Source organism: Cajanus cajan, chromosome 9, assembly GCF_000230855.2.
Source record: "Cajanus cajan strain Asha chromosome 9, NIPB_CcT2T_4, whole genome shotgun sequence".
Taxonomy (NCBI): domain Eukaryota; kingdom Viridiplantae; phylum Streptophyta; class Magnoliopsida; order Fabales; family Fabaceae; genus Cajanus; species Cajanus cajan.
Genome location: NC_138525.1, coordinates 14,593,097 through 14,665,185, shown reverse-complemented (window position 1 = coordinate 14,665,185; position 72,089 = coordinate 14,593,097). Strand labels below are relative to the sequence as shown.

The 72,089-nt window shown below is 30.6% G+C and overlaps 3 protein-coding genes across 4 annotated transcripts; all 3 read right to left on the bottom strand.

Annotated features, from left to right (window-relative positions):
• Positions 1-40,917: 40,917 nt before the first annotated feature.
• On the bottom strand, positions 40,918-45,911 carry SBP1 (S-ribonuclease binding protein 1). Its single transcript, XM_020378710.3, has 4 exons — positions 45,752-45,911; positions 45,487-45,587; positions 44,531-44,853; positions 40,918-41,602 (listed from the first exon to the last, which is right to left on the bottom strand). The coding sequence occupies exons 1-4, from the start codon at positions 45,823-45,825 to the stop codon at positions 41,075-41,077; spliced, it is 1,026 nt and encodes a 341-aa protein (XP_020234299.1). The 5' UTR covers positions 45,826-45,911; the 3' UTR covers positions 40,918-41,074.
• Positions 45,912-59,674: 13,763 nt separating this feature from the next.
• On the bottom strand, positions 59,675-61,405 carry LOC109814310 (protein FAR1-RELATED SEQUENCE 5-like). Its single transcript, XM_083064170.1, has one exon. It carries the CDS (start codon positions 61,403-61,405, stop codon positions 59,675-59,677), a length of 1,731 nt encoding a protein of 576 aa, XP_082920296.1.
• A 1,531-nt stretch (positions 61,406-62,936) lies between these two features.
• LOC109814304 (transcription factor SPATULA) lies at positions 62,937-66,721 on the bottom strand. 2 transcript variants are annotated; one of them, XM_020378700.3, is made up of 6 exons: positions 66,336-66,721; positions 65,737-65,823; positions 65,594-65,659; positions 65,408-65,473; positions 63,746-64,024; positions 62,937-63,244 (listed from the first exon to the last, which is right to left on the bottom strand). In XM_020378700.3, exons 1-6 carry the CDS (start codon positions 66,600-66,602, stop codon positions 63,164-63,166), a joined length of 846 nt encoding a protein of 281 aa, XP_020234289.1. In that variant the 5' UTR covers positions 66,603-66,721; the 3' UTR covers positions 62,937-63,163. The 2 variants fall into 2 exon arrangements, with proteins under 2 accessions (XP_020234289.1, XP_020234288.1); XM_020378699.3 differs by having other exon boundaries at positions 65,737-65,826; positions 66,336-66,719.
• Between the last annotated feature and the right edge of the window lie 5,368 nt (positions 66,722-72,089).

Genomic DNA, 72,089 nt, shown 5'->3' with positions numbered 1-72,089 from the left:
TTTAAATTCATTCGGATTCACCAAAGTAATTGAGATGTGTACTTTAATATTATGTGATGGAGGATGTTGCAAGAATCTTTAATACTATTATTTGGTTTACATAAATAAATTCAAATAATGATAAAGTAATCTTTTTGTTTGTTTGTATAATGCTAATTTTTTTAATAAACAAAAAATATCACATAAATTTTTGGTGTAAGTTATAATAACAATAAAAAAATTTAAATTTAATATTGTATGGATATTATATTATTTTTTTATTATTAGACTGACTTTAACAATTTATACATATTTTTAATTGTAATTTCATGTCTAACATGAAAAAATAAAGTCTAGAATTTAATTAAAGCATAAAATATGAAATCATTTGTACTAACATGCACAAATTAATTTGAAATATATGATTGTTTTCAAAATAAATAAATAACATTTGACAAATATTAAAAAAGTTCAATGGAATCTGATGTTTAAAACTAGCGGGTAAATTGAAGAACTACACGGACAGAGAAAGTTTGGCTGGTGTCATCATGTTTTGACAGTGAATAATAATATGTGTATCCACATTCCAACTTTTACACAATTATGGCCAATTGATTGCCTTTACCAATCCAGAATTAGACCTAATTATGTTACTATGAATGGAATGATACAAACCTAACATTAGGTAAGTCCATCTATAAGGGGGGTACATCTATAAGGCGTGAAGTGACACCTAGTTTTTCTTTCATGAGTAAATAGGAAGAGAAGGTGGACTCTTTATCCATATGAGAATATTTATACTATTAATAAAAAAGTTAATATATTTTTTTAGGGTGCATATACTTTTTAAAATCTTACAAAAAAAAAATCAAAAACTTACTAAAAAAATATTCTTTTTAAAATTGTTTTAAAGTACTTTTTTTATGCAAATTTTTTATTAAGTTTAATTACATTTTTTCTCTACTTTATCATAAATTTATTTTTCAAACATTAAACACCCTTTACATAATTATTTAAAATTATTATACTTTCTAACTGTTAATTATTCACGTATAATTAAAATAAATTAATTTATTATTTATATTAATTTTTTTATATATAAATATGTTTATTGATGTACATATTCTATTGACTATTTTTTCCTTAAATTCTCAAATATCAATGGTACTAAATTAATATAATACAAATTGTAAAAAATAAAGAAATTAAAAATTAAAAATTAACATAAATAATTAAATTATATTTATAAAAACATTATTAAAAATATGTTATTCAACTTTATAATTTTTTTAAATATATAATTTTATTAAAAATATTTTAAATTAAATTTTAAAAATAAAAAAATTAATTAAATGGGTTGAACCAATTTTTTTATTTATCAATTTTACGGTTTCAACCAACTTTTAATTCAATTTTACCAATTTTTAATGAATTCGTTTAAAAAGGTTTTGAAAACTAACCAAACCAATTGACGAGTAGTTCTCGGTTGAAACATTACAACTGATCCGTTTAGTCCGATTTTCAAAACCATGCTAAATACTCTCTCCCATATTTTTTTCATTTAGTTTATATTCTTTTTTCTTTACTTTTTTGTAATTTTTTTTTAATTGTGTTTTTGATCCTTCAAGTATTGTAATTGTGAAATTTTGATCCCAAGGTTTTAATTGAGTAATTTTAGTCTTTAAAAGATTGTAATTGTGTAATTTTAGTCCCTTGATTTTTAATTGAACAATTTTAATCCATCAAATATCATAATTACGCGATTTTAGTCTTTACCATTAAAATTTTAATATATATATATATATATATATATATATATATAATGTTTTAAAATTATACAATTGCTTACTTATTTAAGTTAATGTATATTGTAATTTTTGTTAATGTATTAAATGATATATATTTATCATTATTAAATAAATAAAATTTATATATTATTAATATTTTAATATTACTAATAAATTAATATCAATAATATGTTTAGTATATGTATAGATAAACTAATAATTTGATAAATATAACTTAATTAGTATATATTAATATACTTTTACAAAAATATAAATATATTAGATAAGATATGTATATTTCTAATTAATATACTTATATTTTTGTAAAAGTATATCAATGTATAATAAGTTATATTTATCAAATTATTAGTCTATCTATAAATATATTAATAATATTATTATTAATTTATCAGTAATATTATAAAAATAATAATATATAAATTTTATTTATTTAATAATAATAAATATATATCATTTGATACATTAACAAGAATTATAATATACGCTAACTTGAATAGACAAATAATTGTATAGTTTTAAAATATTGTATATATATATATATATATATATTAAAATTATTAAATTTTTAATGAGAGACACTAAAATCACACAATTATAATATTTTAAGGGCTAAAATTGTTCAATTAAAAATTGAATGACCAAAATCGCACAATTGCAATTCTTTAAGAACTAAAATTACCCAGTTAAAACTTGAAATCAACATTGCACAATTACAGTACTTGAGGGATAAAAACGCAATTAAGCATAATTTTTTTTTCAAATATCTCACATTCGTTGAATAACTACTCAAAATCATTGTCACCATCTAATTGTTAATGATTCACATATTTAAGAGGGTTGCTAGTGTAACGACCTGCCATGGCCGTCACACTACGAACAACCTTACACACTACTGAAATATATATATTAAAAGAGTATAATAAAATATTTTTACAACACAAGTTGCTAATCAAGCAACCAATAACAACCAATTATATACAACAAAATATGCTACCATAAGTTAGCCTACAAAAAAATCTATCTCCAGGCACCTCCTGTGGCCTCTAGCAGCTATCTCCAGTCTATCCCTACCCTGCTCCCATACGACGTATGATCATCGCAGTCCAAACCACATGGAAACATGCAGGGGTAAGCTAGAGATAATATACAACTCATAATAATTTAATCTGCAACATAACAACTATAAAATCATCTTCGCATTCGACACATGAGACAAACAACATATATACTATACATCTTAACATCATTTCAACTTACAACATAACAACACTATCATCATCCTCAACAAGGTCAACATACAACACAATCACAGCTTAACAACACAACAACGAATATACAACTCATATCAACAATAAATCAACTCATCAACAACTTATGCGTCGTCACGCATTTCGACTCGGAGATCTCCTACAACATGGTAAGTAGTCTAAGTGGCTAGGTCCTACCGAACCGACAACACAGCAAATTGGATATCAATTCACAACACGATAATGGTTTCTCAGACCTTGCCACTTAAACAAGGAAGTATAGTACTCGGTTAGGAACTAAGTTCCCGACTTCGTACTTTACTCAAATTGGTCACTTGTAATCGGTATAGGTCGACCTGACCCCTATACCGTGGTCGCTTTATAATCGGTATAGCTCGACCTTGCCCTTATACCGTGGTCGCTTTATAATCGGTATAGCTCGACCTTACCCCTATACCGTGGTCGCTTTATAATCGGTATAGCTCGACCCTGCCCCTATACCGTGGTCGCTTTGTACACGTGTACCTCGACCTTGCCCACACACGGGATCAACTAAATCCTAGAGGAGAACAACACAACGACCACTCCAAGGGACAACTTCCCAAGAAGGGTTTTTCAACAAATTGGGCTCTCAGAACACCACAACTATCTCAATCCACACAATGGGATGAGCAACTTCGAAAACATCTCCCCTAGTCCTAGTGATCAACAACTTATCATAATAGCTTAATCAACTTACAACTCAACAACACAGTTTTACAGCAATAAGCAACTTAATAACTTTACAACAATAAGCAAATATAGTCATCAATCTCAACTTTAACAACTTTAAACAACATAGCAACTTTTCAACTCATCATCTTAATCAACTTTCAACTTAAACAACATGGTATATCAGCACAACAACTCATCAACGCTACTTAACAACACATTTTAACAACACAACAACTCATTTTAACTTTAAACAACACAATATTAGCTCAACTCATAATTTACAACTCAATCATCATAAGGTAATCTCTTTTCAACACATAACACAACATACAACTTTATAGTAACATACAACTCTCCTCTAACAACTTAACAATATTATTATCATGCACTTCACAACATATACATGTCCACACATAACATATAAAAACTTTATCAACTTAATTTCAACTAGCTTCAACAATATCATAGATCAACACACAACTTGTAAACAACTTCACAACTTAACTACAACATGAATCTCCAACAACCTCATTAATAAATATTTAATCATATATTAGCAACACACAATATTTTCATCACATAATACAACCCATACTAATCAACCTAAGTACCCAAATGAGTTCCTAACTCACATACAACCCACAACTTTACAATCTAGCTTCCCTTACCTGAAGATTGGCTCTAAATAGCCAAGAAGCGGAATTCCCTTTTCGAAGCTCAACCCGAAACTTCAATCCACCCAAAGCAAACTTCCTAGTTCAGAGTCCTTCTCTCTAAAACTTCTCTCTAAAAACCTTCATTTCTCTTCAACCACCCAACTCTATTTATAGACATTCAGGAGTGGCCAGAACGGCCTGTTCTGAATTCGGAATGGCCCGTTCTGCATCCCTTCATCATGTGTAAAAAATCACATGCAGAGCGGCCCATTTTGAAACCAGAACGACCCGTTCTGGGATTCATCTAGAACGGTCGTTCTCCATCCAGAACAGCTCGTACTCCCCTCCAAAACGCCCCGTACTCCATCCAGAATGGCCCGTTCTCAACTACATTTTATAGGTCAATTCAGTAGTTTGGGAACGGCCCGTTCCAGTTTGGGAACGACCCGTTCTAGGCTACTGAATCACCCATACTGGGCTTTTGGGCCTTCTAAACAACTGGCTACGTTACAGCTAGCTTCATATTAAAAAATAAACACATGTTTGAACGCTTGCATTGTCGCAACATTTAAAATCTAAAGCACACCCATAAAAAATCATCAAAAGGAAAGGTTATGTCAAGATCTCAAAACAAGTAGTTGTATACATAGAAGAAGTGATACTTACTAGTTTCTCGAGCCAAAAACAGTTGAAATTTGACCCACTATTATTCTAACACTACTAAAGAATAATAAGAAATGGCACCTCAATACCCTTGAACTTTATGAACTTCTTAGTAGTCCATCAAAGCTTTATCAAATGCCCTGTTGGTATATCAAGAGTAAATGCTAGCAATTTCTTCATGTACCCATTCATAACCAAGAATGGCCATAGGTAGATACCTTCAATTCCTTACACTATAAGAAAAATGTAAATTATGGATGAATAATTTTTTATTTTTTATTTTTGACGGAAAAAAAATTTGTAGGAAAAGTTATATTACCGACAAAATATTTTTGATTGATTTATATTTGTCAAAAAATGTAAGAATTTTCAACAAAAATTTTTGATAAATGCTTAACTCAAAATTTTTCGACGGAATGTTACTAACGGATAATGATTTTTCAAAAATTTGATCTGTAAAAAATATTTAATATTCTATCAGAAATTGCATCCATCGAAAATGTTTAATATTCTGTTAGGTAACAATAAAAATGATTAAAATTGACAATCATATATTAAAAAAGATCAATAAAAATTTAAATATCTATATCTATATATATATATATTAATAAATTGTTGCATAAAAAAGACTAGTAAATTATATATATATATATATATATATATATATATATATATATATATAAAGAGAGAAGGAATCAAATGACTCACAAAGTAATTCTTGGTAAAGTTACTCCGTTCAACAACTTATGATGTATGTTAAATTTCATTGATCCAACTATTAAATTAAAAAGTTATTAAATTTGATATGAAAATATTATGATATAATTAGATAAGATTTTAAATTAGTATTTTATTAATGGTTGATAATTAGAAAATAAAACAAGGAGAAATACATTTTTTGAATTTTACGTCGTATATTTAGTATAAATAAATATATTAAGTTGATTAATAATTTATTTAAAATGTTAAAATTTAATTTATAAATATATAATAAATAAATATTTATAATTTTATAAATTATATTATCATTATAAATTATAAAAATAATATTTTCAAATATATAAATTATTATTTAAACTTTTAAATTTATAAGAAATAATTTAAATTGTATAATAATATTCATTTTAAATAGAAATAAGTAGATTGTTAAATTATAAAAGTAAGTATATATACAAATAAATATTAATTTAATATAATATAATTATTATTATTAGTTAATATAATTAAATATAATATGATTATTATATATTATTATATTTTTATAACAGTCTGAACACACCAGAATGAGAAAGATCTCGAGATAATACAAGTATAAGATTGTATAGTTGAGGATAAACTAAAAATAATTAATTTGTACTACCTATATTAACAAGATGCATCTACTTTTCGATAGCTTATCTTATTAGAACTCTACAGTTAAACGTGCTTGAATTGGAATAATTTAGGGATGGGTGACCTTCTAGGAAGTTTCTCAAAAAGTGTAGGACAGAACATGCTGATGAAATGTCATAGAATGGAGTCCTTGAGAGGTCAAATATGAGGGGTGTTACATTAATAAATTTATTAAAATTAAATAGAAATTTTTTGACAGATTTTTTTTTCGATGCCCCTTTTTTTGACGGATTTGCATCCGTCGAAAATTTGTGAAAAATTCTCTTTTTTTGACGGATATTCTTTTTTACTAACGAATTATGTCCGTCGAAAATTTAAATTTTTCTTATAGTGTTGTCACCTGTTTTGTTTTGCGAGGATGACCATTCGAAACGATAACCGATGTTTTGCCAGTTTCATGCATGTCCCCCCTTGTCAACCCTTTGCACTACCTTATCACCCAAGAACGTTTGAAGTTGAAGTAGAGTCATTGATAAGATTGTGAACGACAACAAATCTGTTTCAGTTTGAGATGAAGAACTACTCAACCCCTCGGACGAGGAATTGACCTCAACTACATCTTCTCGAAAATCTTCCTTGATAATTGACATTCAGAACCATAACTAACTTACCTTATAGAATTTATCTCGGAACAACTATTTAGAGCAAGTTTAGAAGACATAAAAGTGACTTTTCATAGCCCCCTATTGATAACTATCATGGAATGAAACCCTAATCAACATAACCCTCCCCAACCATTAGATCAATTAGATTAGATGACGCTAATGAGGCGCACCCCTTCCACTTCCAATTACGATGTTTCAAAATGAAGAGTCATTTCCATTACACTTATCAATGACAATATCACCAAACATTTCTTGTTACCCTTTTTTTTTGCTTTGCTTCTCAAGGCTAGGGGAGTTGTATACTAAAAAGGAACCAAATGACATGTTTTAGCTTCCTTTTCAACCATTTTAGCTACACCCTCTACATCATCCATTTCAATTGTTGAGTCGGCCGACGGTGGCACTAAAGATGACATTACACTATCATCTTAACCTTGGTCACTTTAGTGATCGAGACTGTCAAAATAATCCATGATGAATTGACCCTCATGTGCGTACCTTATTTAGAATGGCCTCAGTGGTCTCAACTATACCAAACAAGCCAAGACAACTTATACTATCAGACCTTAAAGCACTCCATTGATTATAACTAATAAAAAGAGTAAATGAAATTTACAAGTTAATCTATCATCAATAGTTGTATTACCTAATTGGTAATCTAGGAACAAAGGTCAGTAAACCCAAGTCTATTATAATAATATAAATAGTTATACAAATTGAGATAAATAACTATTTATTTATTATTTACTTAGATATTTGAGTCGAATTTGACTTGAGTGTCGAAGTACCTTTTGTAAACTCTTCACCCCTCAAAATCATTGATCAACAAGAAGTTTAGAGATTTTGATGTAAAAAATTTATTGATGTTATCCCAAACATGTACATATTGAAAAAAGAAATTTTATTAAAAAAAGTTAGTTAACTTTTTTATATAAAAAAAAAGTTTTTAATAAGGTGGATAAATATAATTAAAAAAAATACATAGGAGGAGGAAATAGAAAGAAGGAACCCCGCATATAATGGAAATCTATATATAGAAAACAAAGTCTGATTTCCCTCACAAGTTGTCAGCAAACTTGGTCAGATCCAACCAAGGCCAGCACAATAGATGTCAGTGGTCGCTCACTACCAAAATATACCCAACAAACAAGACACGGACACACACTCTCTCTCTATCTATCTCTTAACCCAAACCATGAAGAAGAGCCAAGAAGATTCTATTCTAATCTCTAAAACGCAGAGAAAGTGAACCAGCCCCACCTCCTATCACATGACCACCGCCGAGAATTTCAAGGAGAGACAACAAAACACACCTTATATATACTATTAAAATCAGACTCAAAATAACAAAACATTATTCATCACTTTTTTAGAAATTTTAGTTCACAGCTTCATATTTTAGTCAGCTCCCATTCTACTAAAAAGTTATTGCATAGTCTACGGATCACTACATAGTTATGATACAGATCAGCTTTTATATAATCGGTGCATGAATGTTCTAATTTATGAGAAAAACTTAATATAAAGATTAAGGTTGGAATATTTTTGAATCACAATTCCATATTTAAGTTGGGCATAAACTTTAATATCTAAATAAAGAAAATAAATGTTAAATTATTTGTAATAGTATAGTTTAAATATATTTTTAATACCTTCATATATTTTTTATCTCTTAAATTTTAAATTTATATTTTTAATATCTATAATTTCAAAAAAAATATTATTTTGATCTTTCAAATTTAAAATAGAATTTTTTAAATATAAAATTTTAATCTCTTTTAATTTTTCATTATCAATTAGATAATAATAATTTAAATAACATTTTTTAAAATTACAAAAATTAAAAGATAAATTTTAAATTTGAGAGAATAAAATAATAATTTTTGATATTTAGAAGACTTGGAAGACCTAAAAAATATATACTTCAAATTTGAATGACTAAAAACACAATTAATTTTATCAATTTTTATAATATAAGCTTACTTTCAAGAGTATTAATTACTCATTTCTTTTAATACACTTAATTTATTGTGAAAGTTGACAACACATTCATTCAATTTTTTTTATAGATATATTTTGAATGTTTAATAGTATAAATGATACTCATCAATTAAAAAGTTATTTTTTAATTTAAGAATAATGTCTTTAAATGTATTCATCATATATTTATAAACTAAAATGTAAATTACACTATTAATTAAATTTTATGTTAATTTAATTATTTTTATTAGTATTGAAGTGTTAATTAAGTATTAATTTCTTATAATAAAGAAATATGATAAAAGAATGTGTTGCTACCTATTCTGCATGAAAAAAAATTTGTTGTTTGACGAAAATTGTTATCCATCTTTAGAAAAATGTGATTATTTAATCTATATGAACGAAATTAAGTGGTAAAAAAAGTCGTTAGAAGCAAGCAAACACACAGAACTTTTCTTTCTTTCTTTATCCTTCTATAGCGATGGCATTCAAAATTCCTGTTCCATACGACGACAAAGCTACCAAGGTTCTTTCTTCAATCTCTTTTAGCACTCTTTTTTGTCTCTTTTGCTGACCCTTGTTTGCTTTTTATAAAAACAAGCCCTTTATATCTATAAAATAATTTAATTTGCATAAAAATGCATGCATGTTTAGGTTAGAAAATTAAAACATAAAGCAGAGAAAGACAGAACCAAACTTTGTCGTTGACGCGAGCTAGGTTAATAGGTATACATACATACACACGAGGTTGGATCAAAAAAATTCTATTCAAAGTTCCTTTGAAAGGTTCTGTTTCCATACACTATTACTTAATTGAAGGGTCACGAGGGGCTGTCAAATACGAATCTCACAAGAAAATTGCACTCTGATAATAACATAATATGGACAATATGAACATTTTTGTCTTTCTAGTCACTTTTTATGTGCATACACACATTGCCTCAGCCTGGACTCTTGTCGTCCCCTAATCACATTTTAATGTACTCGTTAATCGAGATTCGCATATAAATAATAATATAAATTGTTTTCCAGTAATGTATAGAGGTTTAATAATTTTTTTATAAGTATTATTAATCAATATTGAGGTTGAAATACTTCCTATTTCTCTATTTTTTTTAAAGATATTTAAAAAATTATTAATATCTATTAAATTAATTAGTATTATACTTAATTTTTAAATCTTAAGATCTTAAATTCAAGTGTTAAATTTATAAAAATAATTAATTTTTAATATTATTTAAAAATTTAAGAATAAAATAGACTAAAAATTATGTAGACGAAAACAGAAAATCACTTTATTTATATATATATATATATATATATATATACACTTTATTTTATAAATAAATACAATTTTTCTTTTAAAAATGTATTTTTTTTCAAATAAATTTAACGCTAACACTTTATTCTGCTTTTGACCGATCAATGATTTGTCTTATTCATATAAATTTAATTTGGATTTGTCTTCTTAGTCTTAACGGTTTTATATATTTCTCCAAAAAAATACTTAAAAAGATAAAAAAAATAATGAAATAAGTTCTTTTATAAGGAAGAGTTCAAACGATATCGGTGAAATTTTTACTAAATATTACAGCTTAGTAATTTTATATTAAATATGAATTTTATAAATCCATCCATTAGATTAAAAGTTCTTTACTCTTAGATCATATATATAAAATTTTATATTAATTAAAGATGATTTGATACTTTATTCTTATAAAATAAAATTGACGTTGTATATACATTTTAAAATATAATAAAATATGAATGTTTTAATTACCTTCAAATTGTTATTCAATTTTAACAAAATTTGATATAAACATATAAAATGGTATGAACTTTCAATCTAACAGTTGGATTTATAAAATTCACATTTAATATAAAATTATTGAACGTGTAATACTTAGTAAAAGTTACACTGGTATCGTTTGAACCTTTCTTACTTTTATAAATTAAAATTAATTTATGAAGTTAATTTTAAAAAAAATTTCTATATTAACTTATTCAAAAACTTTTTTTAATTATATATAATATAATGTTAATTTATAGAAAAAATATTTTTATTACTTATTTATTTATCTATAAATATTTATTAAAAAAATATTTAAACAAATCCTTAAATTAAGCATCAAAAAATTAAATTGAAATAAATGAATAGTTAAAAGGTCTGATTGAGTCATAAATAAGCTTCAATTCATTGAAGATAATATATTTAGAAGAGTTTAAATCAATTAAAATTTATATGAGTGATCATGAGTATAATATTATCAAATAAAATATGTTGAGTTTGCATTCTATAAAAATTATTGAAGATGTCCCACTAATTTGAGCCAAATGCAAATTTTAAAAGTTACATCAAATTTTATACTTTTAATAACCTTTTTTATAATATAAATTTAACTAGGCCACCCGTTGAATTATATAATATTATACTCAAGATTATGTATATCAAATTTCACAATTCTAAAATTATGTGATATTATATCAGTCAGGATCTGTTGACATTAGGTATAAATCTAAAAACTTACACAAAATTTTATACCTATAATAATTTTTTGTATACTGTAAAATTAATCGATCCAACTGTTGAATTATGTGATATTATATTCAAGATTATGTATATCAAATTTTATATGATTTGTTCTTTTCTAGATATGTTATCCAAAAATGAATATTTGCACATTTTAAATATCATATTATACGTTAAAATAAAGCAAAATGATTAACTAATAAATAATTTTGGAATCATGTAAAATTTAATATACATGATCTTGAGTATAATATCACATAATTTAACAATTTGATCAGTAAAATTTATATTGTATAAAAAGTTATTGAAGATATTTATACTTGGTGTAAGTTTTTAGACTTACATTTGGTTCCCTACCTCAGCCACATCAGGCATAGGTTGAGTGATGTCGGGTGTGGGCAAGGCAAAAAACTCCCTACCTCAATGAAGTTGAGCACGAGGTAAGTTGTATTAGGCGCATGTTGTGTTATGATTTTTTACATGTTTCCTTATGAATGACTTGGAAACATGAATAGAATATGAGAGTCTATTGAATGTTGTATGATGTATGATGTTGATGAGCATTGGTAATGCTACAATTGTATAATTTAAATTGGTGATGAACATCGGTATGTTATGTATGATAGATATGCTAGAATTGCATGGTTGAAATGTTGAATAGGCATTAGTATATTATACTTGATTGAGATATTGAGCATTAATATGCTATTCTTGAATCAGTTGATAGGCATTGGTATGCTATACTTGGGGTGATTTGATCTTTATATGCATTGACCTGGGATAATGTATATAGACGATGTATGTTGAGGTGTTAATACTAAAAATATTATGGACATTAAAACATGTTGATTGACTTAGGACTAGAGGAGAGATGTTATTTTTTAAAGTTGAAGATCCCATGTAGGGAATCTTGTTATGGCGCTCTGGGAGGCCAGTTATTGAAAACCTTCCTTAAGTAGGTGTGAAACTCTTAGAATGGATTTTTTTGAGTCTTCTCTAGGTCCTTAGTCAATGTGGAGTAAAATATGAAGTTAAGGACTATAACCCTTAACTGATTATTAGAAAGGTTGCATGGTTCCTTGAGGATAGTTAATGGACTAATTCCATATGTGACTTAATAATGCATGTCAAGGTCATGGTACACATATACCTAACTATACTAGTCTTGATGGTGGAATCAGACTTTCCTAGTGTAAGTAGCGACATTTGAGAAATCAGAGGAAGGATTGATATCCCATTTTAGTTATCAATCTAGTGGGAATATTGGGCGTGAAAACGATTAAGTTGATTCGATAGGGTCAAATCACTAAGAATGCTCAAGTGTGTTAAAAGGCCTCCATGAATGAATGCATGACGATGCATTAGTGGTGGTATATGCATATGATGCGGTGTGAGTTAATTGTTGTTCATATGCATAATGTGAATACCTTATTGTATTATATGAAATTGGTGATTGTTTGAATTGCTTGGATGTTTAGCTTTCAAACATGTTGGTGTGTTTGTTGATTGTTATATGAAGTGAGCCATGAACTGTTGATTTGATGGTTTGCATATTGGTGAGTAGTATGAATGTTTCATTCCTATAATTGTATTCTTTTGAAATCTAACTTATCCTTATATGTTTCCTAGTGGTTAGACTATGATGATCATGAATTTTCATGGAGTAAGGCAAGATTAGCTAGAGTCCAACAGGAGTTGTGAGGCCATGATGATGGTGTATAGCTTCTAGCTACTTTTGGAGGTCTTGTATAAATGTTACTTGACTAACAACTTAGAATTTATACTATTTTATTGGATAACGATACATATACTATATATACTTTAGAGTTTTTTTTTAATTACATTTATATTTATATATACATGTTATAGTGTGCATATTCGTGTATCACGAGTATACAATCTTAAGTGATTAGTTATCTGTCTACTACTAATGGTAAATGATCCGTTTGTGTGATGATCATGACGAATCGTTACAAAAATCATTAGAATTAACTTTAGGATAAGTCAAGTTAATAGCTAAGAGATGTGTCATGCATACCCTCTAATTGCAAGTAATATTTCGGGAATTGATTAAAAGAAATTCCTAATTGAGGGCTAAAGTTTGTAACCATCCCAGTTAAGTTAGTATCAAAGTAAATAGAAATCTGAAATAATAAACGCCAATATTATTACCATCCAAAAAGAAGATACAAAAGAAGCATGAGAGACGAAGCCAATACCCATGAAAAAATTTAATGGAGTGCTATCTAAAATAGATAAAAAGGTAAAACTTGGCTATTTGAACAAAGAAAGAAAAAACTTATAAATGAAACGGTAAAATCCACCAACAAAAGCAAGAGCAAACAAGTTGGGATTTTTCTTATAAGAAAAACGTGGACATAATGTTGACTCCAACAAAATAGACTCTTTGATATGACTTGATAATAAAAATTATTGTAAAATCTTTTACTAGACATTAGCCATTGTATGTAATATCGCTAAAATATTTATTGACAATTATTTTGTATGTTGGTAAAGATGAGTACAAACAATTACCTTATTTCTAGTCGATGCGGGATTTGTATGATGAGTACAAATAATTAATTATCTTATCTATAGTCTATGTAAAATTTGAGTTTTTCCCAATACACTCCCTCATATCAATACCAACTTAGAATAGTAAGTTATAGGTCTAACTTAATCCTACAAAATAAATTTGTAAGATAAGAGTTATTATTCACATATATACTTTATAATTATCTTATTTCCACTTGATGTAGGACTTAAGTTTTTCTCAATAAATAATTGTTATTAATAGTAAATTTTGGTGTGACGTAGTCATTATATATTAATCAGTAATATTTTTATTAGATATAGACAATTAATTTATTATCATTAAATAATTGTTAATAATAATAAATTTTGTTGGAATGATTTATGAGATTTTTCTTATAAAGAAAAGTAAACTAAAAACGCAAATATTTAATTTGGTTAAGACGTCTGGATTAATATTTTTTTAACAACAAATAGCAAATAAATTTTTGATAAAAAGAATATCAAGGGTACTCCTAATAATACAGAAAGAAAAAGGAGTTCAAAAACCTGCCCACAAACCAAACATCCTATATCAGAAAAAAACAAAACAACCGAAACAAAATAACAAGCCACAATAAAAGTAAAAATGGGGAAAGTTCCTATAACAATTCCCTGTCAAATATTGGCAAAGCAAAAATTCCATAAAGTAGCCAACTTTGTACATGTCATATTAAACTACAACTAGACTGTGCCAACTGCCAACTCAATTGGGGCCAAAGCTTTAGTCCCCATCACTGCTCCCAAAGAACTAGAAACTACTGAATACACTCTTGTATTTGTATTAATATACCAATCTGATAAATCAAAAACATGCTTTGTGTTTTTGTTGGTTAAGTTTATCTCTCTCCCCTTCTTAATTTATCACTTAACATAAATAGTGCGATTAAAATGAGTAATTAATTACCTATTTGCATTCACCAGTATAGACAAACCATTAGACCTTTATTTGATCCTGTATCATTTTCTAGAACAAATTTGAACAAGGTGGAACTTAGGAAGATTAAATTACGTACGATCGTATATATATATATATATATATTGTGGGTTGAGGTATCTCTTGAATAATAATAATAATAATAATAATAATAATAATAATAATAATAATAATAAGTTGAATTGTCTTGTAAACGTTGAAAAGAAGCTTCATGCATGGGAAAATGTTTATATCGTCCCTAATCAAAATATTTGATTTTCGTGACATATATATTTGCATCTTATCAATAATAAAGATCATTTTACCACGCGTCAGAGAAAATGTTAAAAGGAGGGAACAAGAGAGACCTTTCCTCCTCTATCTTTAATCACCTTTTATTTTTTTTTTCTTCTTTTCTCCTTCTTTTTCTTCCTTTCCTTTTATATGTTGTTTCTTTCTTTATCTTTCTTAAAGCCATCCACACGACTTCTACGTTAAAAAAAAATTTAAAAAAAAGGAAAAAGAAGACAGATCCTTCTATTGATGTGAGAATTGAAGATCGATGAGATGATTTGCATACTGTTTCACATAACATAATGAGAATAGAACGATGGAGAAGTGTATTAATATATTCTATACCGTGCATGTGACTAATAATCACACACCAAACACTAACCTTTTTCCTGATTTAACTTAAAGAAAAGCAAAGCGAGAAGCGTTAGCTAGTCCATTTGATTTGATATTGGCCTAATTAGAACTCCACTATTTGATTTAAAGCAAAGCTTAATTTGATGAATGATCATGCACATTAATTCGCGCGCATGCATGGCCGACCTCGCATGTCTAATAGTGGGACCCCAATTGTGTTTTCAGTACAATTAAGTCTTAACCTCTTTGCTTGACTTTAACATGATTAGCCAAAAAGCATATTCACCCAAGGTCCATAAAGCGAGAAGCAATGCCTACCTCTAACAGCATCCCCCAACGGAAATTTAGTTTAATTAGAGATTTTCAGTTTCAATATTTTGATAATAAATGTTCTAGTATAGAGGAATTTCTCTAGAAAAATCTAACATAATTCCTGATCCTTGAACACATAAATGTAACGAAATTCATAAATCTACCTATTTTTCATCGGTTTTGAACTTGGAGAGTACAATATAATTTCTTAGACTTACCACCCATGTTATTCTTCAAAGTAAATTTGATGTCATTATATTATGGGTATTACTTTTATATATGTTTTGATTAACAAAATCTCTCTTATAAATTGGATCAATAGGATATTATTAAGTAAAGATATAAAAAAATATATTTTAGATTATTTACTTATACGTTATATTATATATATTTTTTATATACAAATTATTGGGTTATTTTTTTATAGATCATCTTTAACCCTTTTCCTCTAATTAAGAAATAATTTTTAAGAAATTAGAACAAGATCAAGTGGTCTTAGATTGAAACTCTTTCACTATCTTCATTGATTTGAAAAAATTAACGGTTCATTACAATACATATATTTATTCATCTCTTCACTAATTATGAAAACCCTAAAAGTAAAATAAGTAAGTATATTCTTCTTGCTTTGTACCCTTAATTTGAATCTCATCTTGACTTGCTCGAATTATTTTTCCTTTTAATTTCATTATTTCATACTAAATTCAAAAAAGTAAACTACACTTAAACTTATGGGATTTGAGAGTAATATTTTAAAAAAAATGATCTTTTATAATTAATGTGGCAAAGATAGACATATAATCATATCTTATTATGATTTAACCCAAAAAATAACACCAAATTATGTTAACCAAAATATACATAAAAAGTAATAACAATAAGTGATATACTCATCCAATGATTTAATGATATATTCTAATATATATATATATATATATATATATATATATATATATATATATATATATATAAATATATAAGGGAAAGTTATAATTATACCAGTGTAACTTTTATTGAGTATTACACCGCTTAATAACTTTATATTAAATGTAAATTTTGTAAATTTAACCGTTAAATTGAAAGTTTATATCTCTTAAATCATATATACAAAAATTTATATTAATCTAATATGATTTGATACTTCATTTTTATAAAACAAAATTGACGTAATATATTCTTATTTTATATATTTTTGTTAAAATTAAATAATAACTTCAAGATAATCAAAATATTCATATTTTAGTATATTTTAAAATAAATATATTACATCAATTTTATTTTATAAAAATGAAATATCAAATCATATTATATTAATATAAATTTTTATATATATAATTTAAGAAATATAAATTTTCAGTCTAATAATTAGATAAATAAAATTTACATTTAATATAAAATTAATGATATAATACTTAATAAAAAATTACATTAATATAATTATAAATTTTATATATATATATATATATATATATATATATATATATATATAACCTGCTACATAGGTGCATGGGAAGAGGTAATAACGGGGAACATAAAGTCAGTCGGATCACATGCATTTCACAATCTTTTTCTTCTTCTTCTACTTCTCTTCTTTTTATAATGTGGGTGATGAGTGTTTAAAGAGAGGAAAAAACATAGTAAAGTTGATTACTAAGCAACAAAAATAGAAAAGGAAGAATAAGAAGCAAGGGGGTGGTTAACTATTCCACATACATCACATATATTTCTACAGCTGTTTCAACTGAAGTGATCTGCTGCAAGGTCGTCCTCAATTAAGGTTATGGGTCCCTCGTCATCATTTCGTGCGTAGTTGAAAGACCCACGTCTCTCACGTTCATAACTTTGTAAAGCATATGCTTAAAGTGCATTTTTTTCTGATGCATGGCTGCATCTGCATGTTTATCTAAATGACCACCGATCACTCTCGTTGCCCTATCATAAATTCTCGGTACAGAAACTGAGAAGTCTAAATTGCAATTTGATGAAGTTTTATTATTATATTGTGAAAAAATCATTTGTCTTGTTAATTTGTCAAAATTATAATGTGAGTAATTAATGATCACTTCAAAATTTTAAATGTTCCTGTTCAAGAACGTTTCTCTATCTGTATCCCTCTTAACTCTTGATTCTTGTATGAGATCCTTAGCTAATATTTGACCCATTTCTTGTTTCGAATGGTGGGAAGAGTACTTGCAAAGATACTTCGATGTTTAAGTGAATATTCGATTTATAGTAATATATATAATTGTATTAAATGATCATACTTGTCTAACTGTCTCATCAATATTGCATTTGTAGTAACTTTTTTGGGCTTGATGGGCTTTATAGATTAAGAAGTCGATAATTCGATCTTTATGCCTTAATCTACGTTAACGTATTTTCTTATTGTTTAATCTTGATTAGTGGTAAGATGGCTTTAGTGGTCCAGGTTGTAGGGGGTTCGGTTTCCCTCAGGCTAACTATCATCTCGGATTGTACTTTGGTTGAATGGGTATCCGGTTTAGTCGGTGACCAAGGTATTGGACTACGAGTGCAATTGAGTTACTCGTGTTATGGTCAGGGATATCGCAAGCTATTTACATTTTTCGGGGTGCTCGGTCGGAAGGAAGTGTTCGACCCCTGAGGTGGTCGAAGGCTCATCCCGACCTCCCCAGTACATTAAATATTTGAGTAATTCTACTGTACTCATATTATTTGAGAGGGTACCGGTACAATTGTAATTATAATTTTATTTATTATTTTATATTTTTAATAATTTATTTAAATAATATTTATAATATTTTATTCTTTAAATTTTTAAATTATTTAGTCATTTTATTTTTATTTTATATATTCTAGCTTTATTTGTAATAATATTATTATATATTTAAATAGTTTAATTTTAATAACTTTTTAAGTATATTTTTTGTCTTTTCACTTAAAAATTTTAAATTTCTATATTTTAATTTTAATAATTTTTTATTTCTACTATTTATTAATTCTTTTCTTTTTTAATATTTTATAACATTATTGAAATCTTATAACACTAGTACAAAATATACATTTTACGTCGGTCATTTTAGGGAGTTTTACATCGGAAAAAGATGCGACATAGAAGCGGGAGACGTAAATTTACGTCGGGGCGCGAAAACCGACGTAAATTTACGTCGGACATTACAAGGTCCGACGTAAAAAGTTGTAAAAAAATTTTTAAAAAAAAAACGACTGCAAGCAGAACGGCGGAGAACGGGCCGTTCTGCTTGAAGAACGTCCCGTTCTGCACGGAGAATGGGTCGTACTCCAAGCAGAATGGCTCGTTCTGCACGGAGAATGGGTCGTTCTCCAAGCAGAACGGCCCGTTCTGAAACCCAGACTTGGCTTTTCTTTCGGCTTTTCCTCCTCCTTATTTTCCTCTGCTGGTTTTTCCTCTGGCTTCTCTTCTCTGGTCCCTAGAACTCAACTTGACATCATCATTTCCAGCATCTAAAATCACAAACAGAAAAATGAGAAGACGTAATAAAAACCACACCTCTTGAAGACGTAGCATCTAGATCAACTATCAAGGCACAAAATGTAATAAAAACAAAAAAAAAAGTGAGTCTAAAAAATTAAAAGGCAGAGGCAAGCATAGAAGGGAAACAAGAAGAAGGAAATATGAAAGAACCCTTCCAATTAGATGCTGGAATCGTGGTAGCAAGAAGAAGCGTAGAAGGAAAGCGTAGAAGTGTAGTTGAAATCCATTCACATACTCAAAGTAAAGAGAGGGACGAAGGGAGAAGTAGTAGGAAGGAGGAAACCCTCACCACTAACCCAACGAGAACAGGAGGAAGGCTCTAGAATCGTGGTGAGTGGGGAGTTATATGGGGAAATTTACGTCGGACAAGGGGGGTCCGACGTAAATTAGCCAATCTACGTCGGCTACAAAATAGTCCGACGTAAATTGTCTAATTTACGTCGGACCCCCATATGTCCGACGTAAATTTCTCCCTCTATATTTACGGAACTGCCACCGCATTTTTACAACGTCGGCTATTCCAGTTTTCGACGTAAATGAGGAGACGTAGTAGCCCCTTTTTGCACTAGTGTAATTTTAATCTCTATAATTTTATCTTACTTTTCATTTTATAAATATAATTTGGATTAATTTTATAATTAAATTAGTTTTTTTTATAATTTTTATAAGTTGACATAAAAGAATATATTGAAACCCCTCAATCTTTGAGGGTACCGTAGCAACCCCCTCAATCTTTAATGGTCCAGGTTGTAAGGGGTTCGGTTTTGATGGAATCATGCTTTGGAGTGCAAGAGGTGACATACTCAAAGATCCAAGAGGAGTTGGCTAGACATGAAGGTTTGGGCCAGTTAGGGCCCAATGGGCCGATGGGCCTAGAAAGGCCCAAGTTGAAGTTTTCATGGGCCATATTTTGTTATAGCTATTTTCATATGTTTTGTATACATCATGTTAGTATAGGTATCATATATTTTGGTCTTGTATTTTGGACCACATAGAGTAACATTTTAGGTTTTAGGCTTGTTGGGCCTAGTTTTGGGCTTCATGGGCCTTTGGGCTTTTGGTACCCAATATTGGGCTCATTTTCATTCTTGTAATTTTTCCTTTCCATTGTATTTGTTTGACCATTGTATTTAGGTCATTAGATTAGGAAAATACAAGAAATACTAAAGTAGGCTAACTAGGTTAAATTAGGTTTAATTTGGAAGCCATTTAAGTTACATTTGAGTCACATGTTTTGCACCAATTGGCGGCTGAACATGTGACCCTCAAATTAACCCTAAATGACTCTGAAATCAGACCTAGATGCACATTAGGTACCTCAAATTTCGGAGTTGCACATGGGAGCCAAAATTTGAATTCAAATTTCAAATTTGAATTCAAATTTTGGGCGCCACTTGTGAGCTTTGACTTAGGCGCCCAAATGTTTGCAAAATCGGATGCTACTTAAGTGTTTCTTCTACTCTTTGTATTCAATTTTGAGAATAATGAAATTTGAGAGCTTATTCAGCCAAATTTCGTTCAAGAGTCACCATGAGAGAAAGCTTCACCTTAGGAATCCTACTAGGTTTTCCTCCTCTTTGAAGTGAGCTTTCCCTTGCACCTTAAGCTTGAATGCTTCCATCCAAGGCTTAAGCCTCTTCCATCCGTGATACTTCCTCCTTCTTTGGTTCATCATTTCGTGGTCCTTTCTCCTTGAAGAAGATCCATGCAAAAGGAGAGCTAAGGAGAAGTCATCAATCACTCCTCCTAACCTTTTCTATCAGGTTTCCCTCAGGCCAACTATCATCTCGGATTGTACTTTGGTTGAATGGGTATCCGGTTTGGTCAGTGACCGAGGTATTGGACTACGAGTGCAATTGAGTTACTCGTGTTATGGTCAGGGATATCGCAAGCTGTTTACAATTTTCGGGGTGCTTGGACGGAAGGAAGTGTTCGACCCCTAAGGTGGTCGAAGGGTCATCCCGACCTCCCCAGTTCATTAAATATTTTATCAACATTATTATTATTATTATTATTATTATTTAATCCTTTTAATCTTATTTTATCATAGCATTTATCAAAATTTTGTTCTTTTATCCTTTCATTACAAAAAATTGTCATATAGTGATATAATATTTTCATTAAAAATTACTTTTACTCACATAATATATACAATATATGTTGGTATATTATTAAAAGTGTAGTAGGATATAGTGACACATAAAATATATTGTTCAATTTTATTCAAAATCAACACTAAAATTGTATATAAAGTATATGTCAAAAAGATATATACCTATATATATTATACTTATAATGACATTTTTCTTCAAATTATCACACACTCACACACACACATAGGATAGTCATATCTAGAGCATAAAAGTGGGATTAGTCTCAACATTATACAGTAGTAGGTTTATATCTTTTGATATTATTAAATCGGACTTACCTTTATAATTTAGCTTAATTATCTTATATTTTTAGGAAATTGCTTATTGTGATGTACATTATCTTTTTATAGTCATCTATATTGATACTCTTAATGATAAATATATTACTTTACAGTGGCATGGGCCAAGTCCATAAGCTTAGGATGATATAGATTATTTGTGGATTAAGTCGATTTTAACATGATTAGCCTAAAGTAGATCAACAACGAGCCTATGAAGGTTCACAACCCTTTAGCCTTAAGTGTAATAGCAAATAAAAGCTAAGTGAAAAGTTCAAAATGATCGCCCTAAAGTAAATCAACCACGAGCCTAGGATGGTACACTACCTTTTAGCCTTAAGTGCAATGGTGTGTAAAGGCTGAGTGAAAAGTTGAAAATGATTGACCTAAAGTAGATTGTCCATGAGCCTAGGATGATACACAATCCTTCAACCTTAAGTACAATAGTGTGTAAAGGCTAAGTGAAAAGTTGAACATGATTGGCTTAAAGTACATTGGCCACAGGCCCAGGAAGGTACACAACCCTTCAACCTTAAGCATAATGGCATGTGAAGGCTAAGTGAAAAGTTGAAAATAATCATCCTTAAGCAGATCAACTATTAAAAAATTGAACTTTATTTGATTAGTATTGGACTAGGATGGTCCACATCCCTTCAGTCACGAGCGCATAAATCATCATCGATCGATCAAAAACCTAGGAGGGTTTGCAGTCCTTCAGCCTAAAGCATTATGATGTGAAGATTTTAATAAGTAGAAGTTTTGAAAATTGACTTGAATCCTTCTGTAGAAGGCCTAAGAGGGTCGCATGAGGGTCTACTACCCTTCAGCCTTAAGCATTATGATGCATAAAAGCTATAAATGAATAGGTTAGACTTTGGTTGCTTATCCTTTTTTTATATGTCGATTAACACATGGTCGATATAAGTAAAAGTTACTAAGATTTTTTATTTAGCTTTTTGATAGGTGATTTAGTAGTTAATTATTGATTTGTCGTGTTGCTTCTATCTGTTGTCTATTGCCTCACAGTCGAAGGTGTGACACCCACTATCCTAAAGCAATATTAAGATATACAAATAGTATCCAAATGTAATAAATCATAAAAGTCTTCAACTTTCAAAGTAAAGTTCACAAGGTTCACCATTTACTAATAAATCAAATAGACAAGCCAAATGTATGACATCAACCATAACTCAAGACCATAAGAAAAATCCTATGCTACACCCACTAGTGTAACATCTTATCAGAGCACAATGCAACACCCCACAAGGCTTATGCCTTGTTGACCGTAAAACTTTCAACATGGAACAACAAAAAATAGAGGAAGTGAGAAACATCTCACTCTAACATATTTAACATATTCATAATCAAAACAAGATAACATTTCATAATTCATATTAATCAATAATACTTTCGCAACTGTATTGCATAAAAGTTCATATTAACACACTCGTACTTCGCATTCTCAACCCATTATTCTAGCAACATTATATCGATATCACATATTAATTTCTTAGGCAACGTTTTTACCAAAACATCTCAAGTTGTTAACAATTAACTCACTATATAACTTATTCCCGATTGTCCTCTCCCATGACTTGTCTTTCCTAAACACTAATATAGGTACCTCAAACCATTCATAAGATCAAACACTTAAATGGTGAAACCATTCAATATTTGACACTATGAATCATAATCCCAAGACACACTACTAAAACACTATAATTATGATTATTAGAATATTAATCATCATTATATCTTTTGAACATTAACTTAATTACTTCCTTATCATTACTAGATCGTATCCTCAAGCTAATCATCCTCAAGTTATCTCAAACTCATAAACCCTAAACTAGGATTTAGGGTTTAGGTTTTAGGAGCAACATCATGAGTCACAATCGTGACACATGGATCACAATCACAACTCCAATCATACCCACTCACTTAGCAAAAACCAAAAGGGGTCGAGATCAAAACGCATCACAGCCGTGACTCACTAGCCAAGTTGGTGACACTGGTCTCACTCATGACACATGAGTCACGCTTGTGACTGACCAGTCACAACTGTGATTCATTGATTACACCCATGTTGAAGTTTGACAAATCCGAACTTTGATTTTTTGGACCTCGTAACTCATCTCATCATCAAAATTGACCATCAATATATAGAATCATAGATTAAAAGCCTAAAATCACTTTATTAAGCCATCATTAACATAAATTCACATGCTCATACCATCTCCTTATATGCAAACATCAAAATGTATTCCCTTAGGATTATACAAAAATCCATGGTCAATCCAAAATTCACAATTATCAAATCAAATACTAAATTGAATAAATATACATATCAATAACATTAAATAAAACACCAAAGAATCATAAAGAAGACAAAAACACATTCACATACAAAATAAACAATAGAGATAAGATTGGAGGTCAATTCCACTACCTAACATACATCTCATGCCTATAGTAAAATTACCACTCCTCCTTTACTTTGATGAATAGGGTGCAAATCCCCAAGCTGCTCTCCAATAGTCTTTGGTTCTTCCCCTAATTCTTCATAATGTAAGCGTGAAAACAAAAGAAAAGCATAAAAACAAAAGGATTGTCGTAATCTCTTTCTTAAAACCTTAACTTCTTACTAACCCAATAGTTAAAATATTTTAACCCCAATTACAAAATGCTTAAATCATTTAATAAAATAAATAAATTATTTAATTATAAAATCTTATAATATTCTCATTTATATATAAAATAACTAAAATAATTATTAAAACTAGCTTGAATAATTATAACAAAAATACAATAATAGTAATTAACAATATATATATATATATATATATATATATATATATATATATATCCATAAAACACATTTTTTTTCAAAATACATTTAATTACACAAATAATCAAAGCATATTTTTTTACCAATACTTCTTATAACAAAATAACTTCACAAATCTTCTATATTGATAAAAACACTCATAATTATTAAAATTCTCTAAAATATTTTATAAAACCCCTTTAATTAATTAAAACAATTATAAAAAATAACCCCAATAAATATAATAAATAAATAAATAATAATTAAATAATTATATTAATATAAAAATTCGAGGTGTTATAATACTATTTTCTATATATAAATACAAGAAATTGGGAGTTGACCAATTGGTCATCACTTATTACATTGCAATGCAAATGTTGAAATGGGAATAAACTTTATAAAAGGAACCAAAATAAAAATAACGTGAAGCATTTTAGTTATAAAAGAAACAAAGATTGTTTGCGCATAATGTTCTCAAAATTTCATCGTCATCAAATACTTGTATGTTTATTCAACACACTTCCTACTTCTTTTGAATCTTTCGTTGGATATGGTCTTTAGTCTCCAAATATATCTCTCAAGTCAGGTTTTTTGACCAAAGTGGGATCGTTGACCAACTTATTTATGTAAATGGGGCTACTTTGAAAGTATTTACGCCTTTGGGGCTGTCTATAACGGTGTCGCTATGACCCATAGCGACACCCATGTCACGTGGCATTTTTGTAACTCCAGATGAGCCATGAAAGCCATATTAACCAAGTTGTTGCAGTCCATAGCGACACACACAGCTTGAATAAAGTCGCTACAGCCCATAGCGCCCCATATTTTCATTTTAAAAAATAAAGAAATAAAAAAATATATTAAATAAATAAAATAATGGAAAAATAAATTTATAAAATAGTAATTAAAATTTATATGATAATGTAAAATAAAAGAATTTAAAAAAATAATATAGTTGTTAATTTTAAAAAATAAAAACGTGAAAATAAGTGGCGCTATGGCCTATAGCGACTGCGTGTCGCTGTAGGCCATAGCGACACTATTATAAATAAATATATATATATATATATATATATATATATATATATATATTTATAAAATAAAGAAATTAATCGAAAAATAAGTTTATAAATTAGTAACTAAAATTATATGATAATAAAAAAATAAAGAATTAAAAAAATAATATAGTTGATAATTTAAAAAAATAAAAACGTGAAAATAAGTGGCGCTATGGCCTATAGCGACTGTGTGTCGCTATAGGCCATAGCGCCACTATTATAAAAATATATATATATATATATATATATATATATATTTATTTATAAAATAAAGAAATTAATCGAAAAATAAGTTTATAAATTAGTAACTAAAATTATATGATAATATAAAAATAAAGAATTAAAAAAATAATATAGTTAAAAATTTTATAAAAAAAAACGTGAAAATAGATGGCGCTATGGCCTATAGCGACACTGTGTCGCTATAGACCATAGCGACACAGATGGTGGTTGAAAATTTATTACAGTTGCCACGTGTCAAATGACCGCAGATTCATCCACTGCTAATTTGACACGTGGACTTCGAACAGTAAAAAAAAAAATTGGCTATATAATGGTTTTTACCCTCTTCAGATGGTCCCCTCCTCACGTTTTCACTCTTGCCTCCGAGAATCAAGGTAAGTTTTCTTTTTTTTAATTTATGTGTTGAATTTAGTTTAAAATGATTTAGTTATTTTTAAATTTTGTGTAACGTTTAGATATTTAAATTATTTTTTCAGGTTATTTTGTATTTTTTCAGAGTTCCAGATTTATTCAAGCTTTCAGGTATTTTATATTTTTATTAATTTGTGTAATTTAATTAATTTTATTCATTTTTATAGTTACTGTAATTTATATATATATATATATATATATATATATATATATATATATATTGTAATTATTTGAAAGTCGCTGTGGGCTACGTCATTTCACGTAAATTATATAAAAACTGATTTTAATTAAATTTAATATTTTATAATTTAATTCTGTGTAAATATTAAATTATGAGTGTATATTTTTTTGTGTGTAATTTATTTAGTTATATTTTTGTGAAATTTTTATTTATTCTAAAAATAAAGATATTTAAATTTTGAATTTATTTATTTTAATTCTGTTTAATTTATATTTATTTAGAAAATAATTTAATTTAAATTATAAATTCATTTAATTTAATAACGTGTTATTTAAATTCTTAAAAAAAAATATTTAAATTTTAAATTGAATTAAATTATTTCTGTGAAATTTATCTTTATTTTAAAAATAATGATATTAAAATTTTGAATTGATTTATTTTAATTCTGTGTAATGTAAATTTATTTAGAAAAGAAATTAATTTAAATTATAAATTCATTTATTTTAATAACGTGTTTTTTAAATTTATTTTAAAAAGATTTTATGTAAATTTTAATTTGAATTAAATTATTTGTGTAATTTATCTTTATTTTAAAAATAATGATATTTAAAATTTAATATGATTTAATTTAATTCTGTGTAATGTAAATTTATTTCAAAATTAGTTTTATTTAAATTATAAATTAATTTAATTTAATAACGTGTTATTTAAATTTATTTTAAAAAAATTTTATGTAAATTTTAAATTGAATTAAATTATTTGTCTAATTTATCTTTATTTTAAAAATAATGATATTTAAAATTTAATTTGATTTAATTTAATTCTGTGTAATGTAAATTTATTTCAAAATTAATTTTATTTAAATTATAATATAATTTAATTTAATAACGTGTTATGTAAATTTATTGTAAAAAATATTATTTAAATTTTAAATTGAATTAAATTTTTTCTCTGTAATTTATATTTATTTTAAAAATAATGATATTTCAATTTTAAAATGATTTATTTTAATTCTGTGTAATGATTGTAAACTTGCTATATAGGGTATATAATTTTAATTTATTAATATAATATATTATTTTTTTAATTTGTTATTTATTTATTTTGATTGTGTAAATTTTAGTTATATTTATATAATGTTTTAAATTTTGTGTAATGATTTTTAAGTTGTTATTTTAGTTTATTTATATTTTATATAATGTATTAAATAATTTGTTGTTAAATTTTGTTATAGATGACATCATCTTGTACATCTATGCGTGTGAGTTGTGGACCCGTTGAGGAGGATTTATTGTCATTGCAATCCATACATGTTTCACAACATGTTTGGAATAGAGAAGAAGATAGGAGATTATTAGCACGACGTGCTGCTCCAACACGCAATGGAATTGACGGAATTCCACATGTTATAGTTCCGTTATTAGACCAGGCTGGATTTGGATGGATTGCTCGGTTGAGTTATATCAAAGTGAGTCCTGGTTTATTAACTGCTTTGGTAGAACGATAGAGACCAGAGACACACATTTCACATGCCATTTGGAGAATGCACAGTTACTCTCCAAGATGTTGGTATGATTGTTGGTCTTCCAGTTGACGGTCAAGCATTGTTAAGTCGAGGCAGTGCTAATATATTTGAATTAGGTACTAAAATAACTATACTTTAAGTTTTATTTTTTTGTTATAGTGATTGTGTTTTATAATTTTTTAAATCGGTAAATAATTTGTTTTCTTTTATGCAGCTCATGATTTTTTAGGTGTGATTCCACCTGAGTCAGAAATAAAAGGACATAGGGTCAAGCTATCTTGGTTGGCAACATATTTTAATGAGATTGCAGATGATCTACAGGAGGTACATCAGTTGCTTCCTTATGCTCGAGCTTGGATACTACGGTTTATAGGAGGGCTTCTGTTTCCGGATAGATCTTCCAGCTATGTCTCATTGAGGTGGTTGGCGTTCTTAGGTGACTTCAGACCATTAAGACGTATGCATGGGGTGCAGCTGTGCTTGGATGTTTGTATCGCAATTTATGCACCTCAACTGATTACAAAACGCCAAGCTGTGGTGGGTTTACACTGTTATTGTAGTTATGGGCATGGGAACGATTCCCAACCATTCTATCTTCTCCATTCCCACCTATTCCTGCAGCCAGTCCTATTGGTTTAAGGTATGATCAAATTCAAATATTAACATTTTTAAAATTATTCAAAAAATTATAGAGAAATTAATTGTTTACATTTTGATTTCAGGTGGTCCAACACAGCCACTAAAATAAGCATGAGCGATGATATTAAATTTTATCGCAAATTCTTTGATCGGTTGACCAGAAAATCTGTAAGTAAATAAAATTTTAGGGTTTACGATTTTCATTATGCAAGTTATTAGTATTTTAATATAAACTAATTAAATTTTTTTATTTACAGATTATTTGGCAACCATATCCGCCTTTGGAACAGATGCCCGAGGACTGCACACAGGGGATTTGTGAATGGCATCAGCCTGATAGGGTCATGAGGCAATTTGGTTACCAACAACCAATTCCAAATCCTCCCATGACTCCTGCTCATGTGCATGCATTGACCCTGTGGGGAAAGACTGATGACGATTGGACTACAATATTAAGTCCAGCACTTGAGCACTGGGCCAATCGATATGCATACCACTTTGCACCTACTCCTCCACAGGTTGGACTATTAGGTCCAAATTCTGAATACATGAGGTGGTATCGCAGAAAGGGGAAGTTGTACATTGATCCTGATGAAGTTAAAGACTCGATTGTGGTATGTGCATATTATAACTCATATTTTAATATATTATTTTGTTAAATTATAAAGTCGTAAACTAATTTTATTATGTTTTCTATATGTAGGGAGACGTAACTGAATGCTTGGCATACTTGACATCTCCTCATGGCAGGCCTGAGTTTTCTGTGGATGCAGTCACAGAGTAGACCAATCGATTATTATCGATATCTGATGACTATAGGGCTAGATTCGTTGAGCCAGCTGAGGAAGCACCCGTTCCCCCTGGTTCATATGACGTGGGGACTTTCAATGTTCCTCCACAGTCAAGGGAGGTTGGAGGGTTACCTAGACGAAGAACGCCAGTTGAGGCGATGGATCAGATGTACCCTACAGTGCCAGACAGAGCAGCAGGGTTATATTATATTCCTTCTCAGGAGCCCACTTATCCATCGCAGTCCCAATACACATATTGGTACACCCCACCTTGCCCTCCATGTTTTGAGACATTAGTTCCGATGACTACTACACATATCTGTGAGTCACTTGGTTTAGACTCATCACCGGAACCAACTATGTCATCAGAAATGATGGATCATACTTTTGGACATTCCCCTTTAATGACTCCACAGCCAAGTATGCCACAGGATGCCACACAATCGAGTCAGGAAGCACCTTTTCATATTCTGTAAGATCATGATTATATCAGTCGTGCTTATACATCAGGTATACTCATATTTTATTATTTTGTTATTATTTTCTTCTTATAATTATTATGATTATTAATAATTTGTGTCAAATATGACGTTGTAGGTGTTGATTTGCGTCCACAATTTTCTGCGGAGGCTAGTCATCCACCATCGCAGCCAGAACAATTACCTGTTCAAAGAAATCCTCAAAGGGCTGCTAAGGAAAGACGACGACGGTGTATTCTAACTCCTGCTACTGTTAGAGGGCATGATCATGAGGAAGATGAGGAAGACGATGAAGAGTAGATTTTGTATAATTATGAATAGACAATAGTATAATTACATTATGTTATACAATGACCATGATGAATACACATTAATAATTACATTATCTTTACAAAAAGTCCCATTTACGTAAATAAGTTGGTCAACGACCCCACTTTGGTCAAAAAGTCCTCAAGTCAAGGTCTACGTCATTTGTTGACTCGATCGCCTGTGGTAGGGTCAATATGTGGACTTGCATTCAATTCCTTCAACTCTCTTCATAACACTTCCTTGCCAAATTTTTTTATATGTCTTTAATGTACCAATTCCTTTGTCATTTATGTGATACTTTACCTTAAGATAAGATATAGAAATAATGGCCCCTATTTGGTTCAATGATGGTTGACCCAGGAGCACGTTGTAGGTTGATAGGGGCATAGACAACAATGTATTTGATTATTATGTTTTTTTCTTTGGTGTTGTTGCCAAAAGTAGTTCTAAGCTCCATGAAGCCACATACTTCCACTTAGTCTCTTGAGAAATCAATCAATACTCCTTCATATGGTCTTAAGGCATCAAAAAGGATTGTTAGACCTAAAAATGTGTCCCAAAAAAGAACATTTGTCAAGCTTCCTTAGTCGACCAGAACACGCTTCACATTTTACTTCATCATGGTCACCATGATTGCAACAAGATCATCCTCATGGGGATTGATGTCTTTGAGGTCATCGTCAGATAAGTTGATCACAGATGTCTTTGACTTTCTTGTTGATGTTGAGAGTGTTAGCACCGATCGAGCATACCTTTTTCAAGTAGATGGTTAGGCAGACTGTTGAAGCAGTCTAGGCTAGAGTCAATAAGAGAGTCTACAAATATATTCCACTTGATTGCATCCAATCCCCCACTAATCAACATCTTGATCTCCTAAGAAATTGATCAATAGTTCTTCATATATGGTCTTAAGGCATCAAAAAGGATAGCTAGACTTACAAAGGTGTCCCAAAAAAACAACATTTGTCGAGCTTCCTTGATTGACTAGAATGCACTTCACATTTTTCTTCATCATGGTTACCATGATTACAATAGGATCATCCTCATGGGGAGTGATGTCTTTGAGGTCATCGTCAGAGAAGTTGATCACAGGTGTCTTCGACTTTGTTGTTGATGATGAGAGTGTTAGCACTGATTAAACATACCTTTTTCGAGTAGACGATCATGTAGACTACTAAACCAGTCTAGGCTAGAGTTTGTAAAAGCGTCTACGAACATCTTACACTTAATCACATCCAATCCCCCACTAATCATTACCTTGGCACGAAACAACTTCAAATGCGATGATGGATCTTGAGAACCCATGTAGAGCTCTATTTTTGGCACCAAGAAACTAGCAAGGATTGGCTCTCCTTCGATTTCTACTAAGAATGTCTAAAAACCGCATAACAGTTCTACTATAATTTATCTTTCTATCCTTCTCAGGTTTTGTATTTGTTCCCATTATATCGCTTGTTCTTCCTTATGTTGTTCCCTTAGTAATTACTAGGCAAAATATGCCCCCTTTGCCTTTTTCCTTGCATCGACATTCTCATGTCGCATCCCTGTTAGCATTATTCTAACTTTTTCTTGTGAGAGAGCTTTCACCTCCTCACCATCATTAGGTATAAGAGGTATAGTATTATTTTGGGTGGAGTTTCCATTATTTCCTAATTGTACCATTGTTCTCAAGTAGAAAGAATCCTTAGGACGTCAAAAAAAGGTGTTTTAGCTTTGCCCTATGGTGGGCACCAATGTTCTGATATAGAACCTATGGTAGTTTTATCCAGAGAATAAAAATGAGTTTATGAGTAAAAACCTCAAACCTTCTACTTAGTCTCAATATTATGTAGTAGTCAGGTTATATATTTTTTGATTTTATTACATCGGGGCTTCTATATTATTTAGCTTGTTTATCTTATATTCTCAAGAAATCATTTATCATGGTGTATTGTTACCTTTTTCTAGACTGTTTAGATTGATAATGATAAGTATATTATTTTGTAGTTTCTTGGGTCAAGCTCATAAGCTTAGAAATAGGGATGATAAAAATTGAATAAATAAAAATATTTAATTTAAATTTTAAATTACAAATAAAATTTTTCAAAACACATTAAATGTATAGAAATAACTATAACAGAGTTTCTATTTATTATTCGTATTAATAGTTACTCTAAGAAAAAAAAAATATGCAATGCTAATGATTTAGTAATTATATCTTTGTAACTCTAGAATGATTCAATTTATGCTCTTATTTATTATGTAGATATACCAAGAAAGATATAATGTTTAGTGAGACTATTGCAAAATATATATATATATATATATATATATATATATATATATATAATTTATTATTGTTGATAATATATTAAATATAATATTTATGAATATATAGCTAATTATATTTTTAATTATTTATTTGAAAAATATTTTTTATCTAGTAAAATAATTTAAGTAGATTTATAAGAATAAAACCATTCATTTATTTTTAGGCACAACATCTTGAACTCAGTTGTCTCTTTGAAGGAGCATGATCATCAGTACTTTATACTAACTCCTATTAACTTGTGCATAATTCCGCAAGGTACTATAAAGGCCCTCATTAAATAACAATCACACGTTACATATATATCCTGCAAAAGAACAAATGTTGTATTTACATGTAGGGAAAGCTTTGCATATATCAGATCGCAAATATCCATGAAAAGCAGAAGCTGTGGGCATAAGTCGCTACATGGTTCAGCTTAAAGAAGGAATAACTTTGACTGCAAAAGAACAGATGTATAAATAAATAGAGTGAGGTGGTGCATGCATGATATGATATGAGTGAAAAAAGTAAGAAAGAAAGAAAGCATATATAGTGATACAAAGTGGAAGGAAGCAGGCCTAGAGAAGGCTGACCACAGACCCCACAAAGAGAAAGAAGCAAAAAAAGAAAGTATGTGTAAACAGCTTTATGGGGAATAAGGATGAATCAGGTTGCATGATTGAACTTTAGTAATTAATTAAAGACTCTCACTCTGCATATCCACATTTCAATTTTACACAACCTTTAGGCATGTATTATGTCATTAATATTATATATATTTTATCATCTATTATGTATAAAAAAAATATCTTAAAACATTAAAGAAATACATCGTATAAGAAGAGAGTAAATTCTTTTTTTAGTAATATAATTAATAGTTAGAGATTAATTCTTATTCTTTTGAGACGTACGACGTTATATTGAAATAGCTGTGTCTTCTTAAAAGATTATTTTTTATACATAGTCAGAAATCTAACCTTGTAAAACAGAACTATCTATCTATTGTGTTAGAATTGTTGATTTAATTAATGGTGCGATATAAAAAATAAAAAAAAGAACGCGAATCAGGTTTCATTGTCCTCTTTAAATATACAAGAATTAAAAGTCATTATATCTGCACATCTCTTTCTTGTCTTTTCCTTAGTTTTAACTAAATATCATTGTTTCAAAAAAAAAAAACTAAACATTATTCTTAATTTGACTAAACCAGATAATAATATTTACACACTTTATATTTAATTATATTTATATTCTATAGGAAAAATGGATAGGGAGAAATATTAGGGTAATGATAGATTGATTTTCTATCTTTATATAAAATTATTTTATTATATTTTTAATTCTTAAAATAATAAAATTTATTTTGATTGTTGTCTTCACAATAAAAAAAAAAAAAAAAGGAATTAATGCGAAGCTTTCTTTTTTTCTTTTGTTTACATAAAAGTGAACAGTATAGATGTAAAAACATTTTTATTTTAATCATTATGTGTAGGAATTAGATGAGATGATACTTTTCCTTTTACGAGATAAGAAGAAAAGGCAAAGAGAGTAGAGAGCATGCACACAAAACAAAAGAGAAAGATAAAAAATAAAATAAAATAAAAAAAGTATGTGGCATGAATATGACAGGACTGAGATCATCTGGATTTTGCGGTGTGAAAGTGGAAGAAGTGGTGGGAATAATTATGATAACAATAATAGATTGCAAGATATAGATTTATAGTTATAATCATGGGCCAAGAATATCACTTTCCTTTGTCATCTCTTTTTAAGGCATGATTAGGAAAAAGTTATTCAATCTTCTCCTTCTTCAAACAAAAGCCTTCCTTTCTCCCTCCTATATATCTTTCCCTTAAAACTTTTTTCCTTGGTTCATGTTTCCCAACTTTACTATAGACCAAAATAAAATAAGAGCAAAAACTTCTCAGATATATTGCATTAAAGAAATAAAAATATTTGTAAACTAAAAAGTTATTTAGGTATAATGGTTGAAAGTATGTTCACTGTATTGTGTACATTATGTCAAACGGTAAAGATGATTTGACATATCAACGAGGTATATACACTTGAAGAAGAAAAAATGATAAATATAATAATAAAACATAAAGATATAAAGTGGTAGATAAAAAATAAGATGTAAAGAAGCAAAATTGTGTGATAAATATGTCTTTGAAATTGAAAAAGTATCATCATTCCTTCCTCTTTTTTTCACCTTTCCTCTCCTCTTTCCACTCCAAACCACCGATTAATGTTGTGCCTATAATTGCTTTCAAAGTGACAAGTGCAATTGAAGGGGCGTTTTGTGGGCTCCTAAGGGGCTCACGAATAATGATCTTCGACCCTTATGCAATGTTGGGCCCAGCACCACATTTCATGCCTAGCAAAACTGTTTGAAAGTCCATTGGGCATGCAACACGGGCCTTAAATGGAATGTAGTACATTCGGTATTCTCCTATGCAAAAGTCCGAAATCAAGTGGTGTTTATTGCTGGTGTTCATATAAATGGACAAAACTTAATGCAGTATTATAGTTACTCAAATTTTAATTTTAATGGAAAAAAAATTTTCGATTTTTTTTAATTAAATAATTTTAATTGTGTCATAATTATACTATTTTAGTCTCTTTCATTAAAAATTTAATAATTTTTGTTGATGTTATACTAATGAGTGATAGAATGCATTAATACTTCTAATTAATTTTTCTAATATATTAATTTTATCTAATAAATTTATATTTTTGTGAACATATATTAATATATACTAATATATTTATGAAATTAGTAATTAAAGATGAAGATAAAGACCCAAGTTCATCTTAAGCTATAGGTTACTTTTATATTTCATATCATCTTTGTATATATTTTCCTATTTTAACCTTGTATTTTTGGGTTGTTTAAATTAGGAATTTGTTTCCTTGTAATTTTTAGGGGTGTATTTTAGTATTTTAGGAGGGTGCAACTAATATTTGAAAAATGTGCTTGTTTGGGCCAAGAAAGAGTGAAGAATAACCTCTCTGAAATGGACGTCCACTTTGTGGTTTCCCATACTTTCATTAGTTCACACATCACCAACAAGTCACATATTTCACACACTAGTCATACATTTTGCATGCTTGTTTCTACACCTTCTTTCTTACTAACACACCTACCATCACACATTTTGCACCATGCCATGTGGTAAGCTCTCTCATTTTCCATTTTAGATCTAGATTGAAACGTCACTTTAGAGGGAAAATTCAAAGTTGAATTTCAAATATGAACTACAGTTAATTGACTTGAGTACAGGTTAACTTAACCTTGCTTACACTTAACTTGCACCACAAGCTACTAAACTCTATATATACATGTAATCCTCACATAACTCATCACTTTTGAGCATATATGAAATTTAAATTGAGTTTTCTCTCATATTCAAGAGTCCTTAGAGTCTCTCTTTGAATGCAACTTCATTTGAATCTCTTATCAAGGATTCTTTCCTTGTGATGAGAGACCTTCTTGGCTTATCTCCTTCTTTGGAAATGGCACCACCATTCGTTAACCTTCCCACCATTTTCAAGTTTTTTCTTCTTCAAATAGCCTCATGGATAAAGATCAAGGGAGTAGGAAAAAGATATGAAGAGAAATCAATCATCCTTGAAGTTAATTTCGTCACAATCAACCAAAGATGCTTGACACCCAACATTTTCACTAGGGGGAAGATACACCAATATCATGTCAAAAAAAACTTTTTTATGCACATGATGCATGTCACAAAACAAAGACTCAATGCAAAACACAAACTTCCCCCTATAGCATTCACGATTGTCATGTCCACCCTTACGAGTTTCCTATTACTAACACCAAAGCCTACAAAACACTTTCATCATAGTATTTCATTCCTAAACAAGGGGATTTTATCCAAACTAGGGTGTGACCAATCTTTTCTTTTGATGCCACAAAGTCTAGTGTCCAATTACATACCATTGAAAATCATCCACAACACTCACATGAGCACATTCTCTTTATCACATTTCATATCAAACTTGACCATGTAGTATCCATGACCAATATCCAGGATATCCCTCCTGATGGCTTCCATACCCTCTTCAAGATAACCAATATTAATGATAACCACATCCTTCCATGAGAGTCTTAACTATTGTAGAAGTTTATTATCAATATAACACTTAGGTTTCAACCAATTGTCATCTTCTCACTCTAAATCAGGTCTATTTTTTCTCTTCTCGATAATGGGATTTGTGAACCCATGACCTTATCACAAAAAGAAATTTTAGGAACTCATGTACCTTCCTTGTCTAGTGGTTTCAGGGGTGGTGTAACCAAACCCAGACCTTGCATCACATTCAGATGACTATCCATATTTCTTAATGTATTCTGTCCACTGATCCAATTTAGAATTAGGAGGGGAAAAAAAGAAAAAAGAAAATGATTAGCATGTCCCATTGCCTAAAGAGAAAATGCATCAAAGTTCTTTATTGAAAAATAGAAAAGTTGGTCATTTGGAGAAAAATCTAAGCATTTTCAATATTTGGTTGAATTGAAATCAATTGTTGAATTGCCTGAAAATAAAGTAAAACCTAAGCATGTCCCATTTCCTAAAGAGAAAATGCATCAAAGTTCTTTATTGAAAAAGAGAAAAGTTGGTCATTTGGAAAAAGCATTTAATTTAGAAGATAGAGATAATCTCAAAGCTCTCATTGCTAGAATGTTTTATTCTTTTGGAGTGCCCTTCAACCTTGCTAGAAATCTCTATTATGTGAATTCTTATTCATTTGCTACGAATCACATGCTTCATGGGTTTCTTCCTCCTGGATACAATTCCTTGAAGAAAACTCTCTTACAACAAGAAAAGACACAAGTTTAGAGGTTGCTTAAACCTATTAAATCAAATTGGAATGAAAAAGGTGTTAGCATGGTATCTGATGGATAGACAGATGTCCAAAGAAGGCCTTTAATTAATTTTATGGCTACAAGTGAAAGGGGTCCAATATTTTTAAAAGCTATTAATGCTTCTGATGATTTTAAAAACAAACATTATATGGTTGATAAGATGATAGAAGCTATAAAATAAGTAGGAGAACAAAATATTGCTCAAATTATAACAGATAATACTCCTGTATGCAAAGGTGTTGGAATGATTGTTGAAATTTCTTTTCCTAAAATTTTTTGGACTCCTTGTGTTGTTCACAATTGAACCTTGCATTGAAGAACATATATGCTGCCAAGAACACTGAAAGGAAGGAGGTAGTTTATGCTGAATGTAATTGGGTTAAGTTGTTGATGATGTTTCTTTAGTTAGGAACTTTATCATGAATCACTCAATGAGATTGACAATTTTTAATCACTTCTCACCTCTAAAATTGCTTGCTATAGTTGAAACACGCTTTGCATTTATTCTAGTAATGTTAAAGAGATTTAAACTTTTGAAAGGTGTTTTGCAATTGATGGTTATTAGTGAAGAATGGAACTCTTATAGAGAAGATGATATGGGTAAGGCGCAAGCTACAAAAGAATATATTTTGAATGATGTGTGGTGGGACAAAATTACATATATTCTTAATTTCACTGAGCCTATTTATAGTATGCTTAGGTGATGGAAGAAACTTGGAGAAGTGAATGATGTTCTCTTCCAAACTCCATCTTCAAGTCCAATCTTCTCTTGAGGTTGAAGGATGAACACAGAAGCAAAGATTCAAGCTCCAAAAGCTTGACGGAACAACTCCAATGGCGCAGTCTCCTTCTTGAAGGAGAAGAAGAATTGATGAACCAAGGCACAAAAGAAGGATTCCTTTGTAGGTTCTTAAGGAGAGAAAGTTCTCCACGGTTTGGACTCTTGAAAGAGAGAGAATTTTCTGAATTCTAATCTCATAAATGTTCAAAAGTGATTACAAAGGTAGAAGAAGGACTTATATAGAGTAGGGAAACTTGTGGTGCAAGCTAGGCTAAGTATGGTTTAAGAGAACCGTGGTTAGCTTAACTTGACCGGCCTAGTTGGTTTAAGAGGCTTGTGGAGCAAGCTTCTAACTTAGAAGCTTGGGAAGCAAGCTAAGTTAGAAACTTGTAGCACAAGCTTCCCAAGTGTGCAATGCAAGCTAAGAATTCGGCCAAGGAACAAGGCTAGGCGGCCAAGGCTTCAATTTCCATATTTAATCCAATCCAAAAACTTGGAATTAGTTTAGTTAGGTTCACCAAATGGTGGTGAGACCTAGCTAAATCAATTCCTTGGAAAATATGGAGAAAAACAAGCCCAATATGTAAAATTTGGCCTAGGCCCAATTCTGGCCCAATTATTAGTTGCACCTACACACCTTACTATTTGTCACCCCACTTCTACTACTGAAAATATAAAAATGAATGACCCTTAATACAAGGTCAAATGGAGCAAAAGTTTCCAAGTAACATACCCTAAATTCTCAAAAGAATATACTATAATGAAAGAAGAAAGTGTCTCACAAATACAAAGGCAAAAATGAACTTATACAAGAACTACTATATACAAGTGAGTTCAAGATGTGATGGCCCATATAAAGAGTAGCTTGGGCTTGGCAAGCCCACTAACCTCCAAGCTTGCCAATCCTTCCTGTATGCTCCTGGCCATAGCTCGAGTAATTGGGCTCTTGGCCCATGATCCATCATTAGGGCTTGTCACACAGATAATCCCATACTTCATTTGGTCTATGAGATGTGGGATAGTATAATAGAAAAAGTAAAGATATACATATATATATATATGTGTGTGTGTGTGTGTGTGTGTGTGTGTGTGTGTGTGTGTGTGTGTGTGTGTGTGTGTGTGTGTGTGTGAAGGAAAAGAGTTAAATGGTACATCAACATTTTATGAAGTTGTTTATTCTATACTAATTAATAGCTGGACTAAGAGTTGCACCCATCTCCACTACATGGCTCACTCTTTGAATCCTAGGTAAAATTAGTCTATCAAATATTTATTTATTCTTATTATTTATTTATAAATAATTAGATAGATACTATATCTTTTTATCTATTAATTTTCTTATTTATTAAAAGGTACTACAGTAATGAATGGTTTCAAGAGGCTCCAAATAGAATTTTCCCACATGAAGATGAAGAAATTTCTGTGGAGAGAAATAAATGTTTAAAAAAGATTTTCACAACTGTTGAAGAAAGAAGAAAGGTTTCTCTTGAATGTGCTGATTTTTCATCAAAAGCTCATAATTTTGCTTCTTTTAACTCAATTGAAGATAGATGGACATTAGATGCTAAATCCCGGTGGTTAATGCATGGTTCTTTTGCCTTTCTCTTTCAAAAGCTTTTTTTTAAAGCTTCTTGTACAACCTAGTTCTTCATCTTGTTGCAAAAGGAATTGGAGTACTTATTCCTTCATTCACTCGCTGAAAAGAAATAAGTTGAATCATAAAAGAGCAAAAGACTTTGTTTATATACATACTAATTTGCGACTCTTGTCTACGAAAAGCGCAGAATATATGCAAGGGAGTACTAGAATGTGAGACATTGGTGGAGATTCATTTGATAGTCCTGATGGTGTTGAAAATCTTTAAATAATGTCATTATCTCTTAATGAACCAAAAATAGAAGTTGTCTTAATACATATCCTAAACATACTATATTCTATTTCAAAAACTGACATATTGTCATATCGAATATATATCTAATACTTATATTTGTGCATCATAGATTTGCGGTATACTAAAATTAACTCTTCTAACAATTTTCTTTTGAACACAAAGTTCTAACGCAAAATCTTATTTGAAGAAAATTAAATATTTGTTAGTAATTATAATATTGATGCAAAAGTATCAATTTACTTTGCCAATACCTATTATTTTGAACTCAACAAGAAAATTGAATCCAGTTATATACCAACGACTCAAACTAATCATACTATATGGTTGCATTAAAAAAATTTAACCCACTTGAATTCAAGATTTTGGAGAATAATGATCACACTATTAACATTTAATTCAAAATTTATTATTTTGTATGTGTTTTGTTGAAACGTATGATTAACCTGTTCAAATATCATGTTTTTAATAAATTAATAAAAACAATACGGGCAAAATAGATAAAAAAAAAATCCCCCCTTAAACTCAGTCGCACAGAATGTGAACTGAAAAAAACAAAAACATTGCAAACAGATTGGACCTCAAATCCCTCAATCCAACATTGATGTCACAACCACGTGCATGTTGGCATCAATAGACATCCTTTCTAAATTCACCACTGTTCTCAAATAAGTGAAATTCTTTATGGTCAAATGCATCTTAAAAACTAATTACAAGGTGTCATTATGGTCCTTGGAGACACAAGCTACAAGAAGAGACTCGCATAACAACATAAAATTAGAGATTTCAAGTGTAGTGTAGTAGTATAATTTGTAGTTACATGTAGACCTCCATGCCGATAAATTTGGAGGATTGACATAGAGGACAGAAACTAAGCTTACTTTCACAATCTTTACAGAGGCAAAGATGCTTACAAGGTAACAAAACCATGGTCACTTCATTGACTCTGCAAGCCTTGCATGTCATCATCTCTTTCACATCAGTATTCTCCTTCGAAAGCAGATGAAAATCAAGTGAACGGTCGTTGCAGCAAGAGGCTGTATCGTCTACTTCGCTGTCACCGCACCCTTCTTTACTATCTCTGCTTTGAACATATGCTTGCTGTAGGTTAAACTTGAGAGCAGCAATCATGTTTTCGTTGTATCTTGCTCGCTGTTGCCATGTACCAACTTCTACAGTTAACTGCTCCATTCGATCTTCGAGTTCCATGTTCCTCTTATTGATGCTTTCTACCTCAGCTTCTTTCTCGCGAAGTTTCTGAAGGACTTTGTCTTCAATGAGTGAGACACTCTGAAGCTGTGTTGCCTGAACCTTCTCCAAGATTGTTTGTCGCAATCGTTCACCCTATTAGAAAGAGAAGATTAATTAATGTTGCATCTTCAAATTAGAGAAAGTTCTCTTTTTCCTGTTTATACAGATGACAGATCAGGCTATACATACAAGTCCCCAATGCAAGTCCAGAAAGGCATTTGAAACTTTGAAGCAGTTACTAATAATTCAATCAGTGATGCACACGTGTTATAAGGAATAAATATATTTAATAATCTTTTCTCATCAATTCTGGTTTTTGACTCGCTTTTGAAGAAACTAAAATAGCAAAGCAACTGATCTCATTATTCAATAACAGCAAGGGGCATGGAAAAGGTGGAGAGCAGACTACTCTCCAGCACAAGTAAAAAATTGACCATCTCACATGCATACCACACCCTTTTTATAGAATGAATCAACCTTACTGATTCACATATCCTTTAAGAAAATTAGTTAATTTAGTTAATCTTATTATGTCAATAATGTGTTTTGTTCTTCCAAAAGGACCCATAACTTTTTTAAATTAATCATCTCTTTCCACTTAATTGCTTCTCATCTAAGTAATTAATGTTTTGAGAGAGAATAATTAACGCATCTAGAACTTAGAAAATGATGGAATCATGCTTAGCATGATTCCATCAGAAAAGGATCCTATAAAAAGGGACAAACAATTATCTTTTACGGATCTAGTAAATAGTATTAGAAAGAGCATATATGCAAACTTTAACAATTCAGTAACATAACAGAAAAGCAGTATATATACGAAGCAAACTTAGATAACAGATCATTCACCAATGATCCTTAATGACATTGATAGGTAGCAAAATACTACTCTATCACTATTCCTATATTTCTACCATTAAAGAGCTAAAAACACTACAAAGAAGATAAAGATAAACCGAGATATTTTCATTAAATCCCAAAAGCTAAGGAAATACATTATTTATAATCCCAATAGCTACAAAGATGACCCTACAAGTGTCATCATCGAGTATTTAGGGATTTAAAACTATAAACTATATAATATTTTAATATCATCCTATTAATCCACTTGATTCAATTTTCTTCTTTTAGGCATTGTAAGGCCCATCCTATCATTCCCTTCTGCTTCACTTGGACCTTGTCATCAAGGTCCTTAGAATATTTGTGCAGCACATAGCTTCTCTGCTTTAGCACCAAAATGCTAATCATTTTGCTGCCAAAAAGCATACATGACATTGAAATTGATTGAAAGCTAGCAAACCTTCATCAAAACAGATCCATACCACAAGGCAAGGCCATAAAGTGAGAAAATAAAGAAATGGGAAATGTCATAGAATATGCCAGCAGCTTGTCCTAGTGAAAACGAGCATTTGGTGAGATCAACAAGCTCATTAACATAAAGGTCAAAGACCTTTTCTTCACACAGTGCAGCAACAGTGTGTATATTGCTCACAACCTCCTTGGCCAACATGTTGGCTTTTAGATATGCTGTGCTCAAGTTGCAACAATAGATTTTCATAAAAGATTTCTCACTGATACGACCACTAATGATCCAAGGATATGTAGCTATGACAACAAGGGTCATTCTCCAGTTCAAGATGGAGGCAATAATAAAGGAAGCAACAACCACACCAATATTAAGTAACATAATTGTTAAGGGCCATCCTATCAGACATTGTCATTGCTTTAGTTGCATGTAGAAGTTCAAACAATAATGAAAAAGGGAGGGGGGAGTTTTGAAGAGTGAATAGAAGAATAGATCTTACTTAAGGTGATAAATGCCTAGAATGGATGCAGGAAGGCAGGAAGATACTTCATTTGGTCATGGAAGTTCAGCACTATGTAATGAGAATTCTCTTAAGCTTCCATTTACATTAAATAACTTGCATCCCACTTCTAATAGGTATTTCCTATAATCATGTAATCAGAAAACTGAAAGTGCATGCTTCATACAAATTAAAATAACAGAGAGGAGAAGTGCTTGCATAAGCCTAGTGCCCCTCCGATCACATTAATTATACTAGGTAATTATTAATTATGACATTTTTTTATTAAATAATCTATACTAATATATAAAGAGGATACTCCTTTTAGTAACCACCTTAGTCTCCACATTTTGTTGACCATTATACCCTTTCATTTTAAAAAAATTAGAAAAAATAATATTTTTATCAAAATCAAGACCCTAAAATTAATCTATACTAATATATAAAGGAGATACTCCTACCTTGATCTCCATATTTTGTTGATCATTATACCCTTTCATTTTAAAAAGTTAGAAAAAATAACATTTTTATCAAAATCAAGACCCTAAAATTAATTAACTAATTATAACATTAGATCCACATATACTTATTACTTAATTTTTATTTTATTTTATCTTTAATAGAGGCACGAAGTGCCTCAACCTTACTAGTTTACATGATTGGCCCAGAACACAACTTGCATGTGTAAAGTTAATTTAAATATTTCTCCACTAAGATACCTTGCAAAATGGACGAAAGATAACCATAAGAAAAACAAAGACTATAAACAATCCTTACTCACAAGTAGAGGGGTTGGCCCAAAAAGCCCGTAGTCCACATAGGGCCGGGTTTGGGATCAATTTAAAAAACCAAATTCAATCCAAGCCTTTTTGGCCCAGCCTGGTATAGCCTATAGCTTACATTAGGCCAGCCCACAATGGGCTGGATAGCCTGTTTTGCCAGCTCTACTCTCACAAGTGGCATTATGGACATCGAATGTCAAAAATAGTCTAACAGAAGTACAAAAACATTTATACACCAAAATGCAATCAAACCCTTAACAGATCCCTTATTGACCAACAACAGAAAATACATCATGTGTGCAAAAATAATAAGGTCCATACTACTCTTTTCATATGCATCCTATCATGTCTCACAATTGATTTTAACTTAAAATAGTTTATCTTGAACAAATAACCAATAAAATGGTATACTAGACATCAAAATCTGAGCTTACCTGCACTTTGAGAAACCTATCTATCTCTACATCCTGCTGCTGCAACTCACGTTCAATGTCATCACCAATGAGCGACAACAAAGCCAAATCTCCAGTGGAAGTCAGGCGAGTATTGTCAAGTGACAAGCCCAACCCAGTCGACACTGATCGGGGTTGATGGAAATCAACAGAAGATATTTGAGAATTGTTCTCCAAAAAATCCTGTTCTTTTAGTCTCTTCCTCTCTGGCTCCAAACCATAATTCCATTGCAATTGCAAATCAACTCCACCATCACTGCCATCAGCAGGAGGAACAGGACCCGGGGCAAACCCAACAACATGAACTAGAAAACAACAAAATAAATAAATAAATAATCACAACACATAAAAATCTAGGGCTTAACTTACCATACCAACCCCACAACTACCCCAAAATCAATGTTGAGGAAAAAACAAAATAAATAAATAAATAATCACAACACATAAAAATCTAGGGTTTAACTTACCATACCAACCCCACAACTACCCCAAAATCAATGTTGAGGGAAAACACGCAAAAGACTTCAAAAATCTAAACTTTCCTGGATCATCATCTATACTAATATATAAAAGGGTTTTAGTAACTATCTCCACATTTTCTTAACCTTTATACCCTTCTATTTTAAAAAATTAGAAAAAAAAATTATATTTTTAATCAAATTTAAGAACTTGAAACTAATAGAATAATTATAATATCAATTAGCCTAATATATTTTTATTACTTAATTTTTATTCTTATTTTATCTTTAATAGAGGCACAAAATGTCTCGAATAACATAAAAGAAACAACTTTGACTCAAGATGACCAAAAGGGGTACCATCAACAAAACCTAGCTAGGGTTATTTCCTTAAAAGTTAGATTTTCCAGAGCATTTAAGATATGTAACTAAAGGGACAAAATTGAACAAAGGGAAGGTAAAGATGAAGAATTTACATACATGGAGGAATATAGGGCGGATGCTGGGGCTGATCTTGCAAATCAGTGGGGCTGTAAAACGCAACCTGCTGTGACATTTGACCATCGATTGTTTGCAGATTTCTGAAAGTAAATGAAAACGTCAAATGAGGAAAACATAAAGAAGCAAAAAGATTAAATTGCAAAGAGAAACTACCAACAAAAAAAAAATTAAAAGGGCTTGGTGAAATAAAAGGTGGAAAGGAAGGGGTTTCAACGAAAATCGGGAGGGTAATTGGATTAATTACCTGAAGGATTTGGTTTGTGGCTGTTGTTGTTGGGCTTGGTAGTGCCGTTGGAAGTGATGCTGAGGGAAAGTCATGGATGAAGAAGAAAAAGAAGAACAACAACAACACTGAGAAATGGAAATGAAAATGACGAGGTGGTCGATGCAGAAGTTTCTTTTAATTTCCACACTTGCCCCTCATACTTTTTTTCGTTTATTTTTTATTTATTCATAAAATAAAATAAAATGTCTCGATTAATTCATTAACCCAACTTTCAGAATTTGTCCAAAATAAAACTAACTTGAACGTGGATTTATTCATAAAATCAATTATTGTCTTCCAAAAAGAAAAAATTGCTCGTCCTTGTATTGTATTACCTGCATACTATATAAAAAAATGAAGTGAATATTTTGGTAATATCTGTTTATATCTTTAGTTTATTAATGAACGTATTTACCGGACTACTAATATTATAAATAATGTTCATTGATAAGTATTATTAAATATAATTATCATAAATATTATTTAATTTAATGAATTTTTGAAATAAAATTATGATATTATTAATTAAACTAATTAATTTAACTACTTGATATCAATAAATTATGTAACGTAGTAAGATTTTTTTTAAAAAAAAAATATGGGTGATTTAGTAGTTCAGAACGAGTCGTTCCCAAACTGGAACGGGCCGTTCCAAACTACTAAATTGACTTGTAAAACGTAGTTGAGAACGGCCCGTTCTGGATGGAGTACGGGCCGAACCCTAGAACGAGCCGTTCTAGAGGGAGTACGGGCCGTTCTTGATGGAGAACGGGACGTTCTGGATGAGTACCAGAACGGGTCGTTCTAATTTCAGAACGGACCGTTCTGCATGTAAATTTTGTACGTGAAGAAGGGGTGCAAAACGAGTCGTTCCGAATTTGGAACAGGCCGTTCTGGCTACTTCGAAACTTCTATAAATAGGGTTTGTGTGGTTGAGGAGAAAGTGAAGTTTTTAGAGAGAAGTTTTAGAGAGAAGGACTCTGGGTCTGTGAGCTCCTTTCTCTCCCAAATTTCTCTGTATGATTCCTTTTCTTCTCTAGATCACTAATGCCTTTTGTCTTTCCTTGAAATTCAGATTAGGAAACTTGTTTTTGGAGGATTGAGGTTTCAGGTCGAGCTTCGGAAGGGAATTCTACTTTTTCTCAGTTATTGGCTATTTTGAGTCAATCTTCAGGTGATGGAAGTTAGAATATTTGTTGTTTAGGATTGCATGTGAGTTTAGAAACTCAATTAATGCATGAATGTTGAGAATCCATAAATGGATTGAAGAAAATCTCATTTTTTTGGGGTTTTGAGAAAAAGGAGGATTTTGATGATTTTGATGTATAGGTTGGATGCATGCGAGATTTAAGTTTATTTTGTGTTATATGAAGCCTATGCATTGTGTTTTTGTGTTTGCATATGGTTGGATTTGTTAGTTTGGATGAGAGTTTTGAACTCTTTGACTGGGATTAGGTTAGGCGCAGGTTGAGCGCGCCAGGCGTGGAAGTGCTTAAGGTTCTCGGGTTGGATGTTGGGCCAGGCGTGATTTGGTTGCGTCAGGCATGGAGACTCTTAGGAGTCTCTATCTCAAGGACAACGAGCGTGAGTTGAACGCGCCAGGTGTGGATGAGTTTTAGGACTCTCAGGTTGGGATTAGGCTGGGCGAGCTCAGGCTGCGCCGGGCGTGAACATGTTTATGAATGAAATGATGCTAATGCATGTTAAGTTGAAGTTTTGGATCATGTATGTATGATATATGATGTATGCTGAGGTGTGATTCATATGTATGCATAGTGATGATATATATGAATGTTTAAATATGATATGGCATGAGTATATGTTCATATGTGTATGATTATTGATCATAATGGTGGATAGACCATGTATGATGTATGATGTATTATTGCATGTGATGTCTTATGACATGTGTATGATTGTTGATCATGATGGTGGGCAGACCATGTATGATGTATGATGCATAATTGCATGTGATGCCTTATGGCACGAGTCTAGCCTAGGACTTGAGGAGAGGAAAAATATTTTCGAACTAGAAGAGCTCACATAGAGTCTCTTGAGAGTGGTGCTTGGATAGGCCACTGATATATGAGAGTGGTGCTTAGGGAGGCCACTGGATTTGAGAGAGTGGTGCTCAGGTAGGCCACTAGGTTGGGTGAGTCTCCTCTAAGCCCTTAGCTAGTGTTGGAGCAGGGTATGAGGTCGAGGGTTATTCCCTTAACCAAGTACTTGAGAAGGTGCGTGGATCCTTGCGGATAGTCGGTGGGCGAACTCCACAATTGACTTGGTTATGCATGCCAAGGTCGTGGTAAGCCCGAATCCAGTTGTGCTATACCTGACGGTGGATATGGACTTCCAATTGTGTAAGTGACATCAATCCCTATGTCATTCATGGAAGGAGGAATCCATCAAGGTTGGCTCACTCCAAGGTAGGTGGAGACCACTCTAGGTTTCCTACTCTCCAAGGGTGGAGATAGGAGGGGGATAGCCGAAACTTACCCTAGGGACTAAGGATGAGACGTTGAGGCATAAGAATGCTCACTCAAAATCTATATAATCCAAAGTATTTACAAGTGGTGGGGTGTTGGGTATTTATAGGAGGGGAGGCATCTAGGGTTGCATTTGGAGCAATGCATGGCCGAAATTCACAAGGCAAATGCACTCCAAATGCAATGCCAAATGAACCCTAGATGCTACTTGGTGGCCAAGGATGGAATCTAAGGGGTTAGATTGGCTACAACTAGGTGCATGATAAGTCCATGCAACCTTTGCCCTCCACTTGGGCCTAAGCCTTTCTAACACAAAAAATATGTCCAAGACTCACCAAAAATGCGTCACCTCTTCACTAAAACACCCTAGCCCAAAATTAAAACCCTAATCATCTAAAGCACCCCATAATACAAGGGTAAAATGAGAAATACAAAGAAAATAAATCCTATGACTAAAATACCCCAAAATACAAGGGTAAAATTGGAAAATAAAATAATCCTATACTAATCAAATTGGCCATAGCCATGAACCATGTGATGGGTCTCACATGAAGTGAAGTACCAAGGATGGTCCTCCATCATACCCTCCTTCTTGAGAAGGATTTGACCTCAAATCTTTAAGTTCTTCCATTCCATTGATCCTTCAAAAAAAATGTGAAACCACAATTAGGGAAGTAAAAAAATACTAAAACTTTTAGCGATGCAATCCTTAAGTACACAATTTGTTGGATGAAAGTGCTAGGGAAAGGAGAGAGCCAAAGAGGCATCACCATTTAAATTATTGGCCCCATGCAATTCATTCACCAAATCATCTATCTTAGGGATTGGGTGCCTTTTATGCAATGATGGCTTTTAAAAAGATGCTCATCCTCCATTGCCATCTTTCTTTGGCACCAAAAGAAGGAGGATGGCACAAGGGTTAAGGTTCTTTTGAACCTAGCCCTTTGTCTTCAAAGGAAAAATTCTTTTTTTCTTTTCTTTTCTTTTTGTTTTTGTTTTTGCTTTTCTCTTCATCATCTTTCTTAGCCTTTAGTTTGAGTTGGTCCTTATTCACTTGAGAGGGTGATAGAGGACACCACACAAACTTCTTACCTAAGTGTTGGAAACTTATTTTATTGGTGAGGCCATCATGGATTATGTGCTTGTCAAATTGTCATGGCCTCCCAAGCAAGACATGACTAACCTCTAATGGCACTATGTCACACAAAACATCTTCTTTATAGTTGCCAATAGAGATTGGTATGCTTACTTGTTGGTTAACTACAACACCTCTATCCTCATTGACCCATTGCATTCTATAAGGTTTAGGATGAGGTTTTGTAGTCAAGGCTAACTTATCAACCAATCTAGTACTACAACAATTTGAAGTTGACCCACTATCTACAACGAGAGAACAAGTATTTTCTAGAATTTTGCATTTTGTTTGAAACAAGTTCTCTCTTTGAGATGGTTCAATGTCACTAGGTTGATTGTTAAGAAGCCTTCTAACCAATAGTAAGTCTCCTTCACAAGGTAAAATTTCTTCCTCGGAGTCTATGGCTTCTTCTTCACTAGAGGAAGATGAAGTAGCTTCATCAAGGCTACTATAGTGATCTTGGGCTTTTAAAACCATGGTTTTCTTTGTAGGACATTGAGAAGCAATATGTCCTCTTCCAAGACACTTAAAGCACTTGATTTCACTTGACTTAGACTCTTTGGAAGGTGCTTTAAAAGATGAATTTTCTTTTTCTTTTCCTTCTTCTTGTTTTCTTTGTGTGGCCGAATAGCTTTGGGGTTCACACCTTGTTCTTTGTGAGCCTTCCTTGCAATTTTAGGTTCCATTGTTAGGTTTACCATGCTTTTCTAAATTTTAGGTTGAGTCTCACATGAAAATGCCATGAATATGCTTTTTATTTTTGAATCCACCTAAAAGTTTTGTCTTTGTATGTTTCCTATAATTTGTCAACAAAAATTTCCATGTATGTGCCCAAACACTTTGCATGACTACATGATCAAAATATATGCCATATTGCATGATAGTGGGCGTGACATTTAGAAGCTTTTTAGAGGTCATTCATGCATGCTAAATAGTCCTAGCATGTTCCTTGTAATTTTGAGTTTCCATGTGTGAAATGCTTCCTTGCACATGCATATAACTTGCTGCCCACTTTTCCTTTGCATTCCACTTGTTTTGGTTAATTTTGTATGCTTAAAGGAACCCTAAAAGAATCTAAAAGGTGGCTGAAAAAAAAAATTGTGCAAACAACTTGTACTAACTTGTACAAAACAATTTCCACTAAAAAGATTCCTTAAGGTACCTCTAAGAAACCGCCACTTGTCATCACTTCCTCTCCTAAAGTTTAACCTAATTTTTGACCATCTACAAGTGCAAAACCTAAGCAACATTTGGGCTTAATTTAACAAAAAAATTTCGGACCCAAGACATATAAAAGAAAACATTGCCGTGAAAAGAAAGAAAAAGACTAGAACAAAAAAAATTCTTGGACCAAAAAGGACTTGTTGCTAGACTTGTGGACTTGGACCAATACCTATGCATTTGGGAGTTGGACTTATGACATTTTGACCTTAATTTGGGACCTTACCTTTGGCTGGACCGAAACATATAAAGGACCTAATCAAGTGGACTAAACACTAACCTAATTCTAGTGCCTTTCTAGGATTACTCTTTGTGTGCTTCCTTTCTTTGATTGAGTCTTAATTTTTTTTGCTTGTCTTTCTTGGCCTCTTTGTTTTGTCTCCATAAATTCTCTCTGAGTTTAGCCTTTCCTAATTGTGCTTTTCAGTTTTATTTCTTGGACTCTTGCTTTGGGTTGGTTTCATTTTGATTGTAAGTGAAAAACCACTCTAGTCAATTTTCACACCTTTGGTGGATTTGAGTGGAGGGGAGAACCGAATCCAAGCCTAGCCTTTGGAGGGATTTACACCACACATAAAGGAGTGAACAAACACTTGGAGAGGTCTAACACGTTTGTTCATTGTGAAGGAACCCAATTGGAGGAGTTTGAAGACTTAAATTCTTGTTTTTGTCTAATTTTTTGCTTACTTTTCTCTCTCGGCCTCTTTGTTGTTTTTGGCCTTAGTTTCATTCTTTTGGTTTGTAATTTGGCCATTTCTAAACCTCTTCAACTTGGTTTTAGTTCGTGTAGTTGAAGGTGATTTGAAAACCTTCACCTAGGACCTCGACTAGAACATGTTTTAAGTGCTTTCCTTTTGCATGTTTTATAGTTTTTGGTAGTATAATTGCTTAGGCTTTTATCTTTGTCTCCAAATCCGTTTAGAAGGCTTGTTTTTGGCCTATTAGGGGTAACGTGCACACACACACTTTATTGTTGTGCCAACTTGTTTTTTTTGTGAGAAAAGTAGCAAAAGGCTTAGTGATTTTTACTTGATAGGGCTTGGTTATTAAGTGATTCATTGTAGTCCACCTCCCATTGAAAGTTCATTTTGTACACTTAGGCCTTTTTCCTACCTATCTTGCACCTTGAAAATCTTTTGTGAAAACTCTTTTATCACTCACTCTTTGTGAAAACCTTTTCAAAACCTTTTTGAAAGCAATTTGTGAAAACCTTTTTCTTGATCAAAGATGAGTGATCATTTTAGTGCACATGGTCATAATTCTTGTAGTACTAGGTATAGTGTTAGGGATGAACTTAGGCAACTCAAGGAGTACCTAAAAAAAATATAAAAAGAGAGGAAGAATTAAGACAAAAAGAAAAAGAGTTTGAAAAGAATAATGAGGAAATAAGAAATTTACTTGCAAAGTTGGTAGAAACTAGTGGATCCAAACCTAGGATTGTTCCAACTAGATCTCAAATAGGAAAAGAAGTTAGAGTCCCTAGGAGTATGCATGAGGAGGAAAATACAAAAAGAGAGGAAGAACTTAGAAGAAAAGAAAAAGAAAAGAAAATAGAAAAGAAAGAAAAAATGAAGAAAAGCATAGAAAAAGTTCAAGAGTGGTTAGAAAATGAAAAACAACAAACACTCTTAGAGAAGAGTAAGGAGGATAATGTTTCCTCCAAAGGGCTTATGCTTGAAGAGAGTCACTTTCCCATTGAAAATGATTTAAAAGAAACTCTCTTTATTCATCAAGACCTCAACTCTTTCTCCTATGTTGCCACTAGTCATGAAGTGGAGATTCAAAAACAAACCCTTTTTAAAGAAAAAGAATCTCAACTTCAAGATTTAGTGAAGAAGAAATGGACTTCACTTAGTTCCACTTCTTGTGCTACTTCCTTGGTGGTGCCCAAGGTAGATAGCCTTCCTTTGTGTAGGACTTTTCCTACCTTAGTTGTGTCAATAATGCACCCAATTTATGGAATATATTATTTGTTGGATATAACATATGAACCTTCAAGGTTCCTTGTGACAAATTCTTTTCATAACTATCCAACAAATAATATAATCCAAAATTGCTTAGGAAATTTTCTAGTTGTATTTCCTTTGTTTTCTAGGAAATGCCTAGGTTACCACATAGGGTACTTTAGGCAAGATGTTCTAGTTTTTAGGACTAATGCATTAGTGTGTTATAGTTTTAGTCTTTTTACCTTTTTAGGTTTTAGTTATACACCTAGACTTCATCATGGGGAGGATCCTATCCTTAGCATTAGGGAGTCTAGTCTTTTTAGTTTAGAAAATCATTTTAGCATTTTTAGTGGCACTCCTCTTAGGATACACTTTCCATCTATATCATATACTATTACCTCTCATGCTTACTTTTATGTTTTTGTTGGTCATGACGTCCACCATAAAGAACCTCTTGATTTGAGGTCAAATCCTTTTCAAGAGGGAGGGAATGATGGAATAACACTAAGGTCGAGAAGACCAAGAGGTGATATACTAAAGGAGGCAAGAGGAATGGGATAGTAAGGCCATTTTTGGACCTTAGCTCCTAGGTTTTATAGCATTTATTTCTTTATTCCTATTTTTGCCCTTGTCTTTAATTTCCTATTTTACCCTTGTATTTTGGGGTATTTTAGTCATACAATTTATTTTACTTGTATTTCCAATTTTACCCTTGTATTTTGGGGTGTTTAGGACTTAGAATTTATTTTCTTTTGTATTTCCCATTTTACCCTTGTATTATGGGATCCATTGCATTCTATAAGGTTTAGGATGAGGTTTTGTAGTGACCGAAAGCAAAAGACTCAAAGGAGACACAAAAAGATTAGATGTTACCCTTGTAGAACCTTGGCTTTGATACCACTTGATGGAGTCCTCCTTCCATGAATGACGTAGGGATTGAAGGGAGAAAGCCTTGGCCCTTGATCTAGGTTCAACAAGGTAGACAAAAGGAAGGTGTATGGTGAAGAAAAGGAAGTTGGCGTGAAAATGATGGTGTTTGGGCGGAAGCACTTAGGGTGGTGGTGTTTGGGTGCTCAAAGTTGGCTCACTCCAAGGTAGGTGGAGGCCACTCTAGGTTTCCTACTCTCCAAGGGTGGAGATAGGAGGGGAATAGTCGAAACTTACCCTAGGGACTAAGGATGAGACGTTGAGGCATAAGAATGCTCACTCAAAATCTATATAATCCAAAGTATTTACAAGTGGTGGGGTGTTGGGTATTTATAGGAGGGGAGGCATCTAGGGTTGCATTTGGAGTAGGCAAATGCATTCCAAATGAAATGCAAATGAACCCTAGATGCAACTTGGTGGCCAAGGATGGAATCTTTGGGTTTAGATTGGCTATATCTAGGTGCATGATAAACCATGCAACCTTTGCCCTCCACTTGGGCCTGAGCCTTTCTAACACCAAAAATAGACCCAATAAGCACCAAAAATGTGTCACCCTCTAATTAACACCCTAGCCCAAAATTAAAAACCCTAATAATCTAGAGCACCCCATAATACAAGGGTAAAATGGGAAATACAAAAGAAAATAAATTCTAAGTCCTAAACACCCCAAAATACAAGGGTAAAATTGGAAATACAAGTAAAATAAATTGTATGACTAAAATACCCCAAAATATAAGGGTAAAATAGGAAATTAAAGACAAGGGCAAAAATAGGAATAAAGAAATAAATGCTATAAAACCTAGGAGCTAAGGTCCAAAAATGGCCTTACTATCCCATTCCTCTTGCCTCCTTTAGTATATCACCTCTTGGTCTTCTCGACCTTAGTGTTATTCCATCAGGATTATATCCTGTTTAGCTGTGACCGAGCGGACGCATTGGGCGTGAAAATGGTTGGGGTGATTTTGGTAGGATGGAATGTCACTTATACAGCTCTGTTGTTAGGGAGATCTTCTAGGTGTATGCGTGACGACACATTAGATAATTGATATGCATTGATATCTGTCATGAAATGCATTTATTGCATGATTATTAATATGATAAAGTGTGGTGTTTGACTTCATGATTGGTGGATTGTATTTTATGCATGAGTAGTATTGGATAGAATGTATGGTGTGACTCTATGAACATGATTGATTGTTGGATGATGTGTAATATAGATTCTATTCTGTACTTGTATGATTGGTTTTTGAACTCTAGCTTACCCTTCTGTTTCCATGTGGTGGAACTGCGATGATCATACTTGGTATGAGAGCAAGTCAGGGTTAGCTTGGAGTTGAGGTGTTCGCTGCGAGACGGGAAATTTTGATCCTCGTGGTAGAGTTACCATTTTGGGTAACAGTTTTGTCTGTGCTTGATCGGTACTAGGGAATATTATTTTTTTTTGGATGACTGTACATATATGGAGTTCTATTTTATAACCAGAAACTTAGTTATTTGCATTTTTATTTGTACATATATGTATGAGTTATCCAGCTTAATATTTCTTAATTTCACTAGCAGTAGTGCGATTCCACTAAGTATAGAGACCATTGCGGGTGTTACAAATTATATATTTATTTATTATATATTGAAACTGATATAACTAATAAGGGATAAGGTAAATAATTTAATTGAAAATTTGTTCAATGAATTTTATTAAATGAGAGCTTATTCGTAAGTTGTTAAAAATAATTTATTTTGAATAACTTATTTTATAAAGCTGAGAGAGAGAATATCTAAAAGTATGGTGCAACTCATTAGGGTTGCATAACTATTATTTATAATTTATACATGATTCTCGGTTTGATACATCACTTTTTTTTTAACTTTGTTTAACTTGAGAAATCTTTTTATTCTTTTCGATGGTGAAATTATTGTTGGTATCAGAGTAATTAAAAAATAACACAAAATAAAAATAAGAAAATAAGAGTAAAAAAAATAATATACATAATATAAAAACTTTATTAAAAGTTTAGGATTTAAAATTTAGAATTTAAAATTTATAGAATTTTTTTACAAAAGGTTATGTTTGCTATCATCAAAACTTAAAAACTTAAAAGATTCAAGACCATCTTTTAATTTAACACTTTTTTATGTCACTTTAAGCGTATGACAATATTAGTTTATATAATATAAGAAAAATACATAATTAAATTGCTAAAAATATATTAAAAAAATAAAATAATTACGAACAATAAATTAATAATTAATTTTTTCATTGGTCAACAAAAGTCTATCAATGATTTTAGAAAAATAAATCGGTAATATTATATGTAAAGAGGGAAGAGTTATTGACATATTTCCTTTTTTTCCTTTCTTGTTGCGAACTTCTATAAATGTTAACCAAAAATAATAAATTAGAGTTGTCTTTAATTTTCTCTTTTTTCATTTATCTCTAATTTATTTGATTATCTTTTCATTTTTTAAATTATGACCTATCTTACTTTGATGAAATATTAAAATCAAATTATAAATCTTTACTTTTTTGTCGTAAACTTCTTTGTGATGTGTCACCATAATTAATTCATTTTTTATTGTATAATGATTTTTTGACAATAACTCATAGTCTTGTATGAATATATTGTACGTTTAGTCATTTTTTATGCAATTGTGTTTTATTATTTGTATATTTACACTTCTAAGTTTGAAAATTAGTATCATAAGTAATATTCAAATATTTATGAAAGCATTATGTTTTCACTTCACCTAAGACACCAAAAATTTAATACTGACCTTTGTATGGGACATTATTAATTTCCAATAAAATTCATGTTAGTTTGATAGTAAAAAGTTGTATATAGTTGAACAAGTTGTGTGAGTTGTAAAAAAATTTAGTATCAAGTTTGCATAAGTTATATGATTTGTTATAAAATTCCTTAATATCAAGTTTGCATAGCCAGACTTTAGTTTTTTTAATACCCTAGACAAAGTGAAAAATGATGATCTTATAATTATTTAAATACTACATTATGACCTCAGTTTCCAAACCTAAAAATGTAAAACTTATAAACAATTAAACAAATAATTAATAATATAAAAAAATGGCTAAATGTATAATATATTTTTACAACACTAGCAATTATCCTTAGATATCACTACATATTAAAAAATTGATTAATAAAAGTGATATATCACATAGAAGCTCACGATAAAAAAAGTGAAGATTGATGATTTGATTTCTAAATTTCAACGAAATAAATAGGTCACGATTTAAAAAATAAAAAAAGAATTAAAAAAAATAAAAATAAAGACAAAAAAGAGAAAGTTAAAGATAACTTTTATTTATAATTTTACATTAACACTTATGAAAATTATCACAGAAAGAAAAAAAAATATCAGTAATATATCACATTTTTTCTTTATATTTAATATTACTAATTTGTTTTTCTAAAATTATGGATATGTTTTTGTTGACTAGTGAAAAAAATAATTATTGATTAATTGTTCACAATTTTTTTTTTGAATAAATTGTTCGCAATTAGTTTATTTTTTCTAATACATTTTTTTTATATAATTTAGTATATAAATTTTTGTTTTTATATAATATAGGCTAAATAATATTTCTTATGACCCCCAACAATGGAACTCTGGACGGTCATCTCACTGGTTCGTGCTGAGAGCCACCACTGTGAGTTCAATTAAATAAATAGAAAATAAAAAATAAATAAATAAATAAATAATAATAAAAAAATTAAAAAAAAGTAAAATAGTCGCATCATCCTAAGTTAGTTTATTTAGTGCAAAATAATTCAGACAGAATTTTGAACAATGTATTGTTGTTCTAAAAAAAATGTATGGTCATGTTAAGGGAAAGATCAGGTTTCCAAGCATCTTAGTGTAGGGTGAGGACCGCGTCTGAACTTAGACGTAGTATAGTGATGATGGAACATGATTAGTGATCGATCATTAGTGCCTAGTGATTACCATAGAAGGTATTTAACCTCTTCCTTCTTTGTCTTTTCATAAACACATGCGTGTCTTCAATCTTCATCTCACTCTCCAAGTCATTTTCATTTCCGACACTCCACAATACATACTCCTTCCTAGCTAGGTAGAGGGATACTCATGCAATGCATGTTTCTCTTCCATTATTATGTATTGCTAACAGTTCATGCTTTTACTGTAAATGCACATGCTTTTTCTCTTTATCTTAATATTCTGTCTGTATTTCCTTTATGATGGCTTTTACCGGTAATATCATCCCTTCCCTCGCTCCCTCCATGCTAATTTTATTATCATTTTCCGCACTCTTTTTTTTTTTTAGATTTAACCACTATAAGAACAAAAAAGAAATGATGTATAAAATGTTTGGTTTGGCATCGACGATCTACATTCTTTTGAGATTCCTTTCAAAAAATAAAGTAAAAATAACTAATTGTTCCTCCAGATCACCCACGTCTATTGGTGTACAAGTGTAAATGAATATTGGTGTACAAGTGTAAATGAAAATCTCACATTAGATATAGTTGGATAGGTTAACAAATATATAAATGAGAAAGATCCATTGACATGATGTCATAAGATTTTAAGTTAAAATATGGTGTTAAATTTGTTTTTGTGATTTACTCATTATCTGTGATGAAAGTCTCTCATGTATTTAATGTCTCTTGTGTTCCAACAATCGGTATTAGGGTCGATAGTTTGATCATGCAAACGGCTTTGACATGGTGTCCTCTCTAGTGTTCCCAACAATGTCCAAGGGGATCCAGATTCTCTGACTTAGTGACGCGAAAGTTACATAACTTTCAATCATTTTAAGCCGTATGATTATAAAAATACATAAGATTTTGACACGTAATCATAAATAGTAAACATATGAACATAAATAACATTTATTACATATTTAGAAGATCTTAACTCTTTTTTCTTTCTTTCTTTTTTTAATTTAATTTTTATCTCTTGATTTGTGATTTTTGGCTTGAAACTCAATAACATGAATTATTACATTTATTACACTTTCACTGTCGCAAAACAAAACCAAAAATTTTCAAATTTTAAATATGAGAAAAATAAACGATAACAAATTAATCGTTTCAGTGTCTTTTTTAAAAATTATACATTAAAATGAATTATAAAAAAATATACATTAAAATTATTTATTTGTCATTTGTTTTTTTTATAGTACCTAATAAATTAACTCATATTTTAATACAATATGAATAAAAAATAAAATAAAAGTGTATGTATACATTATAATGAAATAAATTTTTTTTATCAAAATAACAAATCTTAAATCTAAATAAAAATGAAAATAAAGAACCAAAAATTGAATAATCATATCAGTAGAAAAAATAAATTATGCATACCTAATTCAACTAAAAACTATTCATCTAAAATTACACCAATCGAGAGAATTACATAGTGGTATTTGATTAAATACATACTTAGTTAAACAAAAAAATTTGTCACTCCTAATTTCTCCAAACAGTTATATATGCAGAAAAATTAATTAAGCATCCAACAATGTTTATGTAAACTCATGAGCAAATAAATTATGCAGAAAAATCATTATGCAGAAAACATTTATTCTAATTAATATTATGCAACAAGCATTTTGCAAAATCAAGCTACAAATGAATTAAGCTAAAACATTGTTACTAACATTATAACAACAACAAGGCCAACACCAATGTTAATTGTTCAAGCAGTTCTTAAAAGTGAACTGTATGGTTACATTGACTTAATGGTATCAAAATATACCCAAGAAAAATAAAACACTAATTAATTATAATACTCTTATCAATGATATCAAAATACACCAAACATACAGTAACACCTAATTATAATATCATTGTCAACTAAGTTATTTTCATTGAATCTTAATCAAGGATTGGAGACATGTTATGTAATGATTGACTGTTTATATCATCAAGAGGTGCCTGCACAATAACAAAAATTAATTAACATGTTTATAAGTAAGCAAAAGAATTGAAAGATAAAAAATATAAAGACAAATGATATTACCGTCAAAAATTCAGTAAAGCTAAATTGATTTTTTAATGTGTTAGGGAGCTTAAAAGTTGGTGGTGCTGAACAAGATACCATGTTGGGTTGATGACTTCTCAATTCTTTATCCTAAAACCAATATGGAAAATTAAAACAAGTGAGAACTCATAAAGCTAAAATATATTAAGAATTAATATGTACATCAATTTACACACCTGTGACTCTTTACTTGAAGTTTTTTTTTCCTATTGGATTGAAGCTCAACCCAACCTTCTAATCGCTTATTTCTCTTTAAGCCAGGTTTATGTTTGAATCCCTTTGGTAGCTTACCACCATCACTGACAAATATGAGATTATCATTGTTGTGATTACCAGTACTTTTGGCTTGTAAACGCAACTCCTGAATCTCCTTACACATGACATCTACATTGTTATCCACAATCTTGTGATATTCTTCAAATGTTGACACGTCAGCAGCCAATCTAACAAATTTAAATACAAGTTGCTTATATCTCCTTGTACTAGATAATATTGGATCTCCTTCAACTTCTTTTCCCCTCACATCATGCACAATGCCATTGCGGGCTTCTCTTGTCCATCTTTTTATAATATATTTCTCGGGAATAACCTTAACATCATTTGTTTCAAATACTTTCAATGCATGTGAACAAAGTATGCCAAATGTTTCAAACTTTCTACAACTACAAGTTATGGAGTTTGAAGCACGATCAAATGAGACTCTCCAAGACCCTTCGTGATTGACCCTAGTGATGACATATTGACATAAAGAGTGGGTTTCATTTCTCTCCAATATGCATGAAGCCAAGAAAAGTTTAAACTCATTTTGAAATAAGTCAAATACAATGTGAGTGTATACTTTTGCCATTTGTATGAGTATTGGTGACAACTCATATCTCAACATTGCAAGCTTATGCAAAGACTCATACTCATAAGTTAACTCATTATATCTCTTTTCTTCAACAACTCGTTCAAAGTGTTTGAAGAATTGGATAATATCCACATTTGGATTCATGCAAGACTTGAAATTAGAATTCAAACTTTCACTAAGTTGAGTACTTCGCATCCCAAGTGTGAATATTTCCTTCATGTAACATGATGCCCATTTTTCTTTTATGGCATAAACTGATTTAATCCCGTTATTATCATGAACACTATAGTCTGTTATTAATCGATTCCAAGCTATCTCAAACTCTTCTTTAGTGTCAAGGTCATACATGCATTTTTTGAAATCTCTTAAAAAATAACTTCCTCCTTTCATCAAATTACCAAGGTGCTTAATTCCATTTTGTAACAAGTGCCAAGTACATAAACCATGACGAGTCTCGAGCATCACTTCAAAAAGTGCCTTAGCCATTGCTTGGTCTTGGTCAGTAAAGATAGTTTGAGGTTTTTGTTGATTGTGTGCTTCTAAGAATGTCTCAAACAACCATTTGAATGATTCAGTTGTTTCATCATACAATAATGTTGCTCCAAAAATGACAATACCTCTATAATGGTTGAAACCGGAAAATAAAGCAAGTGGCCTATTTGCACGATTGGTACAATATGTAGTATCCAATGACACAACATCACCAAAATACCCATAATCCAATATCATATTTGCATCAGCCCAAAATACATTTGTGATTTGTTCATCTATATCCATTTGGTATGCATGGAAAAAAGATGGGTTCTCCAACAATTGTCGTTGAAAATATTGTAAAAGGCATCCTATTTCACCATACACCATACTCCTTTGTCTTTTTGCTTTGAGATAATTTTTAACATCTATGCGTGTGTATCCAATATTAGCTCTATGGCCCGCAAGTGTACTCATTAGTTGAAATGTTGACTTTTGCCTTAATCCAGAGTCATTAGCCAAATCAATCTCATAAGCTTGGACTTCAGTTATCTTTCTATGTGATGCAAGCATATGCGTTGTTTCTGGAAGTTGCAAAGGGTGATTATGTTCCTCTATAAATTCATGGATGATAAATTTTTCATTTTTCACCACAAGTGAAATTCTTACTTTACAATCAGTTTTAGTCTTAGCTCTATGCTTTCTAACCAAAACATCTCTTTTGTCTATTAATCGTAGCCCTTCCTTACAACAAACAAATCTACATGAGGTAGCAGTACCATCTTTTTTAAAATTCACATATCGTTTCCTAACTCCAAAACCAACATGTGCACCATAAGCAAGCCAAAATTGTCAAGCTGCATCTAAATTATCAAATTCCATATCCACTCTTGGTTTCCAATCAACATTTAAAGATTCCATAATATACTTCCTATCAGAAGAATGAAAAATAAGAATAAGAAGTAAACAAAATTTATAACTTTGATTTTATATTTGTACATTCAAGCACCTCAATTTCATTATCATATAACTATAAACTAAAGAGACGTAAACAAAATAAATTTAATATCTCGAATTTGTATAAAATGAGCTATGTTAAAAGCTCATGTTCTAACATAGCATGTCACATATATCTACTTATGCATGCACATTAATTTCAGAACTTGAGCCACATAAAAACATAAACCAAGTTATTTACATATTATTCTTAGCTTAATAACAACAAAAGTTCTCAAATCCAACAGACGTATATAATATATCAAAACAAGTACTATTTTCTTATAGCAACGTGCGACTAGTATGAGTAAAACAAAGCTCAAATTCTTAAATAAAGTTCTAGTGCTGAGATTTGTGGATAGAAAATATGATTTAGAGGAAATATTCTAATAAAAATATTAAATAAAAATTCAAAATTAATTACCAAATTGCTCCGCGTATAAAATGAGTTCTTCAGGAGGATGTTTTGTAGCGGTAGAGACAGGTGTTTTGTAGCGGCAGTCCCAAAGGGGATGTTGCATTTGCAGCTGTTTCCGAAAGTATGTTGGAGAAGAAGATGAAACTTCTATTTTGTATGGAGAAGCTTTGGCGTTACGTTTCCGAAAAGTTTTTGAATACATAAATTAATATATGTTAAAATATTTAATATTTATTAGTTAAAACATTTTATTTATGGTCAAATGTTTATTGTCTACGTGTCAAAATCTTACATATTTTTATAATCACACGGCTTAAAATGATTGAGCGCCACTAAGTCAGAGAATCTGGATCCTAAGGTACACATTCTGATCCAAATTAATACTCGGGTAGTGTTGCTACATTCGGCTTCGCTCTAGTTGGATTAGAGAGGCCTTGTGTAGTTGTGCTGTGTCCACTTCCAATGGAAATTAGCCGCTATGCAACAGAATAACTGATAATGTCAGAGGGTAGGGTCATTCTAGAACTAAGAAGTCCTGGAAAAGATCACAATAACGTTTTCTCTGCTCTAGAGTATTGTAGATGGATATGCAGTTTATTGTATATATCTAGTCTATTGTAAATATCTAATCATCCGAGGGCATAACAGATCCAAAAATATCCGAAGTCGCAACATGTTGCAGAATGTTCATCAGCTTCATTTTGCAATTGATGAAATTAGAAAATACTTGTACATTTTTATGCAAGTATCAACAATGGCACAAAGATTGTGTCAAACTGTTACCGACTGCACCACGAACAACCCAATGGAGTGTCCGTGTAGTCAGAAGATTTAAATGTAGATTATAATGCCAGAACAAAGCTACTCTTTTCCGATGTGACTTTCCATCTAAAAAATCCTTCTATCCCTCTAGCTGTTTAAGACACGTCTGGAGAAGGGGGCTTTCCAATCTTTGTTGTGTCCATAAACAATTGTGGCATGTTGCCGTAGAGTGCATCCTTCATATTGCAAAAAGAAGGGTTGTTAAGCTCAACATATTAAAAAACATAAAATACTAACCAGTGTCCTAGGACCACCGGCTAAAGAATCAAAAGTATATATATATATATATATATATATATATATATATATATATATATATATATATATATATATATATATATATTAAAAAGTGTATCTACAAGTTCTCTATGTAACTTTATTTTAATTTTCAATAAAAACTTTTTACATACTAATTTCTTAACCAGACACTGGTAGCAAGATCGTTAAAAAAAATGAAATAGTGATCATGACGATAAATTATTGAATGGTTCGAGACCACCATGCTTCAATAGTCATGACTATTTTTAATGTAATATGTATCTGAGATTTTAAATTTATGATACAGTTAAAAAAACTTGACTACATGTCACGGTTACACACAATAGACTCAGATCATATAATAATTTCTCAATCATGACAACTAAGTAAATTGAAGGGTTGAAGTATTGAACATGAACCTTAATAGAGGGATGGAAAGTGGATGAGGTATCAGAAGCAGCTACGTTTGTCATTGAGGGTGCCCCAAGAGACTGATTTGAGATGCTGCATTGCTTTGGAAAACTAAAAGCATGCCGCACCAAGCTTTCATCATTTGAAGATGAGGCAATTGCACTGGTACAATTCTGAAGTTCATTACCCGCATCAAGGTTCAACCCAGTCTGAGGCATTATCATAGGTCGTAGTCCTCCTGGCAAAGACATTGGATGCAAGCTCAAGCCATTTCTCATCATTAACATCTGCAGAATCAATCATAAAAGCACTAAAGTAACAATTAGTCAATGAAGGAGTAATGGATCCACATAATATGAATGTGTAACAATTAGTCAATTAAGGAGTAATGGACCCACATAACCTGAATGTGGCAAGACCAAAACTTACAAGACTTTTCTTTTCTCAATTAACTAAAATGAATCAATTAATATTATAGCCGCTTGAGCATGTATTACAGGTTCAATAATGCTCTACCAACTCTTAAATGTGTTAGAGACCTGACATAAAAACCATTCATGTGTCTTTGCCTAACAGCTCAAGCTTTTAGGATAATTGGCTCATAACACATCATAGCCTCTATGTCTATGGTCAAGTGTTTAATCATTATTGTTTTTATTCTTCTAATATACAAGGTAAGTAGACAGACCTATGCACTATTCGTGCTTCAAATGCAATGACTCTAGTTAAAACTGTAATATAAAAATCATATACGTATCTTCACTAAACAGCTTAAGCATGTGTTTAGTTAGGCATTAGTCACGTGCGTCTTTGTTAAATTTCACGACAAAAAATAGAAGAAACACAGACGCTACTTCTTATTTCTTCAGAAGGGACTGAAAACCAAACACACGGATAAGTTTTTGAAAAAGTTGGTTCATAGCAAAATGTACCAAAAAGAATTGAAACAACTTTAAAAGGACCACGATGGGCATTTAGTCTTTTGTTTTATCATTGGCACATGTCACAGTTAACTAGTTAAGGACAATGTGTAGCACAAAAATTCAAGCGTTAACGGACCCTCTCAAGTTATGTAGCACTGATGTAAAGTTTATCTTTTGGTGACTAACCAAAAAAAAAAAAAAAATCCTCCATGTCGAAACATGGTTGAGCATGCGAACAAACAGTCATCATCTGTGTTGTTTATTGATTCTGTAACTAATAGCCTAGCAGCGTGACATGTTAATTGCACTGCCCAAAGAGGGTTTTAAAGTTCTCAACTGTTCACCCCATGTCAAAATCTCGATGGAAAATTCATCATCTCAGTGATCACGAAAAAGAATGAGGAGGACCGATAACACACTCTCTTAAAATTAAAGAAAAACTATAAAATTCTAAGCTAAACATATGAAATGGGAAGTTGAACTCAATATTCTGTGATTAATGATTTCTATAAAAACTAGATCAATAATAAATAATGTGATCAAAATAACATGTCAGAGAGTGTATTGCTGTCCTAGCTGAGAGTACTCATGAAAGGAAAATACGAGTGTGAAATTAGTAACTAAATGAAGAGGATAATTGTCACCAACAAAAATGAGGATAAAAGAATAAACGAGTCACGTAGAGAACGAAAGACATATCCAATGAGTGATTACACACTATCACAAGCTGAATGAAAGAAAACTCACTTGCACTTGAAGTTGAAGCTGCTTTAAATATTCTATGGCCTCATCTAGCATTGAAGCTTTGTCTGTCTATTGAAAACAAACACAAAGGACTTATTCAGAAGAAAATAATTTTAAAAAAAAGTCTTTTGAGAGAGAAATTAATTTAATGGAGAGAAAAAGGGCTATGAATATATGTTGAGATTATACCTTGTTAGAATTCGGAATTAAATTCTGCAAGGCTTTCATTTTCTCGTTAATCCTGCTCCTTCTTCTCTGCACAGATCAAAACCATCAATCAGAATCACGAAATCCGAAAGATTTTACAGAAAATTGAAGGATCAAAAAGGAACCTTTTCAGACAAATTATGGAACTCTGCAGCTCTACTCCTCTTTGACGAAGAACGTGGTGGTGGGACAGGTTTCGATGCCTCCACACTCTTCTACCAAAAACAAAATGGAAAATCCACTCACTAACAGAAAAAGTCACCCAAAATGCAATTTTGAATTTTCAAAAGATCTACCCAACTCTGTGCTATAACTATCTTAACCTTTGAATCCAAAATCAATTAACTATTAGCAAGGTTTTAAAAAATGGCCCACGACCACAATTTTGATAACAACACCAAGGTTTTTGATGCTGTTGTGACCCCAATTAGTCCACAATTTCTCACAACATCAAGGATCACGATAAAACTACAACCGCGATGACAACCACAATTTTGATGACAACACCAAGGTTTTTGAGGCTGTTGTACCCCCAATCAGTCTACAATTTGTCACGATATCAAAGATCGCAACGAAACTGCGACCGCAACCACAATTTAGCAACAGAGAATTTTGATGTTAAACAAGTTTAAATTTTAATAATAAATTGAAGAGTTGGGTTTAAAGGGTGTATGAAAGTGATGACACTTTTTTGTGGGAAACCAAAAAACAGTTTTTGTTTTACCTCAGGAGCAGAAGGGAAATCAGGGGTGTGATTGTTGTGTTGTTTGAAGGTGTTGGCATGAGAGGCAGTGATGTTGTAATGATGGGGGTGAGAGAAATGGAAATTTGAGGGAGAAGAAGGAACAGTGGTGGTGAAATCAGAAGGTGAATGATTCGGGTCCATTGAGTTGTGGAGGAGTTGGTTGAACAAGGATGAGAACTCTTCTGAATCAGGAGGCAAGGCTCTCCCTAATGATGGCTGTGGTTGGTGCATGTTGTCACCAGCCATGGAACTTGGAAGATCAAAGGCAAAACTGATAGAGAGAGAGAGAGAGAATGAGAATGTTAATGTTGATGTTGTGCCCTGCTATGCTCTGCTCAGCAGCTTGGAAATAGCAAATAGGACAAAAGGTTTTGTGTAAGCGGGATTAACGTTTTAAATTGGATCTATAATACTGTTTGTACGAGGTCATTTACTGTTCTCACTTGTCATTACAATTTCATTACTCTCCCTCCTCTTCTTCTTATCCTTTTAATACTAAACTAAATAAATATTAAAGTAAATTTTTTTTTTCGTTACTAGAATATCCTTTATATTTATCCCATTTAAATATATTTTTATCTCTCAAATTTAAGATAAATTTATTTTTATCTCTCAAATTTAAAATTTTTATTTTTGTCCTTCTAATTTTTTTAAATTTTATTTTAATTTCTTAAATTACTAATAATATATATGAAAGTGAAATTAAAACAATTATATATCTTGGATTTAATGTGATGTTATCACTAACAAAGATACTAGTACATAGATTTTATATAATAGTACTTGACAAATTTTCTAATAAAATTTAAATATAAAAATTAAAATAATATTTTTAAAAATTACAGAAATTAAAAAGACTAATTTAAAATTTAAAAAATAAATAAATAAATTTATCTTAAATTTAAGAAAGTAAAAACATATTTAAATCTATTTATTTATATGTATCACTTAATTTATAATAAAAATAAGTATTTATTAATGATAGAAGTATATATATATATATATATATATATATATATATATAATTTTTTTAACCAGTGTCATTAAAATATTAGTTATAAAATTAGTAGGTAAAAAGTATAACGTGTCCAGATACATTTTTTTAATAAAAAATTACTTTTATTCCTTAATTAGTGTTATAGTTAACATTTTACATACAAAAGTATATCACTTTAGTACTAATTATAAGCAATAAATTAGATTTTTTTATTAATCCTAATTATGAATAATAATTATTAATTTTTGAAATAATTTATGGGTAAATTTCTTTTATAATTTTAATTTATTGTTAATTTTATTTCTTATACATTCACTTATAACTAACATTAAATGTAGCAACCACTTAAATTAATGGGTATCCTTAGAATAAAATTCGAATTTATGTTATAATTACTACCTACATTCCTATATATTTTTAAGAAAGTCAATAAAAACATAATTCAATCATATAAAATCAATTTTATAAGGTAAGGATTATCCTCAACTTATGTATACTTTGTTGATTAGTCAATGTAGGATCTCCAATACATCTCCTCTGATGCTATCTTAAAAAAGTGAATTGAAGTTTAATTCAACCCTACAAAATTAACTTTGTAAGATGAGGATTATCCCCACTTATATATACTTTTTTGGCTTTATCACTAATAGATGTGGGATTTTCAATATATATAAGACTCAGTTATCTAATTCATCAAGATTAGAAAAAAGAGTTAATTTAATTGATAACAATAAATTTATTCTATTATTTTTTTTTCTAAAATTACCTTTATGCTACTTTTATTTCCTAATTAATACTTATATATCATATAACCAATGAAAATACATGTCTTAATTAATACTCATTTTTTTTATAATCAATTAGAGTACTGTACGTGTTCTTTAAAGAGTTTATAATTAATATATTTTACCAAATTAAGATAACATACTTTAATTAGAGATATTTTAGTCTAAAAATAAATAACATATGAAACAATATGAATTAGGTCTTATATAAAAAATAATAATTAATTATTTTAAGTTGAGTTTTATGAATAGGAACATAAGTGATAATTAAAAGTAACCAACTTAATCATTTTTCTTGCTCTTAATGATTGTCTTATATTTCTTATAATTAGAACTAGATGTAGTATTTTACAAGTGTTGTATGTTTGACATTACTAAAAAATTTGTGTATATTATGATACTCTTTAATACTCATTTATTAATGCTTTCTATTATTGGTTAAAATTTATAAAATTTAGTAGATCCTCTTGCTAGATGAGATGCTTGAGTCACATTTATGACTTTTAATAAAATTCAACCAATAATACAATAAGGAGAAGGTTAGTATGAGAGTATTAGAAAAAAGATGAGAGTTATAATAACACCGATGTAACTTTTATTAAGTATTACACTGTTCAATAACTTTATATTAAATATGAATTTTGTAAATCCAACCGTTATATTGAAAGTTTTTTACTCTTAGATCATATATACAAAATTTTATATTAATTCAAGATAATTTAATACTTCATTTTTATAAAACAAAATTGACGTAATATACTCATTTCAAATATACTAAAATATGAATACTTTCATTACCTTCAAGTTATTTTTCAATTTCAACAAAATTTGATATACACATATAAAGTGATATGAACTTTCAATCTAACAGTTGAATTTATAAAATTCACAATTAATATAAAATTTTTGAGTGGTGTAATACTTAATAAAAATTACACAGGTGTTATTATAACCCTCCTCTAGAAAAAAAGTTAAAATATGTTTATAGTTCCTATGATTTTATTTATTTTATCTTTTATTTCTTTAATTTATAATAGATATTTTTAGTTTCTATACTTATCTTTTTCAATTCTTTTTAGATCATATAGATTAAAATAGATCTTTTTAGCTTTTATACTTCCTTTTTTTTTTATCTTTTTAGTCTTTGCTATTATTTTTTTATAACGTTGTCTATTTTATGTTGATGCGACATAGGTATTAATTTTGTTTTGTGTGTCTGATGTCAAATTTATTTTGTTAGTCTTAACCTAAATTAGGTCCTTCATACCTCTTTTTTATCTTCACCTGCAACTCTCGTTGTTGAAATACCTTTATTTTATTCTTACAAAAATGAAAATATCTATCACATCAACACAAATGTGATAATATTACAAAAGAAATTAATGATAAAGACTAAAAGATTAAAAAATTGTAAATATAAAAAATAAAAATGTATATCTTAAATTATAGGAACTAAATAATTAATAAAAATATATATAATAACTAAAAGTATCTATTTTAAATTGTAAAGCAAGTGAAATTATAAGGATTAAAAAATTATTTTAATAAAAAAAATATTAAAATTACACTATAAAATGTGTGATCGCACTTTAAAAAAAATGTTTTTAATTTTTTAACCAAACATGTTTCTTTAATTATTAACACGATAGCACATATTCAAACCTCGAAGAATAATAAAATTTACAATGGAGTTCAATCTAATGAAAAAAGTTAGCATCTATAATCATGAAGAAAAAAAAAAAGTTCTGTACATTCAATATCCGACTATATATAACTCAAATAGGATTGTTTATAAAAGAACATAATGTCGAGAAAAAAATAGAGAAATTCTTGGCGAGATGATTTCTACCAAATAACAATCTGATATTGTTACCAAGTAAAAATCTGCTATTGAAATTAATTTGAAGACACATTTCAATCATATTTAATGGTTTGAAATTAATTTTATCAGATTTTAAATTAAAGAGATATTTAACGAAATAATTTTAATTTAAATATATTGCAATATAAAAATATTTTATATTGACACTTAATTACAAATTATTATATATGATATTTTTAATTTTTCATAATTATTTTGAAAAGCTTACTTCTGATTACAATATATAAAATACTAAAAATATGATAATTAAATAAAAAAATATATAGTTTGTGTAACAATCCATTAGGCCATTACACTTAACAAAATTAAGTTATCTAGGACTCACATAATTACATAACATGAATATTCATGTCATAATATATACATAATAAAAGTTTATCAAACACTAAATCACATAACAAGTGTGTGTCTATATATATATATATATATATATATATATATATATATATATATATATATATAAGGATAATTCCAAAAGATTCTCATTGTTATCCATCAACATGGCCTCAAAATGAGTTCCAACAATAACTTATTCTTGTTTTGTTTTCATACCAAATATGATCATCGTAATCCAATCACATGAAAACATGCAAGAATAAACTAGAGTTCAAAGAATTAACATAATTAGAATAATCAGTATAGAAGTAAAAACAACTATATTATCAACATAAACAACCCAATTTACTACAACATAGTATCAACTTTATAACTTTTAACACAATACATGTTTACAACTTGAACAACACCATATCAACACCTCAATTTGCAACACAATATTAAATCCATCACAAGTCAATATCACACATGAACAACACAGACTCAATTCACATATCATATGCACAACACAACAATTATATACATTGTCACACATTTCAACTAGGAGATCTTTTATAACATAGATGGACAGTTTAAATGGTTTGACTATAATAAACTAAAACCTTGATCTTTTCAATCCAACTAAATCAACAAACAATTGGGATATCGATCCCTAATAACACGATTTCTTAGATATTGTCACTTAAACTAGGATGTCTAATATTCCTATCAAGGTAGAACAACTTGGGTGTGAGTCTACCATGACATTAGCTAACATAACTAAGCTACCTATGGGATTAATCTGCCAACTACCCTCCAAATATCATGTCATTCCAGTATTTAGGTGGGAATTTTAACCCCCAACTTCATACCTTACTCTAATTTAGTCGTTTTATACACATATACCTTGCCCACATACGTATCAACATTGACCGCTTATAGCTGGTATGCCTCAACCTGACCCACACACTACACCAACTAAGGTCTTAGAAGGAACACAACTATTCACTTTAAGGGTCAACTTTCTAATAAGGGTTTTCCAACAAATTAGACTCGTAGAACACCGTAACACAATATCTTCACAATGAGATATGTAACTTTAAAAATAATTTTTCCTCCAGTCTTAGGTCAATCAACATAGTACAATTTTAATGCCAAAACATTCTCAACACAACTACTCAACTACACAACATGCAACTCATCTCAATTTTCATCCATTTAATCAATTATACATTATCTTATATCAATGTATAGAGATTCAACATCATACATCAATATACAACATATAACACAACTTAATCATCATATAACACGTAATAAATTCAACTATCTTATACATGTTCACCAATTTCATCATAAAACAAGAGGTTAAATTAAGGCAACCCACGCCCAATGTTATCCACCATGCGCCTAGTGTCATCGAGGCAGGGAACCCTTTGTCTCGCCCATGCCTAACATCATACAACCCTCACTCGACATAGATTAGGTAAAGACCCTTGGATCCTTATGACTAGCGTGATAAAGTCCCATGCCTAACCTTAGTCTAACTCGAGACTATTTTCTCTTCTCACATTCGACGTCACTCCTTTAGTGCCTGACACTAATCCATGTCAATTCTCTCACCTCACACTCGACACTAGTTCAACCTGAGACAATTCTCTCTCCTCATGTCTGGTGCCACCAATTCTTCGTTTGGTGTGAGCTAGACAAAATGTCTTGATTGAACCACATTTGGTTCCATGAAGGCAAACTTA

Bases quoted from the DNA above. Each gene is read 5' to 3' on its own strand.
- SBP1 (XM_020378710.3), bottom strand. From the start codon at position 45,825: ATGACTTTCCCTCAGCATCACTTCCAACGGCACTACCAAGCCCAACAA. The intron at 45,588-45,751 runs GTAATTAATCCA...ATTTACTTTCAG, and splicing joins CCACAAACCAAATCCTTCAG to AAATCTGCAAACAATCGATG. The intron at 41,603-44,530 runs GTAAGCTCAGAT...TCTTTCTAATAG, and splicing joins ATAGGTTTCTCAAAGTGCAG to GGTGAACGATTGCGACAAAC.
- LOC109814310 (XM_083064170.1), bottom strand. From the start codon at position 61,405: ATGCTTGCATCACATAGAAAGATAACTGAAGTCCAAGCTTATGAGATT.
- LOC109814304 (XM_020378699.3), bottom strand. From the start codon at position 66,602: ATGGCTGGTGACAACATGCACCAACCACAGCCATCATTAGGGAGAGCC. The intron at 65,474-65,593 runs GTATAATCTCAA...TGTTTTCAATAG, and splicing joins TAATTCCGAATTCTAACAAG to ACAGACAAAGCTTCAATGCT. The intron at 63,245-63,745 runs GTTCATGTTCAA...TGCAATATGAAG, and splicing joins CTTTCCATCCCTCTATTAAG to GATGCACTCTACGGCAACAT.